Genomic DNA, 72,089 nt, shown 5'->3' with positions numbered 1-72,089 from the left:
ATGTATGAATTAAGAGATAAATGACATGTGTCATGGGTAGAAAAGGTTAATGAATTAATTAAATAAATAAAGATTTATTTAATTAATAGAAGAAGTGGGATCAATTAAATAAATAAGATATTTATTTAATTTAGGAAAAGGACAATTTAAATAAATAAATGTATTTATTTAAATGAGAAATAAGGCCAGAAGAGGATAAATGAATTAATTAAATAAATAAAGATTTATTTAATTAATAGAAGAATTAAGCTTAGATAATTAAATAAATAATATTTATTTAATTAGACTGGACAATTTTGGGTGTCTACAGTTGGAAATATCTGATAACAGTTCTTTAGATGAGGCCAATATTGACGCTTTAGCCGAGGAAGTTGAAAAGTTAAATGGTGAGAAACTAAATCTAAGGAGAGAGTTAGAAAGCTTGACTATCTGCATGAGTCGGGAACTAGAAATCAGAAGAATAGCTAAAGATCTTATCAAGGAAAGAGATCAAGAGATTGCCAAGATCAAGCGGGAAAATGTCACTATGCATGAGCATTTGGTTGTAGAAAGAGAATAAAAAGGGAATTTACAGCTAGATCTTGAACTAACATCATCTCTGAGAGAGAGCCTGTCAAAACATAATGAATATCTCACCAAGCAGCTCACCGAAGCTAATGAGAAACTGGAAATTTTCAACAAGAGTTCTGCCTTGCTAGATGAACAAATCCAATCACAAAGGATGAAAGGTGATACCTCTGGACTTGGTTTTAACACATCTAAGAAAGGAGAATCATCTAGTACAAAGAGCAACACTCATAAGGCCAAAAATCCAACTAGTAAGAAGGTTTACAAACCTGTTTGTTTTGTTTTCCATAAACTTGGTCACACTGCAAATGTTTGTAGAGACAAACCTAACAAAAATGCAAGCTACAATAGTAATGCTAGGTATGTGTCCAAGAAATTTGAAGGACATTGCTTCACATGTAGAATGTGTGGACATAGATCAATTGAGTACAGATATGGAGTAAATAATCATGTACCACACATGCATCCAAGACCAAATGGCAACTGGATGAGAAATTATGATAACCGGGGAAATATGAACTGGCAAAGACCCTACAACGACCGGTTTAGTCCATTTGAGATGGAAAAGGTAACAAATGTCATATGCACCATCTGTAACAACTTTGGTCATGTGGCTATGAATTGCACAAGAAGAACTGGGAGAGGTAATACAAGAACTTGGAGATCAATTGGTATGGCTTGCTATCACTGTCATAAATGGGGACATATGGCAAAATTATGTAGATCCGGGAAGAGCAAACCAATCAACCCTTCTGAAGATCAGAAAGGCAAGGAAAAGGTCAATATTGAAGAAACAAGAGAAGAAATGAATTGAATTTGGAAGAAGAAGAGTGATGATTCACCTGGAGAGCAAGTTATTCATTCACCCAGTGAAGAGAATCCTACACCGGTGAATTAAGCCTTTTCATATGGCTAAGGGGAGCATAACGGTAAACCCACCTTCGGACCCCTTGAAGTGAATAAGTGGTTAGAGAATTCAAAAGCATAAGATTTTGATAACTTTATGTTATTTAGTTATCAACCGGTTTTTCCTTGAGCGGTGTGATTAGGGTTTGTAACCCTAACAGGAGAGCATTTATTGTAGTTGGTAAAAAGAATAAAAGTGAGTTTTTACTTTGTTATTTTTATCCTCACGCTTTCAAGAAAGAATTTTTGAGCGTTTGTAGAGCTAAGTAATGATTATTAGCTGATTTCAGTTGAAGTTACATTGAGATTTGAGTAATCAAGATAATTTGAAGGTTGGAGAAGACAGAACTAGTGTGCACTTGGGCATACAACCGGTAAATGAAGCAGCGCGTGAAATAAGGTATTTCTTGATAATCTTCTTCATAATCTAGTTTATCTGGAATGGCATCATCTTCTAAGTCAGTATTGAAATTGATGATCACATCAAAACCTACAAAAGTTGTAAAAGCATAAAAGATTGTGTCTTATAATGCTTTGTCACAAGTTCCTAGCGGTGTCGTAGTAAAACGAGATTTGTCCAACTACATTGACTACAAAATTGAGGATTTAGGGTCACTGTCAATATATTCTCAGTTGAAATCACTTTGTGATGAAAACGAGAAAATTCAAACAGAGTATATTAGGGTTTTCGAGAAAGGTTTTCATAACGCATCTTACTTCCTTGAAGATTTTGAAGAAGAGCATATCCGAATTATCTTGAGTAGAGTTCATGGGGAGAACATGTACTTAGAGAGGACTCATACCATAACCAAGGAATCCATTAAGGTCGTAACTGGTTTTCACTCAACCGATGAAGTACCTCAGTTGAGATGCATTTTAAAGGATACAGTAAATACCCTAACCGGTTCAACCTCTGATGGTCGTGCCTTCTCTGTTAACAATATTAGAGACCCAATGGTAAAATTAGCAGCTATGGTCATAGGCTACCGGGTATTCTACTCTAGCAGAATGAATAGTGTTCCATCAACAACAGTGCATACTGCTTACAGGATGATAGCTGAAAATGCAGATTATGACCTCTGTGAGGCCATAAGGAGCCAATTGTTTTTAAATATACAATCTATCAAGAAGGACAGCAACCTAAAGTTTAAATATGGTCAATTATTGATCGCATTATTCTTTTATTTTCAGAATTTCCTATTGGGAATTGGAGATCTTGAATGGTCTAAGGATCTACCGGTATCCGCCCAGATCAAGAGCAACATCAAGGCTATAAGGAATAATTTCTCTACCGCTATGAACAAATATTTCAATGAATTTCAGAAGAAGATGAGCATGAGAGTAATATTGCATGAGGATGTGGTAAAACATTTTTCCAAAGACATTGTTTTTACAGTTACCATTGATTTCTGTTTAATGCAGGCAATTGAGCCTAGAGAGGAAGAAATGGAAGATATGAGTTATGAGGTTAACTATGACTTATTGATTGGCTATGCCAATAACCTGTTGGCATCTCCAGTAGATAAAAAGAGGGAAAAATTGAGTTCAGAGAAAGAACAGACTGCACAAGTTGGAACAAGTATTGCTCCGACCAAAAGCGGTAAAGGTAAGAAGAAGAAAGTTGAGGATGCACCTCTGGTGATGAAAAGTACTAGAACGACACAGAGTGTCCAAAACAAAAAGGAACCGTAACCTAAGGTGTATATGAAAAAGGAGGCAAAGAAAAGAGGTCGGAAGTTAATTCTTCAAGAAGAATCTGAAGGAACTAACACTGAAAAAGAACCTAAGAAAAGATGAAAGCAGCTGGTAGGACAGTCAAGACAGTGAAAAATGTGCCAAAGGCAACTGTGCCTTTTGATATCTCAACTTACAAGCTTGAAACCCACTTTGAAAGAACAATGAAGACATTAGGGAGAAATAAATTTGACAATGTCAAAGAACATTTTGATTCCTTCACTAAAGATGAGAAGGAGCAAATCATTCAACGGGTAACCAATAATTTGTGCCATTATGTTAGATTACCTCATGATATTGAAAAGGATATCTCTAATTCCTTGTATATTATTCTTTTGAATAAATGGGAGGAAGTTGTAAAGGAGGAAAAAGAAATTGTAAATGAGATACTTGTGCAATATTTTACTAAATTATCCAAGGATGAAATAAGTGCTTTAGTTGATCAGTACAACACTCAATTTGCTTTCAAAGTAAGAAGATTGAAGCTACTTAATGGGAAGAGGCAAATTATTGATACTGAAACTCATCAGATAGCCTGTAGCATCCAACCATGCCCATTGTATCCATGTTTAGAAAGGATTTTAAAACCAACTCCATAATGTTTTTTTTTTCAAATCATATGTAGGAGGTTTAGTGGGTGTTGAAATATCTAGAGGAGAGGTCTTTCTCTTATTTTCAACTGGGTTGAAGTCCAGAGAGCCCCAATCATCATGAATACATGTGTTGGAAGAAGAATGGGTAGAAATAAACTTAGAAGAAGCTTGAACAAATGATATACTAGGCCCCTTTGAGACTTCGGTTTTAAATTCAAGGACTATATTCTCCACAAAAGTGGGTTGTAAAGTCTAATGAATCCTAAGTTTTCTTTAAGAAAGCATTAGCAATAGGAGATTGTGGTGTAGAATGAACCATAGTTTTAAGAGAAGATATGCATCCTACTCCTTTTTCAACATCACTACACAATCTTGTATTACCCTCTAGCATGCACATCTTATTGTTGTGAATGAACTTAACTATTTGATGAAGAGTGGAAGGGACCACTTGCATATGTAGCATGGAGCCATGGTCTAGAGAAGGTTTTATGTAAGAGAATCAGCCATGAGATGGATAGGTGATGGTAAGATCATGGAACCTACTATAATAGGCAATGTAACTATACCTAACAACTATCTACCAACGTTATCAAATCCACGAACACAAAGAGAATTTGGTTGAATGAGGGAGGCATCCATTTTGATCTTATGTAATAAGTTAATGCTACAAAAATTAAGGCCTAAGCTATTATCAACTAAGGTACATCATATTGCATTACCATTGATGAGCACAATAATCATGAGGGGTTCACATTGGTTTTGAATTTCTAAAGGAGGTAACTCATGTTGTTTAAACATAATATCTAACTTTATTTCATGCATACGATCAAGAAAGGTTGTTGCATCATTTGGTCTACTAGAAGGGGAGACAAATACCTTCTGTAAATCTTTTTGGAGCATCCCATGGTATGTGGGTGAAGTTTGAATCAAATCCCAAAGAGAGATTTAAGTTGGAATAGCATAAAACTGCTCAACAAGATCATACTCCTTAGGTAAACATGTTGTGAAAGACGAGAGGGTGGAGGAAGGAAAGGTTGAGAAGCAGGAAGAACATTTGAATCTTTTTTGTTGTTTTTAAGTGTTACATGTGTGAGCTCCTGCATGGTAATTGGGTTGTTGGTTCATCCTACCTTTAACAACAATCACTGGGTTTTTTTTAGGTAGAGGGGCATCTTCACGAAGATGGACAATAATTTTAGGCTTCACATGACTAGAAACATGAATAGTATTGACTTGATTGAGCTCTTTTTTTTCCAAGGATTCATCTCTAGAAGAGAGAGCATCAATAAAATTGCTAATGATATCATCCTATTGCACTAAAATATTCTCATGGGTAGGACAAATTTCGAGAGAGGGATTAGAAATATCCATCAATGCTTCATCTCTAGAAGAGATGTCATGTATGAAAGGTAAAATCACATTAAGAAAGGTGTTTATGGTATAATATTCTTACACTAAAATATCTTCATTATTAGGACCAATTTTGGGAGAGGGACAAACATGATTCATCAATGTTTCATCCTTAGAAAGGAGGGCATTGATAAAGGTGCTAATGTAATTATTCTCTTGCCTCAAAATGTCCTTATGGATAGGATATATTTAGAAGAGGGATAGAGTGAAACAAAACATGCTAGAAGACTATCATATCTATGAAATATATGCATCATGAAACTATATAATTGAAAGTGCAAAGAAAACAATTTGTCTTTTCAAATGATAGCATATGTTAAATGCATGATGGAAGTGATAAAAATGTGCAATTTTATGGCTTTTTAAACTAATGAAAGTACATAAACAATGAATTTGAGAAATGAATGCATCTAAATCTGATATTTCATACAAAAATTAGATCTAAAAATAAAAATAAAAAATTATGCAAGTGTAAGATATGTCAGGTTCACCAAAGTGTAATGTATGGGAATGGGGTTCACTAACCTAAACATGCAAACTGGGAATCAAACTCAATCCCATCAATTACATCAAAAAATCACCAATTAGACCCAACTTTAGTCCCTTAGGAGAGTTGGGCACTTTGATTGATTGTTCTCTTTTGGTTGTTTAATGATTTAGATGTGAAAATGCAAGAACTAGGTTAAACGATGCAAAATTGACAATAATCAACATAAACAAATAGATACAAAATTGAGAGTCAATTAAAATGTATAGAATTGAAAAAGGAATACAAAAAGGAACTTGTGACAAAAAGTAGGGCTCGAAGTGGTTGGACACTAGAGTTAGGCGTCATAGTCCTGATAGATATCCATGTGTAAATATGTGTTAAAATTGATCTCAGGATCCTCCAAACTATCTTCTTGTTAAATTTTAGGTCAAATCACCAAGACGTTGGCACTATGTGCCATATTCAGTTGGACTAGGGCACTAGGCACTTATTCCTTGTCTTTTGTGTTCAATTTGGTTTGGTTGCCTCTATCTCTATCTGCATTGTGCTCTTATACCTACACACTGAGTCTAAAACCTAGCTTTGAGCCTACAAATGCACAAAAGGAGAGGAAAATGGTTTTGGATTGTATAGAGGCTTGCCTAAGTCAAACCCCAAGTAGGTTTTAACCTCCACTATAGCAATGACTGACTAGAAGAGAGCTTACCCTTGATAGGCTAGATGCTAAATCTGAAGGAAATATTGAATTGAAGTGTTGAAATGAAATGATTATGTCTTTGAATGGTGATACAATTCTCTTTAAATAAATCTTCCATGTGTTGATGCAATAACATGATCAATCATAAAAACATGCTTGAAGATAGCTTGATACTCCTTGTATTCGAATTTGCTCTTGAATGAAGAATTGAGTGCTTGAATGAAACTTGTGGATGTGTAAGAATAATTAAAATGAATTAGCGATGACATTTTATATAGGTTTCTCAAGGTATTTTTGCATTTAGGTTGACTTACAATGGTCATTTCCACAAACCGAGACTAGATTCTGCAATGTCAAGCCCAACACATTACTCTAGAAAGTTTGGTTGAAAAGCATTCAACACTTTCGACTTTCAAAAAAAAATTGTAGGAAGCAAGATTATAGGGCCCTAATATTGGATATGCAAATATTGTGGATTAACAACATCCAAGTGGGGAATAAAATGCCTTGAAATCTAGAATAGGATAGAACCCCAAATAAGCTTGAAATGACACTATAGTTACCAATCATATACTTTTAATATTTTTTCTTGACTTCATCATGCTTACATGTTTGCATATACGAGTTCCAAGTGTTTATTTATATTTATCATGTGTATATATAAGAGTTGATTGTTTATGTTTGCGTGCTTATTATACTATTATTTATCAAGATTACATCTTACATTTTCACTTGCTTTCCACCCTTATTAGAAGAAACTAGTTTCCCCTCCTTACATATGCATCCATGATAACATATTATTATGTAATTACATGTTTATTAGATGATGCTATTTTTTACAATTATTAGATGTTTATTTACATAAACATGATCATATTTTTTGTCCTATCCTATAATTCCTTACATCCCTTGTATTTAACCAATTGGAGGGGGCATTTAATGTCACTAATGTTCCCTTAAGAATTATGATTATGGTCATTATTTTGTGATTATGATAGTTCCTACCATGCCTAATGGATTTTTAGATGGCTCATATTGGATGCCTTAAAAATGGTACTTCTTTTTTTATTGTTAATATTTTCAAGCAATTGTTGTTTATGCATATTTTATAATTAATATTAGATAATACTCATTAAAAACCATTATTGTAGGTTTCAAGATTGAGTGATCATTGCAAGGATAATGTGTGAAACCTCAACCTTCTATGTAATTTTTTTATGTTTAAGAATTTACACTCATGTTGACTACTTGTTTACTATGACATCCATCTTCATAATAGCTCGCATGCAGGTCAAACTAGAGGTAAGAGGGGTAAAGTAATGGTGAAAAGTGCATTCTTCACACTTTTCCTCTCCATTTCGAACTTACATTGATTGGATTATCCCTAGTGTAATCACTAGGACACAAGTAACACATTTATATGTTAAAGTTGGCAATTACCTTGAACGTAATCTTATCATGCCTTCACACATCCATAGAGCTTGGTCTAGATCTTCAATTTATCCATTCTTTTACTTGTGAAAATTTTGCAAGAGTAAAAATGAATTTGTTTCAAACATGTGTGCATTTGATCTTTGAAATTCAAATTTAGATCTAGACCTAAGCCAACTACCATCTTATTAGACTCTACTTACACCTTAACCATGAAATGTGTTAGTCTGTATGTTGGATATTGTAAAAAAGGACAAATCCTAATTCACTTTTAGGTGCCCATTATTCATTGAGCTCTTGTCTAACCACTTGCACCAAAAATTAGAGGGTGCCACCAACTTCCATTACCATTTAAATTTAGTTACAAGATAGGACATTCTACTTGCTTGTGTATTCAATCAAGTTTCTAAGCCATTATTCAAATCTATAATTTGGTAATGAGGATAAAATTTACAAACCCAAATTCTAGATTTCGTGCAAGTAGGATTATAAAAAGTGTGTAAATCATTTGCATAGTGAGACATCAAATCCATAAATTAATTTCTTTGTGCAAGTTATTTTGTGGTCAAAAAGTTCAAGTCATGAACTAAGTTAATTTTTGTAGGTTGCAAAGACAATTTCTACGAACACAACTCGAAACAAAGAAGACATCTAATTGACTATGTATTATCAATTTCGTGCACAAGTTTGACCTTGAACAAAGAAAACAACATATAATCCTCTATTACAATTTATTAATTTCAAATCTAATCATTAATTCATCAACAAAATACTCTATTATCACTTTTAAAAATAAATAATTATTCCCACTTTGTTCAATGTTGAAAAACATATCTAAAATTATTATTAGCCGATAGGCTATATTACGTAATCTTTTCACTCAAAATTGGCTCATGGTGGTATTTTTTTTCTAGCTGGTTTACGGTTTTCTTTCTACCACTGATCAGCCATCCCATTTCTTTCTACCACTATCTAGCCACCATGTCAGCCTGAATGTTGCCTTATGCAGAAATTATTGTTCAATGTCAGAGATATTTTTGTCTCGCACCTGAAATCTGCCTTCTATCTAGTATATTTTGTAACACCTTTCAACGGTAGGAGAAAAACAACTTTCAAACCGCTGAAAGGTTTCTTGCTTCCACCTGTGCTACACATTTTGCTTACTACACATAACCCCTCTGAAGACTGCTCTACATATCTTCAATTATTGCAGACACGTTTTCTCCAGAACACCCTTTCACAAGGTTAAAAAGTTCACTCTTCCATCACTCATAGGCGACTCACATTTGATACATGCACAACTTTTCATAATAATCTTATTTCGAAAATGGACAAGAAGATCTTGTATGTGTGGAAACCAATCATTTTGGCAAGGTTAAGATTGCATCTTCAGGTAAAAACGGAAAATAGGTTTGGGTAAATGTTAAACAGTTTCGAGGCATCCTAAAATGGAGGGTAGTACATTTAAAATGGGAACAGTATAGAAAAAAACTTTCACTAAAAGGGATTAAGGTGGGTCTCAGTCACAAGTGCAGCTCATTCAAATCTCCAATACAGGCAGGTGGAAAAAGTGGGTTTAAAGTTAGGCGAGAATTGGATGATTATGGCATTTATAGTCCTACTTTCGCTCCTCTCACCTAGTCTTCTAGTTTATATGTGCAGGAATTGTTAAAGGCCAAGAGGAGATTGGAGCTCTTGGAAGTCAAAGAGAAGATTTGGGAACATAAAATACATGTAGTAACAACAACAAATCACTCTTTGACAGACAATAATAAATTTTTAAAGGAGCAAGTAGCAATGTTGCAAGAGGCTCTCTCAGTAGGTAGGTGAGAATGGCAAGAGATGAAAGATGCCTGGCAATGTATGAAAGTATTAGCAGAAGAAAACATAGGCAAATAGGTGATAAATTGTAAAGCCTCGCAATTTGAAGGGAAATCACATCATCAGTTGAACTATCAAGCAATGAACAAAGAGACAAAGGGAAGTCTCCCAAAGGCACCAAAAACACAGACCCAAATGAATGGCAGGTTAGCTAATGGAGAGAAAGAAAGAAACACACGGGTTGGTAGGATGCAAGAGAAAGAGTTTAAAGAAAGGCAAGATAGAGAAGCCAACTTAATTATTGAAGGCATGAAAGAGTATGGGGTAAAGGAACGCACTATTGACCTTGCAAGCGATTTCCTTAGTGACATGGTGAGGTGGCAAGGTAAAATTTGCCAAGCATGGAGGGTGGGAAATATTTGTGATGATAGGGTTAGGCCCATAAAATTCATCTTATCTGATGTGCGTGACAAGCATATTCTTGTAAGCAAAAAACAACTTTTAGGGGTTCATGTTTCTTCCTTGATGAAGATTTAACTATTAGGAAGCAAGAGTACAAAAGAGAAGAATTGGCAAAAGTTAGAGCAGCAAGAGATGAAGGAAAAAGGGTGTGCCTATACAAGGGCAAAGTCGTTATTGCATGTTTTGGTCCTCATTCTATAACAAGATAGCAAGCTGGCAGCAAAGTTATAGCAACAAATTCCTTACCAGGGAGTAGAGGTACAAGTTCATCATGTGCAAATGTAGTTGAAGACCCAATTTTGGGTCATGCATGTCAATATGAATAGCAATCAGCACCTACCCAGGATTCCTTGAGTTTGGTTTGTTGGAACTACAGAGGTTATCCGTGGAGACATGGACCTGGGTTAGGGCCTATTGTGGAGGGGAGAGACATCATTTGTCTCACTGAGACACATGAGCATGAAGGGTGTATGACCCCTTTGTTTAAGGGTTACTCGAAGATGGTAGTTTGGAACAAGGCAGTAGGAAATTGCAAAGGTCATGGAGGTATATAATGGTTTTAGTAAAAGAAAGAGAAGGTCGTCTAATTCAGCTAGAAAGAGAAGACACAAGCAAATATGTTTTATGGTTCAAAATTTCTGAAAATGGAAACCTCATTAGGATTGCAACGTGTTATTTTGCACCACAAGTCTCAAAAACATATAAAAACTATGGTTTGGACCACAAAGATCCCTTTGTTGCCTTGAAAAAAGACATTGCAATTTATGCTCAACAAAGTGAGATCCTCCTTGTAGGAGATTTTAATGCTAGGACTGCAATTGAGAAAGCTTGCATGCTTTCTAGTAAAGATGATTGCAATCCTCTATGGCTCACAGAAGTCAAAGATCATTAGTGGACAAGAGTATCTGAAGACAAAAGCTACAATCACTTTGGGTAAGAATTACTTACTATTTGTGGTGCTTTTGATTTAATCATTTACAACGATGTAAGTAGATGGGCAAAATCTGGTAATTTCACCTGTAACACCTACAATGGGGCAAGTGTTGTGGATTATGCAATTTGTTCTCATAGCCTATGTGAGAAAATGGAGGTAATGATAGTTGGTAAACAACTCTGGGACTTAAAATCTGACCATAAGCGGATCTATTTAAGCTTTTCATGGGCAGATCAAAAGCACCAAGGGGTGAAAACTCAATGTACTCTGCATTCTTCAAATAAAGGAAGAATTCTTTTAACCCAAAACAACTGCAATATTTTCAAGGTTGCATTTGAGAGACTTGTTACGAAGGTGAGAATCCCATTCCATGGTCTCCATAGCCATGAACTCACAAATTTAATCCATAGTGCACTATCAGAGTGCAAAAGGGCCAAGAATAGGAAATTTGAAACAAATTGCTTCCCGGTAAATGCTTGGTTTGATGAAGAATGTAAAATTACGAGGAATTTGGGAGATCCGCTGGTGCAAAGCACCTAGCTCAAAGTTGTCTTTTCTTTCATTTTAGAGTTTTTGTGTGATTTCAGGTTATTTTATGTTGTAATAAGGTGGAATAAATCCTATGATGCTTTTTGAAGCCATAGTTTGGTTGTCCACACTTTTGTTGTGCCCAGGATCCAAAATTGTCATTATCCTTAAATGTTGTCAAAATGTCAATTTTTTGTTTTGTACCAGGTGGATGCTGGGAAACTTGCTAGAATGTTTGGAAATGGTTGAAATCCATTGTGGGATGCCATTTGAGTGATGTTTCAGGCCTTGAGAGCCTTGGAGTGTGTTTTTGCACTCATACGTAAAAGTTGTCAAAAAATGGTCATGACAACTTTTGCATTTTTAGGCAAAAGTTGTCCATGAAAGAAATGGTGTTGGAAGTTGGTTGGAACCAACTTAAAATTGTGTATAAAACCTTCTAAGAATCTCCAATAATAGGTTAATAAAATTTTGGTTTTCATTCAAATCATTTGCCAAGGGTTTCCTATGCTTTTTCTCACGTTTGGACTGTTTTTGCTTTGAATTTTTGTTTTTGTACGACCTGTGCGGTTTGGTACGGTGCTCATAATAGCAGAGGAAGTTAGGAATTTTTTTTTATCTTTCCAACAAGTATAATATGAAGGTCTAAAGTGCTTTGGATCAAAATTTATCATTGTTTTTGTAAAAGTTGCTCACAAACCCTTGAAATTTGGGGTTTTGATTGCAAAAATGCATTTTACCTGAGCATCCATGAATGGCACAAGTTTCAATCCATTGGATGGCTTGGGTAGGCTCTATAAATAGTTTTATAGTAGGCATTTTGTGTTTTTGTAGGCCACAAGGAGGAGAGTGGGTGAGATTAATAACACACAAGCTTGTATCTAGTGTGTGAGGGCAGCGAAGATTGCTCATTTTTCAGAGCCATGGAGAATTGATACATGTTGTGACGTATTCACACATCGCCCCATTGCAAATGGTGACCCCTACTTTTTTGCTTTCTTGGGTTTGTTTCTAGGTCTTTTAGGGTTTTGTCTATTAGCCTTTGTATGCTGAGTGTTGCCAGAGGGATCACTAAGAGACCAGGCTCTATTTTAGCTAAAGGTGAGTCGGTGGATGCTCCGGGATAGGGTCATCTTTGAAAGTCTTTCTTAGGCCTAGGTTTTTCTCTTGTTGCTAATTGTGTCTTGTTTGAGTTTCAGGAGGTCAATGAAGCTTGGTGAGTGAATATCCTCTTTGAAGGTCTGAGTTAGGTCAAATTGGTGAGTGATAAAGTCTGGAATGTCATCATGATCCTGAATTTGACTAAGTCTGGAAAATTGAAGAACCCTCCAAAAACTAGATTTTGCATTATAACTCCTCGAGGTGCGAAACCACTCTCAAACATCCTACCTGAAATTTGACTAAGTCTGGAAAATTGAAGAATCCTCCAAAAACTAGATTTTGCATTATAACTCCTCGAGGTGCGAAACCACTCTCAAACATCTTGACAGTATATATGGAATATAACTTAAAGTATAAGAAAGAAGAAAGATATAAGGAAATGTCACTTATACTTAAATGTTATATTCCATTTATGAATCCTGATGGAGAGACCAAAATGTCAAATTTCGCTCCTGACCCTTCCAAAGGGTCCAGAGTGAATTTCAATTTCGCTCATGACCCTTCCAAAGGGTCCAAAGCGAAATTCTCCATAAGACATTCTACTTTGACCCAAACTTAGAACTAACTCATTCCTAGGCATTATTGAGGGAAACACACTTGTTTGGATGAAGAAATGTGAGAAATGAAGTCAAGATTTGAGACTAAATGTGAATTTCGCTCCTGACCCTTCCAAAGGGTTTAGAGCGAAATTCTCCCTAGACACCTTTTCTCTCCTTGTTTGCACTAAAATTCTTGTTCCTTGGGCATGGTAAGGGTAAATTGGTATGTTATAGCCCTAGGAAGTGATTGAAGGCATTGGAAAATGTGGATTTTGTCCAAGACAAGAATTTTGCTCTTGACCCTTCCAAAGGGTCCAAAGCGAAATTCTTAGAAGAGACCTTTTTTCCTCTTTGTTTGCATGCAAACCTTGTTCCTTGAGAGTAGTTGAAAGGAGAATGATGTGTGTTTTCCTTTTGAGGTGATAGAATGTGAAAGAATGAAGGATTTTTTACCAAAACAAGAATTTCGCTCCTGACCCTTCAAAAGGGTCCAAAGCGAAATTCATTTTTTCTGCAATTTGCTCTTTAATTTGACCAAGTTTGGAGCTTCTAAGGCATGGTTTGGAAGACTTGGATGCATATTTACCTTGGAGAGGAGGTTTGAGGCGATGAAATGATGGAAATCAACCTGGAAGGAGAATTTCACTCCTGACCCTTCCAAAGGGTCCAGAGCGAAATCCTCCATTTGACCTTCTTTTTTGCCTTAGGCCCTAGAGTGACCTTGTCTGGAGCTAGTTTAATATCGAATTGCCTTGATTAGGATGAAAGGAAGTTGGATTGATTGCGTTTGAGGAAGAATAGGATGAATGAAGTGCCAAATCAACCTGGAAAGAGGATTTCGCTCCTGACCTTTCCAAAGGGTCCAGAGTGAAAATCCTTATAGCTCTTATTTTATTCCTTGCTTTGGCTAGGCGTTGGCATGTTGGAGGGTGGATTGGTATGTTCTTGCCTTGAGAGATAGTTGGATGCTTTGAAAGATGAAGATTTTGCCTAAAACATGAATTTCGCTCCTGACCCTTCCAAAGGGTCCAGAGCGAAATTCTTTATTAACCTCATTTGCTTCCATGCTTGGGCTTCAAACCTTGTTCCTTGGGTGAAGAGTGATGGAATTTTACCTTGAAAATAAGATTAGGATTGAAAAGGTGAAGAGTCAAGTCTAGAATGAGAAATTCGCTCCTGACCCTTCCAAAGGGTCCAGAGTGAAATTTCACAAAACCACTCTTTTCCCTCAATTTTAGGCCAAGTCTAGGGTAGTTCAAGGTGAATTAGGATTGGAAGTCTCCTTAGGTGTGACTTTGACTTGCTAGTGATTATCAAATTTGAAGGATTGAGCCAAATCATGAATTTCACTCCCGACCCTTCCAAAGGGTCCAGAGCGAAATGCCTAAAATCACCTATTTTCCCTTCAAAGCAAGTCAAATCCTTGGTTTTTATGGCTTGGATGGGTGTGAAGTGGCATGACCTTTCCTTTGAAGGTGGATGGAAGTGAGAAGAATGAAAGAATAAGCTCAAAATATGAATTTCGCTCCTGACCCTTCCAAAGGGTCCAGAGCAAAATTCCTTAAAACTACCTTTTCCTTTCATTTTTATGCCAAGCTAAGCCTAGACCAAGGTGGGAGAAGTTGGGAGACGCCCCTAGGATTTCCCTTGAATGGATTGTCACCTCTAGAAATGAAGATTTTAAGATTGGAAAAGGATTTCGCTCTTGACCCTTTCCAAAGGGTCTAGAGCGAAATCCTAAATAGGTCCTGTCCCTAGCCATGGTTTTTGGCGAAATTCTCCTTATTAGCCAATTTTTAGGCCAAGTAAGTATTGTCAAGTTGAGAGAAGGATTCAAATGGAGAATCAAGTAATAAAAAAGTGAAATAAATGGAGTTGAGTGAGGGAAAACAAGAAAGGAGAGAAATTCGCTCCTGACCCTTCAAAAGGGTCCAAAGAGAAATTCTCCAAATCAGCCATTTTCTCCTTGAGTGAAGCCAAAACATTGATTCCTATGGCATGTTTGAAGGTGGAGTGAGGTATTCTTGCCTTGTTAGGTGAATTGAAGCGAAGGAAGTTAAGATATAAGTCTAAAGCTTGAATTTCACTCCTGACCCTTCCAAAGGGTCTAGAGAGAAATTCTCAATTTCACCTAACTTGCCCATAACCAAGGTCAGGACATGGATCCCTAGGCTTTGGAGAAGATAAAACTAAGCATATGCTTGCCTTGGGAGGAATTTTGGAGTAAAGGAGTGATAGAATTGTCTTGGAATGCAAATTTCGCTCCTGGCCTTTCCAAAGGGTCCAGGGCGAAATCCCTTATAGGTCATGTCCTTGGGAAGGATCTCAAGCGAACTTCATTTTGATAACTCTTGTTGATGTTTTAAGGTAGAAAATGCTATGTTGAACGAATTTATTATGTGTCCTTAATCATCTTTTGGTTTATTTTGCAGATAGAAGAAGACCAGGTCAGGGCAAGGACGACCTCTTCCAATCCATCGTCATCAAGGACGTTCCACAGGCAAAAGGGGACACTCAAGGTGCTTTGAAGCATTGGAAGAATAGGAGTGTTCAAGGAGCTCAAGTTAGCCTCAAGACTTCATTCTTTCATATGATGACAAAGAAAGGGCTTTTCCAGCACTTCCAGGCGAAGGTGTGCTATCGAAGAAGAAAGACTTGACAATAAGGAAGCCTCATCAAGCAAAGGAAGCATATCATTCATCATGTTAGACAAGGCAGTATCCTAGTCATCATTCCTCCAATCAGATTGGTCAACCTTAGCATGACCAAATTCAATGTACCTAATTTATTAGAGGTGGCACAAACTTTGGTGTACCTACCCCTACTTCCTATTGGTCCTCACTCTTGGAATGTAATTTTCTCATTGGCTAGAGGAAGTTTGTTGTAACAAACCCTAGTTAGGGTTTCTATCTTATAATCCTAGCCATTGATCCTAAGTTCATCAGAGTCATCAATCTGTAAAGGGCTCTCTATATAAAGCCCTGGCTCCTCATTTGTAAAGGTTAATAGTTAGCTAATAGTGAATAGTTAGAGAGTAGGAAATAGTTAGAGTAGAGTAGAAAGAGAAAGCAAAGATTGTTGCCAAGATATTGTTGCAAAAGACTTGTAAATTTCATTGAAGAAATGGTGAATTCTATGGGTCGATTCATCAATTTGCATGGTCTCTATACTTCTCAAATTTGATTTCATGTTATCAGGTGAATGAAAGAAATTTGTATGATCAACGGTGAAATTCGTATATCCATACTACTAGCAGTTTGTTGATTGCAGACTTGCCTTGCATAGTCAACTGGAATCATTCAGCTTAAGATCAACTTCAATTATCTCTTCTTCATTGATATGCATCAACCTGACGGTGTCCATGCTTGTAGCGGTGATCTAAACATCATAAAGCTTTCCTCAGAAGATTGCACTAATCTTGTGGAGATGATCCTAGGATGTCAAAGCAAGACTTAGTCAGAATTTCATCAAAGGTCATTCATTTCTCTTACATTCTTAGTGTTAGAAATATATCTTGTTCCAACCCTTATCATTTTTCCTTTTTCAAAATCAAGGGTTGGCAAAATTCCATGTTCCAGTAATATCCAAAGCAAATCAGACATTTAAGTCGTCGAAAGTAAGTCCCCTTGTGAGTCCAGCAAAATCACATCATACCGCAAAGATCTTATCCACACGTAGAGAACCTACATACAAGAACCTTGGATTTACTCCGATTGATCCTTCAGCAAGATCTTCAACAGTCGGGAAACTTTGTTCAAGAGAGGATAAGATACCTTGGTATTTTATTTTCTGTTCGCATGTGCATGAAAAACACATCAACAATACCCCAGCAACCCATAGTGTTTTGGAAAGGTCTATGGGTGTAATAAAATAATCCAAGATTTTTTGGGTTGGTGATTTTGACTGGTGAAGAGTTTGGAGCACATCTTCCAAAACTGCCTGGAAGCCCTATGCCCCTTAAAAATAGCTTTTTTTAGTTACCCTAGTTTTACAACAAACCCAGATGGTAAAATTTGTGATCTTGTTTAACTTCCAAATGGGTATCTAAATATGTAAAAATATATTGGGTTTGTTAGGAAATTTTGGGTAAAATATCCAAAAAACCAGTCCAAGAAAGGCTAGTCAAATAGGCCTAATAGCAACCAGTAGAAGCAAGTTGAAAGCCTAAGGCTTGGGAGGAAGGTGCTGACCTTGTAAATGCATAAAATGACCTTGTAAATACCTACACAACATTACCATAACCTTTGAACATGCTTTTAGAGTGAAGATCCTTGGTGGAGGTCTTTGGAGCCTAGTTGGAGCTTTGGGAACCTAGTAGGAGACCATCTCAAAATCAAAGATTTGGGTCAAAACCAACAAGAAACCTCAAGAGTATATACCTAGGAGGCAATTTGATAGAGTTTAGGCCTTGGAGGTCTAAGGAGTGTACCCTAACAAGTTACCTTGGAGGAGCTTGAGTAGAAGGGTGAGTTGAGGAGTTGGGGTAAGGGTGAATTGGAGAGCTAGGCACAAGACCTCTGCATCAGAGTGGTATCAGAGCCATTCTTTGAAATATTTGGTGTATGTCAGATTGTGAAGAATCAGAAGCAAGTTCAATGCCTTCGAAGTTAATGACTCCAGAAGCCATCTGGCAGATGGTGGCAGAGATGATAAAAGGATTGAAGGATACAGAAGGAAGCAGAGGAACCAAAGAGGCAAATAAGGAGAAGGGAAAGGTTAAGATAGAATGGGGTGATGAGACTGATGAAGAAGTGGAAGATGGAGAGGAACCAGTAGCAGTAGCTATGCCTCAAGACCAAAATTTATTTCTAGATGCAGTCAAATCCATTTCTAAGGACAATCTGGATGGATTACCCACATATGGAGGAAACCTCAATGGAGAAGAGTTGCTAGATTGGATAGAAGCTCTTAATAATCATTTTGATTACAAAGAGGTAGCAGAAGACAAAAGAGTTAATGTGGCCAAATCAAGAATGAGAGGATCAACATTGGTTTAATGGAATATGATGCAAGAAGAAAGGATACAAGAAGGTAAAAAGAAGATAACTTCATGGGAGCGTATGAAGATCAGACTTAAGGCACAATTCCTTCCAGGAGATTATGAAGTTCAAATTCATAAGAGACTCCAAATCTGAAACAAAGGGAGCTAGATGTCAATGCTTACACAGAGGAATTCCATAAACTAAGCCTTAGAGCTAAGAAGCATGAGAATGAGGTGGAGAAATTGGCTAGATACATGAATGGATTGAGAATAAATATACAAGATGAAATCACTATCCTTACTCTTGATACCATTCATAAGTGTTTTCAGTTAGCATTAAGGGCAGAAGACAAAATCAAGAGGAGGAGTGAACAAAATCAAAAGTTTAGAGGTGTCAGATCCTTTAGAGGAAGGGGCACTTTTAGTAGAGGACAGAAAACATCAAGGAATGAAGAAAACTCAAGGCAAGAAGATGGTGGAGACTCTTCAAGGGGGGCATTTAGAGGATCCTTCAGAGGAAGAAACAATTCTAGGGGAAGATTTGGAAGCTCAGGAAGAGGAAATTCAATTTTCACTGGTAGATGTTACAATTGTAATCAAGTTGGCCACACAATGGGAAGGTGTCCGGAGAATGCAACCAGCTCTTCACACACATACATGGGTGAGAGAAGAACACAATTAGTGCAGGAAGAAGACAATCAAAGTGTGTCTTCCCCTCTCAGCAAGGCAGGCCCAGTGACAAATGGTGAAAGCCTAATGCTAAGAAGGTCTTTGTTGAAGATTCCTCAAGCTCAAGAGCCACCACAAAGGAAGAGTTTGTTTACAACAACTTGTAAGTCTCAAGGCAAGATTTGCAAAGTGATTGTAGACTTGGGTTCAATGGAGAATATAGTTTCAACTAAAATGGTGGATAAATTCAAGTTAAAGAGGCTGCCACATCTCACTCCCTACAATGTGTCATGGCTCAACTGGGGCCAACATGTCTTAGTTGATGAGCAAGCATGGTTAGACTATGAGAATGGTGAGTATAAGGACAAGATTTTATGTGATATATTTCCTATGGATTCTTGCCATTTGTTGTTGGGACGTCCATGGAAATTTGATGTAAAGGCTCAACATGATGGGGAGAAGAATAGCTATATCATTATCAAGAATGGTAAGAGGTATCAAATGGATCCATTAACTGATCCAAAAGAGGAAAAACAAGTGGGATCAAGTGTGATAATGATGAGTGGGAAAGATTTTCTTAAGGTGATGAAACAAGAAGGAGATCAAAGGTTTGCTATTGTGCTCAAACCTAGTGAAGAAGGTAAGGCAGATCTAATGGAAGAAGTGTCACAAGAGGTGAAAGGTCTACTCAAACAATATGCAGAAGTAATAGGAGAAGATCTACCTAATTCATTGCAACCAATGAGGGATGTAAATCACCAAATAGACCTGATTCCAAGGGTAAGTTTGCCTAACAAGGCTGCCTACAAAATGACACCTAGTCAAAATGAAGAAATTGCCAAACAAGTGCAGGAGCTCTTGGACAAAGGATTTGTCAAAAAGAGTTTGAGTCTGTGTATTGTACCTATTGTCTTAGCACCCAAGAAAGGGGGAAAATGGAGAATGTGTACAGATTCCAGAGCAATCAATAAGATCACTATAAGGTACCGGTTCCCTATGCCAAGGATAGAAGACCTGTTGGACAGTCTTGGGGGTGCAAGCTACTTCACAAAGGTGGATTTAAAATTAGGTTATCATCAGATAAGAATCAGACTAGGGGATGAATGGAAGACAACCTTTAGGACCAATGTTGGCCTCTATGAGTGGTTGGTCATGCCATTTGGCCTTGCTAATGCACCTAGCACCTTTCAAAGGCTCATGAATGAAGTCTTGGCTATGTTCATAGGTAAATTTGAGATTCTATATCTTGATGACATTCTAATATTTAGCAGGTCCAAATAACAAAATCTCAAGGATGTGGAGATGGTCTTGAAGAAGCTGAAAAAGGCACAACTCAAAATCAACCTTAAAAAGTGTGAGTTTCTCAAGACTGAACTTGTATATCTTGGTTTTGTCATTTCACAAGGTTGTCTAAAAATGGATCCTAGTAAGGTTGAGGCAATCCTTAATTGGCCTAAACCTAATAATATTACTGATGTTAGGAGCTTTCATGGGTTAGCATCCTTTTATAAGAAGTTTGTAAGAAACTTTATTCATGTGTGTGCTCCTGTGCTCAATACTATCAAAGGGGGAGTCAAGTGTCAGTTTAGGTGGACAAAGGAGGCCCAAAAGGGAATTGAGTTGTTGAAAAATAAGATATCTGAGTTACCTACCCTTAGGTTACCTGATTTCAATCAGTTATTTACAATTGAGTGTGATGCTAGTCAAAGAGCAATAGGAGTTGTTTTGAGTAAAGAGAGTCTTCCCATAGCCTTTTTCTCTGAAAAGTTGAATGAAGAAAAACAAAATTACTATGTGTATGAATTGGATTTGTATGCCATGGTGAAAGCCTTGAATAAGTGGCATCATTACTTTCTGCCCAAAGAGTTTGTGGTCTATACTGACAACCATGTCCTTAGTTTTCTCAATGGCCAAGAGAAGTTGAATCAGAAACACCTCAAGTGGGTAGAATACCTACAATCTTATACATTCAATATAAATCGTAAGAAGGGCACCTCAAATAAAGTTGTTGATGCACTCAATAGGAGAGTCATGACCATACAAGAAGTTAAATTGCACGATGTGGGGTTGTAGGAGTTGAGAGACCTCTACAAAGAAGACAAAGATTTTGCTGATATATATGCTACATGTTCTGATTTTTCTAACACTTCTCATGTTTCATGATCAAAGTATATGATACAGGAAGGTTTTTTGTTTAAAGGACATCTCCTTTGTATACCCCAATTCTCTATGAGATAAAACATCATTCAAGAGAAACATCAAGGGGGTCTAGGAGGTCATTTTGGTAATGATAAAATAATGGAGCAGGTTAGTCGATTCTACTATTGGCCCAAGTTTCAATCAGAAGTAAGGAGATTTGTTGAACAATGTGCCATATGTCAGAGATAAAAAGGATCGGCAAGTAATGCAGGTTTATATCATCCCTTAGTCATACCCCAAAGGCCTTGGGAATGTTTTAGCATGGACTTTGTGTTGGGTTTACCAAGAACACCAAGAGGATCTGATAGTGTTTATGTGTTGGTAGATAGGTTCAGAAAAATGGCTCACTTCATCCCTTGTAAGAGTACAAATGATGCCACCTATATTGCAGGTATTTTCTTCAAAGAAACAGTAAGAATCCATGGACTTCCAGTTAGCATTGTGAGTGATAAGGATGTTAAGTTTTTGAGTCACTTATGGAGAACCTTATGGAAGAAGTTGGGTACTAGACTCTCATTTTCATCTGCCTACCATCCACAATCAAATGGTCAGACTGAGGTGGTCAATCGGTCCTTGGGTAATCTCCTAAGGTGTCTCACTAAACAGCATGGTCAGACTTGGGACTTGGTGATCGGCCAAGCAGAATATGCATACAATGATTCAGTCAACCAGAGCACAAGTAAAAGTCCTTTTGAAATTGTTTATGGAATGCATCCTAGAGGTGTCTTAGAACTTAGTGATATCAGTACAATGACCCACAAGAGTGCTCAAAGAGAGAGCTTTGCTTAAGGTATTAAGGAAATTCATGACAAAGTACGACAGACCTTGCAACAAAAAACAGAAAAATATAAGGAACAAGTTGATCAATCAAGGAGGAACTTGCAATTTAAGGTTGGAGACATAGTTTTGGCTTATCTCAGAAAGGAAAGACTTCCAAAAGGACAACCAACCAATTTGATGATGAAGAAGATTGGGCCACTCAAGATTGTGCATAAGTTTGGCCAAAATGCCTATGGGGTTGAACTACCTCCTTCTTTGGCCATATCTCCTATTTTCAATATTTGTGACTTGTATCCCTATAAAGGAGAATCTTGGACCTCTTAGATGGACACCACATGGTAGTCTGAAGAGGATTAGGTGAAGGATTTACCAGTTAGTCAACCGGTTCAGTTGGAAAGCATCTTGGATACCAAGGTGATCAAGAAGACAAGAAAGGGCATCTATAAACATTATCTTGTGAAGTGGGAAGGTCTACCTGATTCAGAGGCTATGTGGATGTTATAATCTGACATAATTCATCATGGAATGCAACTAGCAAACCTGATAACTTAAGGGACTTGAGTTCCTTGCCCTAGGGGAGTATGGTGCAGAGCACCTAACTCAAAGTTGTATTTTCTTGCATTTTAGAGTTTTTGTGTGATTTCAAGTTATTTTATGTTGTAATAAGGTGGAATAAATCCTATGATGCTTTTTGAAGCCATAGTTTGGTTGTCCACACTTTTGTTGTGCTCAGGATCCAAAATTGTCATTATCCTTAAATGTTGTCAAAATGTCAAATATTTGGTTTGTACCAGGTGGATGCCGGGAAACTTGCTAGAATGTTTGGAGATGGTTGAATTCCATTGTGGAATTCCATTTGAGTGATGTTACAGGCCTTGAGAGCCTTGGAGTGTGTTTTTGCACTCATAGGTAAAAGCTGTCAAAATTTGGTCATGACAACTTTTGCATTTTTAGGCAAAAGTTGTCCATGAAGGAAATGGTGTTGGAAGTTGGTTGGAACCAACTTAAAATTGTGTATAAAACCTTCTAATAATCTCCAATAATAGGTTAATCAGCTTTTAGTTTGCATTCAAATCATTTGTCAAGGGTTTCCTATGATTTTTCTCACGTTTGGATTGTTTTTGCTTTGAATTTATGTTTTTGTATGACCTGTACAGTCTGGTACGGTGCTCATAATAGAAAAGGAAGATAATAATTTTTTTATCTTTCCAAAAATTATAATATGAAGGTTTGAAGTGCTTTGGATCAAAAGTTATCACTATTTTTCTAAAAGTTGCTCACAAACCCTTGAAATTTGGGGTTTTGATTGTAAAAATGCATTTTACCTGAGCATCCATGAATGGCACAAGTTTCAATCCATTGGATGGCTTGGGTAGGCTCTTTAAATAGTTTTATAGTATGAGTTTTGTGTTTTTATAGGCCACAAGGAGGAGAATGGGTGAGATGAATAACACACAAGCTTGTAGCTAGTGTGTGAGGGCAGCAGAGATTGCTCATTTTCAGAGCCATGGAGAATTGATACCCTAGCAACCCATAGTGTTTTAGAAATTTCTATGGGTGTACTAAAATAATCCAAGATTTTTTGGGTTGGTGGTTTTCACTGGTGAAGAGTTTGGAGCACATCTTCCAAAACTGCCTGGAAGCCCTATGCCCCTTAAAAATAGCTTTTTTTAGTTACCCTAGTTTTACAACAAACCCAGATGGTAAAATTTGTGATCTTGTTTAACTTCCAAATGGGTATCTAAATATGTAAAAATATATTGGGTTTGTTAGGAAATTTTGGGTAAAATATCCAAAAAAACAGTCCAAGAAGGGCTAGTCAAATAGGCCTAATAGCAACCAGTAGAAGCAAGTTGAAAGCGAAGGGCTTGGGAGGAAGGTGCAGATCTTGTAAATGCATAAAATGACCTTGTAAATACCTTCACAAAATTACCATAACCTTTGAACATGCTTTTAGAGTGAATATCCTTGGTGGAGGTCTTTGGAGCCTAGTTGGAGCTTTGGGAACCTAGTAGGAGACCATCTCAAAATCAGAGATTTGGGTCAAAACCAACAAGAAACCTCAAGAGGCTATACCTAGGAGGAAAGACAATAGATTTTAAGACTTGGAGGTATAAGGAGTGTACCCTAACAAGTTACCTTGGAGGAGCTTGAGTAGAAGGGTGAGTTGAGGAGTTGGGGTGAGTAAGGGTGAATTGGAGAGCTAGGCACAAGACCTCTACATCATCCGCACAAGGAAGAGATCAACATAAAGGTTTACAAGAAGATTTTAAAACAAAAAAAGCTGATTTTGTGCTCATGAGGCAAGATGAATTAATTTTCCTTAGTAAAAATAACCCCAAGTCTTTTTGGAAGGAGCTACAATCCAAGAAAAAGAAAAAGGAAAACAACATCACAGCTAAACAGTGGTTTGATTATGCTAAACAGCTTTACGAGCAGGATGTTGGGGTGGAATTGCCTCTGATTTTTTACACTAATTTAGATCTTTTTACAAAGCAGGAAATTGAAAGGGGTGTAAAAAAATTGGGTGTTGGAAAAGCTAAAGACTTGGTTGATCTTCAAGTGGAATATTTGAAGTGGGGTTTGAAATCTTTGGTGCCACACATTATGAAAAATTTTAACAACATCATATAGCAAGGTTTTCCTAAATATTGGACTACTAGTCTTGCCATTCCTCTTTTTAAGAGCGGAGATGTCAATAATCCCTCTAATTACATGACCATTATGATTAACCCTTTGTTTGCAAATTTATTTGGCAACATGATAGAGAATAGAATTAGCAAGTGAGCGGAAGATAATGGTAAGCGGGCAAAAGGACAAGCTGGTTTTAGACCTAAGCATTCCATAGTTGATCATGGTATCACTTTGAGACATTTAATTGAAAAAAGATGGGAAGAGAAAGAAGATATCTTTTTTTGTTTTGTTGATTTCAAAAAGGCTTTTGACATGGTTCCTAGGGTTAAACTTTGGAAAAATAATGGAAGATCTTGGGATTCTCATTCATCTTAGAGTTGTTGTCCATAGGCTTTATGAGGAGGTTAAAGTCAAAATCAAAACCTCTGATGGTCTCTCTGAAAGCTTTAGAAGCGATATCGAGGTCAAGAAAGGGTGTCCATTATCTCCTACATTGTTTGGTTTATACATTGACAAGTTGGAAGAGTGGTTAAACTCTTAAGATGGTGATGGTGATCGTCTGGGGGAATTTGTGATAAAAATTTTTATACGGATGACCTCATTCTTATTGCTAAAACAGCTCTTGGTTTGCAAGAGCATTTGTATGCTTTGGAGCAATTTTTCAGAACGGTTGGGATGCAAGTCAATATCAGCAAGACAAAAATCATGGTTTTCTTTAATAAGCGGAAATGAAACTAGCATAAGTTCTACTTTGAAGGCAATATTCTTGAAGAAGTTTCAAACTATAAATATCCTGGGATTGACTTCAACAAAAATCTAAATTGGGATGGTTGCAGGAAGAAGATAATCCTAGGTGGTTGGAAAGCTTGGTATGCTCTTCAGAACAGATGTAGAGAAGCAGAGCTTTGGTATAGGAAGGCCTCCCAAACTCTTTTTGGGCTTTTAGTTATTCCTGTTATTCTCTATGGTTGTGAATTATGGGCTAGCAGCACGTCAGGTTCATAGTGGAAGCAGATCGAGCAAATCCAAAAGCGCTTGATAAAAAGCAAGTTCAAGATTAAAAATACAGTTCCTTATGATATCATGTTGAGTGAGACTGGGGTTGCTTCTATTGAAGCTATTGATATGGTTCGTCTTATTAGGTATCTCAAAAGAATTGGGCAAATGGAGGAAGGCAGATGGTCTAAAGCGGTTTTCAATGACACCTTGTGCAAAAGAAAGAAGACTTGGATGCAACAAAACATCAAATGGTTGAGTAAATGGAATATCTACCTAAATTTGTGCCCCACAAATAGTAAAGAGATAAAGGCTTTTGTTATGGATAAGTTTCACAAGTGGGCTTGGGGTACTGAGTTAGCGAGAAAGAAAAAATATTATATCACGGAGTTCAATCCTACTTTTGATCATCATCAAAAAGCTTATATAAGGGCTAATATTTCATGGAAAGCTAAGTGTATTATTGCTCAATTAAGAACTAACTCTCATCAGCTCCGTAGTGAAACTGGTCATTGGAAAAGACCAAAAGAAACTTGGGAGGAAAGAGTGTGTATTTTTTGCACATCTAGGAAAGTTGAAACCGAAAAACACTTCATTTTAGAGTGTGACGCCTTCACAGATGTTAGGGACAAGTATAATAAATTATTGACTGGGGGATCTTGGTATTATTTTTTCAGCGAGGATTTTTTTGAGAAGTTGGGGCCACTTGTCAGCATTTTACACATAAAGCGGGCAGATTTGCAGAAATTGATTAAATCTAATGTGTTGTCCCATAGACTTTGTTAAGTCTCGTGGACATTAAAATAAATTTCTTTCTTTCTTTCTTGTTGTAGTTGTCACAACAGTGATAGACATGAATGTAAAATGTGGAAGCATAGACAAGACGCATAACTTGTTTAACAAAAAGCCTCAAAGAAATGACCACCCTTAAACCCCACACACTAAGCTTTGACTGCTTAGTGTGTCATGTCAGTGGGTCCCATTGATTTGACACTTTCATTCCCTGGCCTTTCCACATTTCCGTTTACCATTTCTACCATTTCAAATAATTTGTTTTCGTAGTTGTCGTTGTCGTTACCATCGTTGTTATCGTTCACATTTCCCTTTCCATTGTATCGCAGGAAACTAAACTACTAGTCCAAAGGAATATTTCACTCCGAGCATTCCTCGTGCAAATAAACCAATTGTCCTGCATCCTATGTAAACAAACAAACAAATAAATAAAATCCCACAATATACTTTGTTAAAAAATGGAACCCTTGCGCACTCAGAAAAAAAACCCATCAAAAGAATACTCCACATCTATACCCTCGCATGGACATGAAAAAAAAGCAGCACCAAATACCCAACATTACATGCTAGGTGAGCCATGACTTGCTATATTTTTAATCCAAAAGCACTTGCTCTGAACCCTATATATAGAGCTCTTTCAATGCTTCGTGAGGTGGTAAACAAGCCTCTGAGAAATTTGGTCTCATGGACTGCAATTAGTGTAGTATATGCAAAAAAATGATTTGTTGAAAATACTTTGGAAACTTTCAAGCAACTGCAATTTTGATGTAAAGCCAAATCCTTCAACCTTTTCCAGCATCCATCCCCTATGCCAAAATGAGAGCTTTGGAATAGGGCATGGACATCCATCAAAGAATATTGAAAAAAAAAAAAATTAATTGTCATATATAGACGGAAATTCTCTGGTAGATACTATGCAAAATGGGGAAGAATGGATAAGGCATGCGAAATGTTTTACAGCATGCCTCAAAGAGATGTCATCTCATGAGATTCCATGATTACAGGATATGCAGAAAATGGATTTATCTAAAATGATGTAGAAACTTTCAAGAAAATGCATTTGGCAAGTGTAAAGTCACATTTCAAAACCTTTGTTAGTATTCTCTCTACCAGTACCAAAATGGGAGCTTTGGAACAGAGTATGGACATCCATTAGAGCATAGTGGAAAGGGAATTTAGACAATGAATGCAAATAGTTTGACAGAATGCTTCAAAGAGATTGAATTTCATGATTGCAGGATATGCAACAAAAAAAATGGATTTGTTAAAAAGGCAGTTGAAAATTTCATGCAAATGTAATTGGCATATGTAAAAGTCACATTTCACAACCTCTATTGGTATCCTCCCTATGAGTGCCAAAATGGGAGCTTTGGAAAATGGTATGGGCATCCATCAAAGCAGAGTGGAAGAGGAATTTTTGTCACATATATGCTTCCAAAATATACAACAATATGCAATGCATGTGTAACTCCTCATGCATGCAAAATGTGAAAGCATAAACAAGGCATGTGTCATTGCTCATGCATGCAAAATGTGAAAGCATAAACAGGGTGTTGTTGGGAATAATCATTATGTTATGTTGTCATATTATGTTTATGTTGTCGTCGGTAATAATGAGTTACAGCAGTCAATTAGTTAGTCATCCCGAAGAGAAGTTGGAAGCAACGGTTGGCCGCACCCCTTCGGGTATTATATATTGCATATCATTCCTTCTTAGTATCATCATGATAGTCGTATCTGGGTTTAATATTATAAGCACTTGATGTACATGGATTGTTGAATTAATACAGAGACTGGTTATTTAATATATTTCCATTATGTTTTGTGCATTTACTTTCTGCATTTAATTGCTTACCCATATGTGGCAAACATTTGGCGTTGTTGCCTAGACATACTCGGGAAAGGAAGGAACGGATGGCGTACAGAAGCGATGGGCCTACCTGTCGGTGATATTAACCCAAAGACCAACGACGCGCAAATAGAACAATCATCGTTGGGACGCAGAGCGTGATGGCAAGAGGCGAAGGGGAAATTGAACCTCGTAATAATCCCGGCACAATGTTGATATAAATTGTGGCCGAAAGGGAAAATAATTTTATTTTTTTAAAAAAGATTTTTTTTGTGTGTGTGTACATGGTGTGTGCTTGCTATGTATGGAACTGATTTATGCCAAATATACTAAATAAGGACAAAAATAAAAAGATACAAAGTGACGAATGGGAAGTAGCACAAAGAGCGTTGAATCTTAGAAAGCAAATAGAACGAAGGCGTAGGCTAAGGTAGCTTGCCGAAGGATGACCGACTGAGGGGTTGCTCGAAGGGAACCTAGGAGGTGTCACGGAGGTTGCGGAGGCAGAGATAGACGGAGAGAATTACACTTTCGTAGGGTTGCCCAAAGGGAACCTAGGAGTCACAGAGGGTGCCGAAGGAGAACTCTATAGTTCGCCAGAATACCACCGGAGGGTAAGAAGTCGCAAAGAGTTGGTGGAAGAAACAAGGCGAAGTCTAAACCTGATCGACACTACCAGAGACCTACTAAAGAACTTGTCCATTTCAGTGGACAACCAGAGGGAGATGACCAAAGGTGACGGTACGACCGACGGTGCCGAGAGAGCACAAGGGTATCGTACGAGAGGCAATTTGTTCAGTTCGGGGTCAACAACCTTCTCCGGAGGACCCACGAGTGGAGGGTCAGGTGTAGGAGGCGGAGGCGGAGGATCACCACATACAATCACACAAGGCACTAGAGGAGCGAGACTTAGCGGTGGGATGGCAAGTAAGTAGAAGCTGTCAAAGTTCAATAGTGATGGGAAGGAAGATCCCGTCTGCCATTGTTGCACTTGCGAAACCATATGGTCAGCGAACGGTGTTCCCGACCAGGATGAATGGGTAACACAATTTCCAACAACCTTAAGGGGAGTGGTCATCAACTAGTACTCCAATACGGATAAGACCAAAGTCGGCACATGGCTCAACCTGAACAAGGAGTTCGGGATAGAGTTTCGCCTCCTCAGAGACGAAAATAAAATAGTAGCCAAAATCTATGGCACAAAGCAGAACAAGAACGAGACTGTCCGAGCCTATAGTCGGAGGCTCAAGGAACTATTGGGGAAAATGGAGAGTCAACCAGCGGATGGGTTGAAAAAGAGATGGTTCGTGGAGGGACTAAAACACTCCATCTGAAAGAAGATGAAAATTGTTCCACCAACCTCGTATGAAGATGCATATAATAGACCGATGGATCTCGAGAGCGAGATCAAGACATCCAAGAAGAAAAAGAAGAAGGATAGCTCGCCTGAGGATGATGACTCTTCTGAGGGAAGCAGCAGCGATGGCGAATCCGGCAAAAAGGTGCAAGCCCTGCAGAAGGACATGCTGAGGATGATGAAAGAGTTGAAGGTTATGAAGGGAGGTCCAAGCAAGACCAACGAAGGGGATCTTTGGTGCATGGATTGTAAGACGGACAGCCACATGAAAGGCTCCTGCCAAAAGAAGGCCTATTGTGATATATGTCAGTTGATGGGGCATCCCACCAGGGAATAGCCCTACAACATGAAAACACAAAACCAACAAGTATTGCTTACGCGGGAACAACCAACTACATCTGGCGGTACCGGCAGCTCCCAAGCGAACAACAATGCAACATCAGGAGGCTACCGAGATAACCGGTGGGGAGGACGAAACAACAATAACAATACAAGGAGCCGGATCCAATACGACTCCAAAGGCCAATCGATGATACAATGCAGAGCATGCAACCAGTGGGGGCACTTCACTCGAGACTTCCCGAAGGGAGAGGCCACACAATATTTGTGCAAATGGTGCAGACCGGGAGACCACGAAGACGCCACCTACCCAAAGTCCAGCATCAACTTGCTCAATATTGAGGAAACCAAAGAAGAGGAAGTGTTGGCCATAACCCGCGCCCAAGCCAGACACACAATGTGCCCAGACCCGGAGACGAAGAAGCGAAAGGTACGGGAAGCACGGGAAGAAATTGAGAAAGAGATACGAGAAATGGCGAAGGCGAAGGGTACGGCAGGTACTTCCAGCCAACCAGAGGCGGAGGAGGCTATACTAAATCAAATTTTAAAACTGGAGGTGCCTGTGAAGGTACACAACCTCCTCCAGACGATGCCTCAATTACGAACGGCGTTGCTGAATAATGTCTCCCAACCAAGCACCAATACCAACCACCGCACAGATGTTCCTGGGGGGTCTACAGTAGGCCCTAGGCTGTTGGCCGTTAACACTGGAAGGAACCCGACCATTATGGAGGTGGGTATCCTTGGCACCATTCTAACCGATACCATTGTCGATGGTGGATTAGGAGTGAATGTTCTTCCAGAAGAAACCTGGCGGAAGCTGGGGAAGCCGACGCTATGGCCATCTACATTCAATTTGTTGGGAGCAGATCAACATGGAATCAAACCCATCAGGACACTAATGGGCCAGCAAGTTACCATCGGGGTGCAACCCTTCATACTGGACTTCGTGGTAATCCCACTAAAGAAAAAAGGATATGATGCGATCTTAGGGAGAGGGTGGCTGGTGGCAGCCAAGGCCACCCACAACTAGAAGAAGAACACTCTGTCTATGGAGAATGGAGGAACGAAGTTTATCATAGACCTTAGGACGCAATTGGTTAGTGAGGATCTGGCATCATCTTCGGAATCGAAGGGTGAAGGAGAAGGCGACCTGTGGGATGAAAGATGGGGTTGCAGGGAGCCCAACGACGAAGGGATTCTCAAACTAGGAGAGTGCTTTGAGGATGAGACATGGTCATTGAACGGGCTCTTCCACTAGCAGATGGAGGATTACGAAATGTTCCAGAGCTACAAGCTCGAAGTAGAGGAACTAGAGCAAGTAACAGAGGAGGTGTACCTGCCAGAATACAGAGATTATTGGAAGGGAGATGCCCCAAACCTCGGTGACGTAGATAATCCCAAGATCATTCATGTCGGAAATGATTGGAACCCTGTGTGGAAGGCCATAGCCTTCAAAATCTTTATTCTTCTTCTTCTTCTTATGTACGGGAAGGAGACCGTAGTTCCTGTAGAATTTATGGTTCCAGGTCTTCAGATGGCCATTAAAAATAGACTTGCCATCAACGGGTCCAAATTGAAACCCTACCACGAGAAGCGTGCAGGGGACCCGAGAGGCCGGAACGACACCCGAGAGTCCAGAGGGGGACCCGAGAGGATGGAAGGGGACTCGAGAGGCCAGGCAGGCAACTCGAGAGGCATGAGACCAAAGCGGGAGACTCTTGGGCGAGGCAAACCGAGAAGGATGAAGGGCGATCCCAGAGGCATGGAACTCGAACCGAAGACTCTTGATAATTAGATTAGGAAAAAAAATTGAAAAAACTTGAAAAAAAAAAAAGAAGAGAAAAAAAGTGGTGGTGGAACCACCATGCGGCAAGACACCATGCGATGGGACACCGTACGGTGGACCACCGTCGATGGAGGTCACCAGCCTCGGAGGGTGTTCACCTACTGTATGGCCACTACCGTACACCCGCACAGCCAAACAGTATCCACCGTACGACCTTCCCAAACACCGTACGACACCAAGCTTCTCGGGTGACCCCAGTCACGGTACAGCTTAGCCACCGTATGACAAACCACTCCATCGTATGATAGATAACCTCTATACGGGCTCGGGACATTACAATCCATAGGCCTAAAGGAGCACGGCGACAACAACGACGGTTTAAAAGAGGGTGAAAAGAAAAATACCACGGCATGGCAAGGATAAACGGTGGTGATGGGTGGTAAAAAAAAATGACGACTAGATTTAAAATCATTTGATGGAGTCTAGAGCCAGGACACTGAAAAATTAGAGTGGAGGAGTAGGTTTTTGGCATCCTAAAATATCACAAAAAATGATGTGCGCCATGGACTTCTGTGTGGTTCTGAAGGTGTTAAAGCACACCTGGGGCGCTGCCCCTCGACCCCATTGGGACGTTGCCCCAAACCCCGTTGGGGGCACTGCCTCCAGACCCCCAGTTTATTTTTGAGCTACAATACACTTTTTGAGTTGGGCGAAGGCATCAGAGAAGTCACGGTAAGTGTTGGGTTGTCCCATACTGTGAGAAAGAAGCCTGAAGCTCAGCATTGGTGGGAAGCCATAAGCTGTAGAGGGAGACGGGTTTGGAGGTTGCGAACAAATAGAGTCTGAGGGAAGGCATTGTATGCACGCAAAGTCATACGGCACCAGGGAGTTATTCAGTTCAGTTATCAACCTATGGGGAGTGTGATAGAGGATTGGAGGCGTCTCCTAGCCTTTGTACCAGAGGGTTGTGGCCACTTCCCGGCATGAATAGTACACTTTGAGGAACTTGGAGTATGTCTCGGCTAGACAAGAGGTTGCCTTGGTGAATGCACAGAGGGCTCGTGAGGAGCTGACCACCAGGTTGGAGGTTGGAGTAGCGTGAGACTTAGCTCAGTGTACCCAAGAGTTGGATGTCGAGAGGGCAGCGCAGGTGGCTATCGAGGATAAATTGGCTAGGGAGACAGTATCATTTGAGTAGCAGTTGGTGGAGGCTGAGACTGAAAAGCGTGTTTTGTAGACAAGTTTGGTTTAGGCACAGGAGGACTGTGATGTCAAAGGAATCACTAATGGTGAAATCCGCACTTGAGCATCGGATGGTAGCAGAAAAGGGTTTTCAGGCAAGGACACAACAGGTGTATGAGTTCCACGCTCGACTAGCGTTCACAGTTCCTGCAGTTCTCTACCTTGGTTTTGTTTAATGTCTCTATATTTTGTATTAAGTCGTCCGGAGACAACTTCTTTTCTTGGGGGGGATGATGTTGCCGGGAATAATTATTATGTTATGTTGTCATATTATGTTTATGTTGTTGTCGGTAATAATGAGTTACGGTAGTCAGTTAGTTAGTCGTCCCGAAGGGCAGTTCGACGCGACGGTTGGCCGCACCCCTTCGGGTATTATATATTGCATATTGTTCCTTCTTAGTATCATCATGATAATTGTATCTGGGTTTAATATTATAAGCACTTGATGTACATGGACTGTTGAATTAATACAGAGACTGGTTATTTAATATATTTCCATTATGTTCTGTGCATTTACTTTCTGCATTTAATCGTTTACCCGTATGTGGCAAACACAGGGAATGTGTAACTACCCAGGTAAACATGTATGCAAAATCTGAAACACATGCAGTGCATATTTAACTGCCCATCTATACAAAATGTGGAAGCATAAGCAAGGGATGCATTAATGCCCGGTTAAACGTGGAAACATAGACAAGGCAAGTGACTATTTAACATAATGGATCAAAGAGGTCACCTCATGAAATGGCATTAATTCAAAAGAAATTGGCAGGTGTAGATCCAAATTCCATAACCTTTTCCAACATCCTCCCTGCCTATGCCAAAATGGCAATTTTGGAACAAGGCATGGAATTTTATTTTTAAATATTATAGCAAAAAACATTTTGGTAAATATGTATGCAAAATATAGAAGAGTAGACCATGTTTTGGTAAACGTGTATGCAAAATATGGAACAATAGACCAAGCATATGAACTGTTTGATAGAATGCCTCGAAGAGATGTTTTCCTGGAATTCCATGGTTGTAGCAAATGCATAAAAAAAAATTATTAAAAAGGTTGTCTGAAACTTTGAAGAAAATGCAATTGGCAGGTGTAAAGCCACATTTCACAGCTTTTTCCGGCATCCTCACTACCTATTCCATGATCACAGGATATGCACAAAATTGATTTATTAAAATAGATATTCAAACTTCCAAGCAAATGCAACTGGCAGGTGGAATGGGGTGTGGACATCCATCAATGCATAGTTGAAGAGGGATTTTTGTCACATATTATAGGTGAGTGATGGAAAATTCTTGTCAAATGTTGTCATTGTAATTACCCATGTACACATGCTTCCAAAAATATGGAAGGATATACAATATATGTGAAGCATAGAGATGCTATAAAAAATAATTTTCATAAAAAGATTGTAATGTAAATTATAATCAACATGTATTATTGTCCACAATATATATTTAAATATCAAAATTAGATTTCCATCACATATTATAGGTGAGTGATGGAAAAATCTTGTCAAATGTTGTCATTGTAATTACCCGGGTACACATGCTTCCAAAAATATGGAAGGATATACAATGTATGTGAAGCATAGAGATGCTATTAAAATAAATTTTCATAAAAAGATTGTAATGTAAATTATAATCATCATGTATTATTGTCCACAATATATATTTAGATATCAAAATTAGATTTCCATATTTGCTTTTAAGACATGTATGTATACATGCAGCCAACTTTGCATTCAACACTACTATTTTGAAAATCATGTATGTTCACAAGGGGCTGCACATATTGAGCCAGACATCTAGAAGCTTAGAACAACATTCCAATTATGCTTTTACATCCAAAATCACATTATATTATTCAATGTCTTAAAAATGCTTGAAGTACAAAAAAAATGTGATGACACTCTCCTATATTTTATCAATTAAATCTTGTGCGATAACAATAGTATCTCAGACATTTTCAAATTGTGTTATCAACTATCTCAAAATTATGTTCATCGTACAAAATTTGGTCCTTTTCTCATTGATCTTCCCTATCAAGATCATCAAACCAATTTTGACACTTGCGATTTCGTGGCATCAATGGATACATAGGTGTCCTATTGGAGATACTTGGCCTTCTCCTCATATTCACGCACTCAATCTAGTCTCTTTGTCGACAAACTGTGTAACCAAATCCATCTTGTATAGGGTGAAATTGATGTGCACTTGGATGGTCTAATCCAAGTTGGGATGAGATGTGTCTGCTCTTGACTTTGTTTGACAAGTCCTCTAAATGCTTATCAATGAAAGTAAGTGTTGCCAAATCAGTTGTGTGAGTCAAAATTCCTTGCAAGTTGTGCAACTTGTGTGTTACCTGCAACTTCATTTCTTTCACTACATGTTCATCTCTCTCGTCAATGGTCTACAAAAAAAGAAGACATATTCAAGAAATTGTATAATCAAACTAACAAGAATTGGAATAATAAAAATGTGATTATAAATTCACATGTGCATGCATAGAATAATCCTCCAAGAGTTGACAATTCTCATTAGATCTATAATCCCATCAGAATTATTAATTACATACATTGACATTGCAAGACATTCAAAAAAATTGAACACATAGTTTGCAAAGAATAGCATAGCAGTAAAATTAAAAAATCATGTTTGTCAAGTACCAAATGATTAGAGACATTGTTGGGGCATCCTTCTTCTATATAACCAATTGTACTAGCAAGATTATCAAGGTCTACGTTCAGGTTGTTAGATAGATGTTGTCTTTGTCTCTCCCTCATCAAGTTCACCTGCTTGCACATGTATCCTTGTATTGAAAATTTGCATGAGCACATAGATAGATCAAGTGAGGAGCTATACACCTCATATCGAAAATTAGAACTTCTTTCACTTGTCACCCATGCTATGCGATCATCAGTGTCATTGAATGTAACATGGTCACCTAGAATTTTCAAGGCCCGAACCCAAGATGTGTTTTCAATTTTCTCAATATCAAAGTTCCTATAAAAACCATGTTTCTTGCTAACTTGCACCCACCAGTAATAGATATAAACATGTGTTGTTATATGATGTATCAACCAATCAACACAATGATTTGTCGCACGCTCGATTGTTTTCAAAAATTGTATCTTTAGGTGTGGATGGTAGGACTCTATGGCACCATTTGTCTCCTATCCTGCATGCTTTAGTGTATGGAAACATCTAGCCAAATACTCAATCTATTAGATCGTCGTCCCTTAAAATATTCAATGAATGAGGGTTGTGTATTTTAAAGTCTTCAATAAACATGTGAATTGCATTCCTTGCAAAATCCTCATCTATTGAATGATGCATGATAAATCCGAGTCTGTCAAACATCTCGCATCTAATTGCATTATCTTTGACCTTTGCAACCAAGTTCTTTAGCCATGCTCGTCTAACATGCCAAGAGCATAGATATACATCACACTAAAACACTTCTTTGCATCATGAATAATTTTACTTAGTATTTTCTTTTAGGGGATGTATTAAATTATTTACAAAAATTACAAGGGTTGAATGACAAATGAAAAGTACCTAATAGCTTTGATTTCAGCACCTGCATCATCCATCATGAATGCATATAGTTTCCAATCAATATTCTTCATGTGAACCCATTGGAGAAGAATGCACATCCAATATGTAATATCATGTGCACAAGACCTAGACATAATGACCCATGCCACAGCCACCCCCATATGCTTCGAGTCGAATGCAAGCATTGTATACAACTGAAACTATCATAAGGCATAGGGTATGATGTATCAATACTACATATTATTTTAAGTAAAAATATTTTTAATTGAACTCTACCAACGAATACACAACATACCTTCATGGCATTCGTACCAAATGTAGAATTCATGGCCAATATGTTGTGGTGGCCAAATTGAAGCATCCAATCAAGTTGCTCTGGTAATTGAATCCCTAGTATAAATGGGACTTCTCCATCTCCATCAACAGTGGCACTATACTCCCGATATGCAAACCACTTGTCAGTGTTTGCCGAAACCCATTGTTGCACTGAAAGAGTATCACTACTATGAAAGATGTACCTTAATGTCTTAATTTTGCAATCAATGTTTGCAATATCAACCATTTTAAGAAAATCATCCCTAGAATATTGACCCTCAAATATAGTCATCTTCTCATGCACCATTTGCTTATGTTTTTATGCACTACATCTGCTGGCATACCAAGCAATAGCAATGACTCCACCCATTGATGCAATTGCTTACTTATATATGGCGCAAAGAAGGACCTCGTTCCCAAAAATTCATTGTTCATTTGACCATGACAAGGCATGCCTTCCTTGTTAACATGTTGAAACTAGTGGTACCATATCAACACATGGTTTGGCTTATGAACCATGATTTGTGTGCTAAAATGACAAGTACAACCATATTGTGTATGTTTGCGACCAAGTCTAGTACCTTTCCCTGATTTGGGAACTAAGGAAGGATCAAAAGGTGTTGCATCTTTTCCCTGGTAGTCCTTTGGTCCATATGTGCACCAATACCTGTGGAAATCATAAAGAACTTCATATTGTTAATACTTATAGTTAAAAAATGATTACAAACACTCTTTCACTTCACAATTGCAAGTATAAAAAAATTTAATTAGCATATTACTCTTACATCATGTATTCCAAATAACTATTAATCATATTTTTTGTATCAGAACAAAGTGGGAGTTTTCTTGAATGACTTATGTGAAAGCGAGTTGGGTATGAGTCCCTTGAACTTTCTCCCTCAATAAAATCTTTCAATCTATCAACCTCAATCCAAGCTGAAAATAATGTTGAGGACATACTTCTTCCATGAAAGATCTATGTACGAAAATTTTCCACTACATGGGTGTTGAATTGCTTCGTCCATGATGCGAGACCAATCAACATCCATCTAGTAGACAATAAAAATGTTAGAATTTGGTTAGAAAATATCCACACATAGTTTAACACACTTAGTAGATATTGTAGACACATTTTGATAGCCTTCAAAGCATGCTATATTTATTTATTGCATTTGTGCCTATTGTCAAAATTATAAGTAAAAATCTCAAAGATATCAAATGCATATGTTTGAATAAATTAAACTTTAGTAACATCATAAAATTACTCTTCTTTCATTTGAATTAAAATTTTGACATGTGAATAATAATTAGACTTCTAGTTAATGCTTCTGGTTTTGATGCAAAAAATTTACACACAATTAAAACCAAAACCATTAACTTGCAGCTATCATGGAAAATAATCTGTTGAGGCTTCTTAAAATAGTGTAAGCACAACTACTTGAAGGGGTGGGCACAAGAAACTCGGGGTTAGGATTGATGGAGATCACATTTGAAACTTATTTAATTTTTGTATGTATTTTGTGAAACATACATTTGTTGAACCTAGTTTTAATGACCAAATTTTAGGTTTGGTAAATTCAAATTTGTTCTAAGCTTATGTGTAGCAATTGATTGGTTAAAACTAAAACATATATGTGTTATAATGTGCTCACATTATGGAAAATGTGCATGAGCTATAACATGTGCCTTAAGATATGCACACATCATGGAAAATGCATATGAACATAACATGTGTCTTATGATATGCACACATTACATTTTCAAGAATGAAAACATGTTTTGAAGAATTTTGAATATTTGACCACTTGTTGGTCCACGATTGTGCACACATACCCTTTAAATTTTTTACTTACAATAACTCTTGTTGAATGGTGCTATATTTTGGAGGAGTTATAATTTGAATCATTGGCTTGATTTCTTGACAACTAAGGAATAATAACTATTGAGTAGAAACTAGGTGTTATAATTTGATCTTATAAAATAAGGACTACAGAATGAGTTTGGGTTGACTTTGTAATGGATTTTCTACAACTTGAAGGTAGGGTATTAATGCCTTTATAGAGATTTTTTGTAGGTTGGTAGCTCAAGGATAGGGTTTTGAGGGTGTTGGTTGAAGATTATCTAATTTAATTATGTAATGTCAATGTTCCATAGGTTGAGGTTTATATTTTGAGTATTGTTATAAGTGTTGTAATCTATTAGAGATCAATTTTGTAAATAAATATATTGTCCAAATTTTTTCATAAATAATGATATAATCTTATGATTTTTGCAAAAGCTAGTTTCATTATCTAATTTCAAATTGTGTAATGTCAGTGTTCCATAAGAGGGTTTATATTTTGCGTATTGTTGTGAGTGTTGTAATCTATTAGTTTTTAAGTGAAAATATTACCCAAAACTCTCTATAAATAATGATGTAATCTTGTGATCTAGTTGAAATGAAAATTGACATTTTATATTCTATAATTTGTATTCACAATTTATATTCCAAAATGAACATATTTGAACATTATTATAAACATTTTATTTTTAATATTTTGAATCCGTAAATTAAAATGTTCAAAAAGATTTCATAAAACATATAAAAAATTAATAAATAAGAATATCTAGATTAATACAAAACCATGATATAAAGATCTTATTTCAATGCGCACATTTTATGTAGAGATAGATCTCCTTAAAAGAATATTCAAATTTGACATTATTAGATTATTAGAGATGTGATTAAAAGTTGATCAATGAGAAACCATGCCACTGAGTTGGCTTCCTAGCCTTGATTTCATCAACTGATATTAGGTTGATAAGGGATTGGGTTGTGGGCGTGTGAGAGTGAGTGTGATAACATTAAAAACCATGAGTTGAACTTGTAAAACAAAGCTGCATTACGGAAACCAGACAAAAATGTTTTTTTGGTTGGGATCTCGTTTAAGTTAAAAGCGTGTATGTGAACATGTAATTATTGTGAGATAAGTGTGAAGTGAACATGTATAGAATTCCTCTGTTTGATGGAGACAAAAGCATGATGCACTCTTTGCATAATAATGAATTCTGTATGTGATTCCATGCATTCTAATGAACCAATTGCTATATGATTCTGATTGTCTTCTTCTCTTTACAGACTTTGACATGGGTGTCAATTGAGAGGAAGAAAAAGATGAGTACTCCCTTAATACTCACTCGACTATAAATGATTACCCTTGAAATACAAATAAGGCTTAACTCAAAAAAACAGAAATAGTCTGCAATTCAGTAGTCAATTTTCATTCCATTTACTAGCTTTCCTTAGACACAAAATTAATGGCAATTTGCAATTTAATAATCTGATTGATTAGCTTGCCCGCCATTCTCTTCTTATGAGCATAATTACACAACACTAATGGATCTGCAAACATATCAGCAAGCCAAGAACACTCTGAACTACATTTTATTGCTAAAAATGACAGATCATTATAGTTCAGCTTTAGGTGCTAGTGGTGACATAGATGGTGCTCTTCAAGAGCCAATAGTGCCCCTACTCAATTATTTAAGAGTTTCCAATTTTTCTGAAGGGTATGCCAATCTGTGGGGAGAACAACAAATGTTTCAGAAGATGGTTACTCTGTTACAATCAGAATAGATAGGTCATATGGTAAGACAACATTAGTAATGCAATTCTTTCCTCTTTTGGGAGTTGGCAACTTTAATTAAAATTGAATGGAATGCAATGGAATGATGGGGATTGCAGGTAGTGGGTTCAAATCAAAAGAGGCTTACATGTATGGCTTCTTCAATGTTGTTAAACTCCAATGGGGGTGTATACTGTAGGGATCATCACTTCATTCTATGTATGTATTATAAAATCCATACATGCAATAAGGGTTAAACTGGACTATTTAGTGTTATTAGAGATAGGTTTGTAGGACCCCTTACACAAGGCAAGATGGAAGAATATGTGACATAAGAAAGAGGGAAGAATGTGACAAAAAAGCGTAGTAAATTATAAGAAGAAAGAAATGACTCGGTGTCACATTGGTATGTAGATAAAAACAAAAATATTTAAAGAGCGGGATTGGTAAATTAAAGAACAATTTGAATGTCGTTTCAATTGGAAGTACATGAATAGACTAAGAGAAAGAAGAAGGTATAGATGAGTTGGGCAAGAAAACCAGTGTATCGCAGCACTAATGGATAAATCAGATTTCAACCATAAATAGAGGAGAATTGCATGAAATGTTGAGAATGATTTGAAATTCAAAATGTTTCGAGGGCTTATTCTGTGAACAGAGAATTAGTCTCTGCCCTCATCAACTCAATAAAAAATACCATTTTCAGCTCACAGCGTTCCTCTTTTAGCTCACAGCGTTCCTCTTTTAGTGCTGCCTCTTTTATGATTGTAATTCGATCAAGAGGCAATGAATTCACTGCAAGCTATATGATCACATATAATGTGATACTTCCATCATGAACAATTTTGAGTCAATGGTAGCTTGGGAAGGTATATTAATTATAAATAAATAAATCAGCCAAATTTACAAGATGTTGTGGAACAGAGGAGAGCTCTAGTTAAATAAATTGTCACGCTAAATTACAGGTTGAATAGTAATTGCTTTGTTTTATTCAGTGTTCCACGACCGTTGGGGACGGGGAGACGGGGGGACGTGGGGACGGGCTTCGGGGACGGGGGGACAAAGGGAAAATGTTTGGGGGACGGGGTTCGGGGACGGGGGGACTTGGGCCTAGGGGGGGAACGCGTTTCCATGGAACACTGGTTTTATTTCAATAGTTTGATAGGTAGTTCATGCCTTTTGAACAGGCATTGCAGATTCGGAACATGAAATGAGTCTGCCAATAGAGAATAAACATTAATGAAGATTAATGATGGACAAGAAGAAGGGCTAAAACAGAGGCAGTACAAATTATAAATTTATTTGTTTTGTGTTATGAATAATAATTTTAAACGTGGACATTAAGTTTGCCTAATGAGTTCTCATAGATTAGTGCACAGTTAATTATATTAACAGTTTGTATGTTTTTATAGTTGTTGGAAGATCCCAGATTACCACATTATCGAAATCATTATGGACCAATGAAAAAAACAACTTACATATTAACTCCATGGAGGAAGGCTTTGTCTCAGGTATTTATCAACAAAGAGATCGTACATAGCCCCCTGAAAAATGGCAAGCATATATAGGAGAAATAGCCTCTACCTTTCTTTTGCTAGTTTAAACTGAAAGCATAATGAAAGAATCAATAATAATGCAACAAACAATTTATAAAATTGAAAACATGGGCAGTTTTTAAATTGTCAAAAGAATTACACACCTTTTACAATGAGACTCTAGCTGATATACGGAAGAATTGAACTGCCGGCACAGACAGAGGAAAGGGTTTTTATCAACAGTGCCCCAAATTGTTTGCAAAATTTGGATACAACGCGGGAATAGGAGCTAATTAAAAGCTTCCAACGGTGGTTGATAATTAAAACTTACAAATGGTAGCTGGAAAAAAAAACGGGAACAAAAACAAGGGTGGTAACGGAGAACGAAAAGGAGGAAGTACGAGGGCAAAGGAAGGTGCGTTGGGTGGACCCCACGCCACAACACACTAAGCAGTCAAAGTGGTAACGGAGAACGAAAAGGAGGAAGTACGAGGGCAAAGGAAGGTGCGTTGGGTGGACCCCACGCCACAACACACTAAGCAGTCAAAGCTTAGTGTGTGTCGTTAAAGCTGTACCCAAAGGAATGTGTTCTCATGGACTGCTATGACCGGGGGCTATGCAAAAAAATGGATTTGTTGGAAAGGCGTTAGAGACTTTCAAGGAAATGCAATTGGTAGGATTAAGCCAAATTCCACAATTTGGTAGGGAGTTCGTTAAAGCTGTACCCAAAGGAATGTGTTCTCATGGACTGCTATGACCGGGGGCTATGCAAAAAAATGGATTTGTTGGAAAGGCGTTAGAGACTTTCAAGGAAATGCAATTGGTAGGATTAAGCCAAATTCCACAATTTGGTAGGGAGTATACTCCCTACCTGTACCAAAATGGGAGCTTTGAAACAGGGTATGGACATCCATCAAAATAAAATGGAAGGAGGGGGCTTCTATCAGATATTATAGTTGGAAATGCTCTAGAATACATGTATGCAAAATGTGCAAGCATCGACAAGGCACGCCAACTGTTTGACAAAATGCCTGAAAGAAATGTGATCTCGTGGAATGCCATGATCGCACGATATGTACATAATGGATTCACTGAAAAGTCTCAAAAAACTTTCAAGAAATTGCAATTGGTGGGTGTAAAGCCAAATTCCACAACGTTTGTTGGCATCCTCCCTGCCTGTACCAAAATTGGAGCTATGGAACAGGGGGTATGGACATCTATTAAACCATAATTGGAGGTGGATTTTTTAAGATAGATCTGCAACTAATGGAAAAACATCATGTCATGTCCATCCTAAGAGTATCACTTTATCTTGCAAATCTTAGAAAATCTCAATGTAATAGTTATATGTCTGCACTATGGAAGGAGCTTGGAATTCCATTCGATAGTTAATAGATACTGATAAGTATCCTTAAATATGAGTGTCCATTATGAGTCTCCTTAAATAATGAAGGTCGATAAAGGAACTTTCCTATGACAGTGAGTTCAAAAGGAAAAACTTTGTCAAAAACCTCTTGAAGATAGTTTTCAAAAGCATAGTACAAGCATTAGCATGTTCATGGATTTCTGTCAAGTTTTCTATGGTTTCATGAAAATATTTTTAAGGATCTATCATACATTACCAAGGTCTATACATTTGCAAAGTCTGTATATTCATTTTGCTCCATTTGAGTCTCTTAGAGAAGGGGTTTCTACCATAAACCTCGTCTCTTGTTATGAGTTGCTAATATATGCTTGCTTGGTTAGTGAATGGGGGGACTGTTGGAGCAAAGTTTTATCAAAACCCTTAGCAAACGGTTGACGTTGATTAAGCTTGAAATTGTAGTGTGAGGCTTGTAGACCTATCATCAATCCTGAAGTCTAAAAATAGACATAGCATATGACTCAGTGGTCATTGTTAATGGTACATGACAATGCTAAAGATGTGACAAACATATGTCAAAGATGTGTGATAGTCCCACGAAGAGATTCGAGAAGACAAAGTAGCCCTAAATGTCAATATATTGAAGTAAACACTGGCTGCATTAATAGCAAACAATGGAAAGAAGGTATGGAGACAATCATGAGTAATGTAAGCATAGCCATAGTATGCTAGAAATAACCATAGATAGAGGGCGTAGAGATGTGGTAGAGTATAGGTTGAATGTATAACCAACTCACCATGGGATGGAGTGTTACAATGCAAAGATAAGAGAGTGGTTCCTTATGACACTGACTATTTGTTGTCATTAAGTCTTGGGTACAATAGCTAAACATTAGATTAACATGAGATAGAAGCACCCTAGAGTAGGGTATAACAAGGTACAAATAGAAAAGAAAATGACAATGCTAGAAGTATTTCCTGAGTAGGGTAGAACAAGGTACAAATAGAAAAGAAAATGACAATGCTAGAAGTATTTCCTAGACTTGTGAGAGCGAAAGATAATAGTGTATTATCAAGGAGACCTACCACAAACATGGCAGGGTTCATACACACTAACGACAACTCTTATAGAGTATCGATTGAGTTGACAGTTGACAGATAGGAGTCATCAACAACGTAAAGAATGACAATGAGACATGTAGCAAGCAAGGCAAGTCATGAATCATCCAATGTACAAAGTTTCAAGACCATAGATGAGGATTTCATGAGCATAGTTATCGCACTGCAAGGAGATTGGTATTAGTGCCAAGATGGGTAAAATGACAAACATATAGACAAGAGAAGATAACAATGTTGCATGACTGTTAAGGCTACAAGAAGGCTATGCACAAGACTTCTTAAGTGATAGGTCAAGGCAGAGTTAAATAAATGGCAGTCAATTGAAAGCAAGTTAGAATAAACATAAAGTTTGAGAAAGCAAGACAGAATAAACATAATTTTGAGAGACAAAAAAGTGATACTAAGAAAAATTCCTTCAATAAGAACCAATCACAAAGGATAACAGTATTCTTTGTTGTCTAATGTAAAAGCCTTGTCAAAATCTTCATTAAAACCTTAGTGTAGTTCATAATGTGTCATGAAGGTTTTCAACATGAAAGTATTCAAACCTAAGAGAAGGAATAAAAGCACATGCCAAACGTGAACTATGTGAATGACAAAGATGCATAAAATTCAGTTATATTTATATCGAGACAAAAGGAAAGTAATTAAAGGGATGACAAAAAATAAATACAAGGAAAAGGCTACAAGGGTATTGCCAAATAAGCTCGTAGATCAAATGTGACAGCAATATAGACATTTCATGTATTTGTGAGAAGTATGCATGGTCCAATGACAATAATATGAGAGAAAGATAAGTTAGACAATCCTAAGCAAGTTAGGAGAAAATTATGAAGAGAGAGAAAACTAGAAGTATAAAGCATGGAAGTGCTAGGAATAGCATAAGGAACACTATTAGAAGACCTATCTTTGGACAAACATAGATGGACATCAAAGGATAGAGCACAATGAGACCCCATGAAAAGTTAGAAGGTGATCAGGTGCATTGTTAAATTAGGGGCATATAAACTATAAAGAATGCAATCATGAAAGCAACAAGATATCAATCAATGTGAAACAAATTTTCTTATCCATTTTGAAGAGCTTATATTGTCATTGGAGCTATGATGAGGTTTATATCTATTATAACAATAAAAAGGTTGATAGTGGACAAAGTTGAGATGACATTCAAAGAGAGTTGAGATGACATTTAAAAAAACTTTGAGGACTTATAATTGCCTTCAAACATTGTAAAAACATTTTATATTACAAAGCAGTTTGTATAGCTTGCTAGTTTAAATTATAAGTTGCAACCCATTCATAATCATATCGTATGTATTTAAAATTTGTACCAACAAAATATATAGACAATAAAAACACAATTATCATTTAATCCAAAGATTCATTTCTATGCTTCTTAGGAAAACTCTAGATTCAAACTCTCCCTCAAATTCCATGTTTCTTGCATCTTTCTATAGTTCTTAGCAAACAACTGAATACATGGTTACATGACATGTACATTCATTTGTGCATTACAACACATAAATTATTAATAATGAGATAACAAACCATTAAATATGTCTAAAGGGTTAAAAAGTATCACATCTATAAACTATATTCATATTGGTGAATGTTATCTTTTATCCCCATAGACATTCTGCTTATGGAACAAAGCAAACATGTTTACTACCACTCTAAATTCAAACCCTCAAAAACCTGCGGCTTTCTTATCACTGTTTCTATTAAGTTGGTTGCGAGCGCCGAAAAACATGGAGGCAGGGAGGACGCATGGGATATAACTTGCTGAACCTGCAAATTCCTCTAATGCATGAAACGTATCTTTTGTTATCTTTGTTTGTCTTATTAGAATCTATTAAATGATAATTTTTTAATTAAAAAATTTCAATTGTTGAAAATCTAAATTTGTTCCACTTGACAAAATTGTTCCAGATCAAAGTCATATTAACCTTGCAAATTCTTTTTCTTTTTTAATGAGTGAAATACTTAAAAATATATATATATAAGCACAATAAATAATATGCATCTATGGAATATAGAAATACCGATGCAAGTGCTAGTCACTTAATCTAAAACAATCATTACTTCTTTTTTTAATATTTATTTGTACTTTATTTCCTTTTGACAGTGTCAAAGACATTATTGTAATTAGGGAGAAAGGGAGAGAAGTAATTTTTTATATTTATTTGTGGTTTATTTCCCTTCATGACAACCTAAAAAAACATTACTGTAATTAAGGAGAAGGAGAGAAACCATTTAACATGCAATGCCTGAGAAAGTTGTTTCATATTTATTATTAATTACTATTCTTCATTTGGTTGGCACCAGCACCACTTCAAATTTGGAAGTAAGCATAGCGAATACTTCCATAAAAAGGCCAACCTAAAAAACATTACTGTAATTAAGGAGAAGGAGAGAAACCATTTAACATGCAATGCCTAAGAAAGTTGTTTCATATTTATTATTAATTACTATTCTTCATTTGGTTGGCACCAGCACCACTTCAAATTTGGAAGTAAGCATAGCTAATACTTTCATAAAAAGGCCAATCAAATTGAGAATGTTGCAATAATACACATGAAACCCTAAAGCTTAAATAAAAATACATAATAAAAGCTGCAACAATACACATAAAACCCTAAAGCCTTAATAAAAATACATGCCTAAAACTTGTTCAGAAGATCCCCTGCTGTCTTTAAGTACTTGCCATACTTGTCCTCTTCATTCTCAGAGGCCGAATGTGATGAACTGTGAGACGTCGACTTGTTCAGAAAATCCCCTGCTGTCTTGAGGTACTTGCCATAGTTGTCCTCTTCATTCTCAGAGGCCGAATGTGATGAACTGTGAGGCGTCGAATTGTGCGATGCAGTGTGAGGCGTCGAATTGTGCGATGCAGTGTGAGGCGTCGAATTGTGTGACGCTGAGTGAGGCGGCGAACCGTGGACAGCAGAGCCCCCGCTACTGGTACGGTTCCCCTCGCTGTATTTGTTCAAATAATCCTCCGCCTTCTGCATATATTTTCCGTGTTTATTCTCATCCAGCTTCCCGTAATGCTTGGCGGCCGCCAAAACATCGGAGGCGGCGGCGGCGACCTTCGCTTTGTCGAACTGATGATCTCCGCCGGACTCAGACTCTGCTTTGTGAAGCTTTGATACGGCGGCGTCAAGAATGATTTTGGCGCTGGACAGAGCTTCTGAAGCCGACGGGGGTTTCCTGCCGTGCCCTAACGACGATGCTGACGTCACCGTTGCCGTTTCCGTTTCCGTTTCCGTTTTCTTTTCCGGAGAAGAAGAATCGGGGATGTATGAGGCCGCTGTGTGCAGGAATTGTGAAAACCCTCGATCTTGGGAATCCATTGAAACAGAGAGAATGAAATTTCTCAGATCTGAAGTAAAGAAAGAAATTTCTCAGATCTGAAGTGTAGAGGAATAGTTGAAAAGATCAAGTGAATGGTATATATTGAAAGCGGAAAACGCGTATGAAAAGCATCGTACATTTGAGATAAGGGGTAATTGTCAAAGCGCGTATGAAAAATTGCCGTGTGCTTTTGTGGGCCTATCTAGAATGGATAATATGAAAGAGCTTTTATATTGATTTTAATGGTTTTATTAATATTGGAACCTATTTACAGGTGAAACGTCTATTCAGACAATTAAATCACATAACTTTTGTCTTATGAATTGTGCTTTTGTTAGTTGGGTAGTCATTACTCATACTTGCTTTAGTTAGTTGGATAGTCATGACTCATGAGTATGACTATTTGGAGTTGTAACCTTGAGCTTCTATATTAATTTTAGTGATTTTATTAATGTCATTCAATGGTATAGCATTTTTTCTTAAATTTTGCAGTTTATGAAAAAATTGTGTTAGTTTTAAATTTTATTAATATAATGTTTTTTTTTAATATAGTATAGCTAAATTTGAGAAATATTTACATCGAAGGCGTTTCTTATTTGAGATGAATAACCTCAATTTTCCTATCTACGGTTTGTATCATCTTTTATGTAATGCAAGACCATTGCAATGATCTGAGTCCCACTTTTTCATCCAGCTGATAAAGAATAAAGACTAGCAATTGCACCTTGGTGTGCAATGGGTAGGTCAAATAGATGTGGTCAATTAGAAAAAAAAAATTGGTGTATATTTTGTATATATTTGTGCAATATATGATATAAATAGGGAGAAAGAGAGAGATAGAGGGGTAAGAAGATAGAGTTAAGAGACGAAAGTAGAGAGATGATAGAGGATAATTAGAGAAGTATATAAAGATGGAGCAATATGGAGAGAGATGTAGGGAGAGGTAAGAATATATAGATAGGGGAGAAAGATAGAGAGGAATATAAAGATAAAAATAGAGATGGAGATTTAGAAGCAAAGGATGAGGGGGATGGAGAGATAAATAGAAAGATGAGAAAAATGATAGAGGTATTTATTTAGTGAACTCATTTTTCTCATATTGTATGACTCCTCATAAGGAGCAACTATCTTCCTACCATGGATATGATGGAGGAGAAATGTATTATTACTTACAATCACACAAACCCATTGAAGAGACGAATGGCAATAATGTTCAACAAATTGCCATATTTCAAATCATAAGTGATAATAATTTTCACAAGTAAAATAATTGTCATATGGAGATCAATCATTTATCTCCAATATCAAATCATTGACATTAAAATATGATCAATGTCCAATAGATTATTAGATTGGAGGCAATTCTATAGAAGGCAATTATTTCAAACACTTCATACATCGTGATAAAATATGACAACAATTTATTTTTTAATACTAGATAATACATGATTGGTAAGTTTTGAAAGATAATCACTATGAAATGAACTACATAAAGAGAATAATAGTTGACTGAATATATGTATTGTTTTCAACATCTTGAATGAGGAATGTATACATGAAATTTATATATTAAAGAAATAAATTATTTTAAAATTGTAGCATTCAAGTGAAAATGAAAATCAAGTCTTAGAGACATTACTCACATAATTTTGTAGATATTGATCTTCATTTTTAAAAAATTGGAGGTCTAGAAGATAGTGACTCATAAATGAATCACATAAAGATAATAAGATTAAAATGTATTTATTTATTTATTTGACATAGGTGAAATTTATAAACTATAGAAATTTGCAAATGAGCAATAATAAAATAGTGGAATGCATCGAAGGAAATTAAATTGTGTATCAATTGAACCTGTTAAATTTTATTAGATGCATAATTGATTATTTTTCTATTATTTATCTAACAATTAAGATAAATAGTTTAAATGTTAATAATGCATATGTTGATGGTGAGATAAATAATTAAGTGTTGCTAAGAACTATCATTCTTAGATATTAGAGGTGAACAAGATTATAAAGGTTCAAGATACAAAGTTAGAGATCATGAAGCAAGTTCAAAATTCACCCAGCTATGTTTGTAGGTCATTCGCCCAACTGTTGTTGCACTGCAAACTTTACAAATCGACGGTTTACAGCGTTGTAGAAACGTGCAAGATGATTCAAAACACGTTGGTCTTTGATTTCTTGTTCATCGCCTCCAATGTTTTCTTCTCATGCAAGCTTTGCTTTAATTGATTAAGTGTCCAAATAAATGGTCACATCTATACAGCCTCTACAGTTGTTATATTATTTTCATCAATTTGTTTTTCGTTACTCTTAAAAACAACAGTGTCATTGGCATAGAGCGCTGACATTTATTTCTTTTTATATTTTTTTTCCTTCTCTAAAGGAGTCATGAGACTCTTTTGAATTTAATTTTTAAGTAAATAAATTAACAGTTTCTTTAATTAAAGTTAACAACATTTTAATGAATCTATGTAACTTCTTAAAATCTTTTTATTTTATCAATGATATTTTATTAACATTTTTACTTTTATTTTTATTATAGATTATAATTAAGATACATAATTTATATGCATATTTGTTTATGCGATAATCTTTTTTATAATGAATTTAAATTTTTTAAATATATGTATATAAATCATTTTTTTACATGCAATCTTTAAATATTTTATTTTCTTCATTGCAATTTTAATTTTTAGTATTTGTACCATAAGTGAACCATGGACACTCAAGCACTACAGTGCTCAATTACTCTAACAACACTAGTTAGAGATCAATGTTCTGCAAAATAGATTGTTAGAAATACAACAAATATACATATATATAACTAATTTAATTTGCAATTAAACTTAAATTACTTAATTAACACTAATCTCTATTCTTATTTAAGAAAAAGGATACGAATGTAGTACTGGGACATGTCCTTAGGCGGCTGTGAAGTTCGCCTTCTTGGAACCCATCTTGGTTCCAAGCTATCAAGGAAATCGAAGGTTAATTTGATTCCTATCTTGGATGTAATTTCTTATGGCCTGGGTCAAGTAGATACACCTAGGAGAAGATTGTTGCAACACAACACACCACATGTCAATAGGGATGAGCCCTTTCCAAGCCTTGTACGGCTATGAGGCCACAAGCTTCAGAGAGCTAATAACCCAAGAAAGAAAAGTACTAAGAGCACAAGATTTTGTTCAGCAGAGTAAGGATATCATGAAGACCTTGAAAGAGAATTTACAACAAGCCCAAAATCAACAAAAGATCTATGCAGACAGGAAGCGTGCAAAAAGGACATTTGAGGCCGGAGATCTGGTGTTTTTAAGGCTTCAACCATATAAGCAATCTTCCCTCAAGAAGAATGGGGCTGAAAAATTGAAACCTCGATTCTATGGACCCTATAACGTAATTCAAAGGATTGGGGAAGTAGTTTATGCAATAGAACTTCCCAAAGACACTAAAATACATAATGTGTTCCATGTCTCCCGACTCAAAAAGGTTCTCGGGCAACACTTGGCTCCATGCAGTGCACTACCTCCCCTAGATGATGAAGGGAAACTCACCTTGTACCCTAAGATCGCTCTAGATACACGGAAAAGAGAGCTTAGGAATTGAACGATTACCGAATACCTGATTAAATGGAAGAATCTCCCAAATGAGGATGCTACTTGGGAAAAAGAGGAAGATCTAAAGATGCTTGAGGACAAGCAAAATTGAGATGAAGGGACTGTGATAACCCCTACGGTATCACCTGATGTAAAATTATTAAATAATATTAATATATGGATATTATAAATAAATGATTAAAATGTTAATGTATTTAATATATAAAATAATAAAGGAAAACTATTAATAAATGATTAAACTAGTAATACATTTAATATATAATAATAAAGAAAAGTATTTCTTAATATTGAATATATTTAAAATGTCAATATTTAGTAATAAGGAAACTATTACTAATGAACAATGTTGAATAAATTACGAACTATACCAAACACCAAAGGAGGCCCCACCCCACGATTACCATTGCATCCCTTCATGCGGAAGGGAACCCGTGGAGGGATACAACCCTTCACGGGGTATAAGGGAGGACACAACAACATGTAGAAGGGAGGGGAAAAAAAGGCAGCATAAGGGATAAAGAGGACTGCGACATAGACAGAAAGAGGTCTGGAAACTACTGCTGCAGGATTAAGAACATGTAAGTAATGAATGAATATTTATATATATATGTTAATGAATATAATTAATAAATATTTTAATATATATGTTAATGAATGAATATTTTAATATATATGTTAATGAATGTAATTAATGCATATTTAATATATATGTTAATGAATATAAGTAATGAATATTTTAATATATATTAATGAATGGTTTTTAGATGTTAAGGAATATGTGTAAACATATGTTAATGAATATGTGAGAATATATGTTAATGAATACATATTAATGAATAGTTAGGAATATATGTTAATAAATAAATGTGAATATATGATAATGGATGTTTCTTGAATATACGTTATGGAATACATGTTAAGTTAGGAACATGTAAATGTAGATTATGGAATGGAAAATAATAATAAATTGTAAAATGTAATCTAAATGTGATTGTATGATGGAGGCTATAGGGAGGAAACTCCCTTAGCCTAATGGAGGGATTATGATAATCTTTGGTAGGCAATATATACTGAATATCTATATGCATATATGTTATGGCTTGGTTGACAAAGTTCATCCAAGAAGAGACGGAACTGGTCGGTCCTCTCTAGTAGACTTGGATGATGAGATGCATCATCCAAGGCAAGGAATGGATCATATATGATGGTCTTCCTTGGTATGGCTTGGGTGTAAGAAATTATATCCAAGATAGGAATCGAATTAACTTTCGATTTCTTGGATGGCTTGGGTATAAGAAATTACATCCAAGACAGGAATCAAATTAACCTTCGATTTCCTGGATGGCTTGGGTGTAAGAAATTACATCCAAGACAAGAATCGAATTAACCTTCGACTTCCTGGATGGCTTGGGTGTAAGAAATTACATCCAAGACAGGAATCGAATTAACCTTCGATTTCTTGGATGACTTGGAACCAAGATGGGTTCCAAGAAGGCGAGCTTCACAGCTGCCTAAGGACATGTCCCAGTACTGCATTTGTATCATTTTTCTTAAATAAGAATAGAGATAGGGACATTACAGTATATATATATATATATATATATATATATATATATATATATATATATATATATATATATATATATATATATATATATATATATATATATATATATATATATATATATATATATATATGCTTGGTCATTTAATTATATATTTAACTTAAAGGATTTATGAATATTGAAGTTTTTTAAAACTTACTTGTATAATAATTTTTAGTGTTAAAGTAGAGAACTAAATATATATTAACTTGGAAATTTATTTTATTTATTTAATTATTTTATGAATTTACAAGTAACAATTAAAATTTACTAGGATTCAATTTATTAATAATTATTTATATTTTAAAAATTATAGTTATTATAGATTAATTATATTTTAAATTTTAATATTATTTTATATAAAAAAATCAAAAAATAATCAATATGAAAAGTGTTTTTAAATTTGATTATAATAATTTAAATATTAAAATAGAAAACCAAAATTATATACATTACAATCATTGAAGTTTGAAATTTATTTTAATTATTTATCTTTTTTATGAAACTATAAAATAATAATTATGAGTTAATAAAATTAATTTAGTTTACAATTGTTTATCCTATTCAACTTTTACATTTTGTAGAGAATTTATATTTTAAATTTTTCTTTTAATTTATATAATAAAATAAATTTCAACCTTTCTTTGTCTTTCTCTCTTATATTTATCTTACTTACTATCCTTTGTAGACCGAGGCCCTCTTTATCACTCGATCTCTCTATCTCTATACATATATGTGTTTCCTATTTCTCTTTATCTTGATCTCTCTACCTCTATGTGTGTGTGTGTGCGCGCGCATGCGCGCACACACACACACACATGTCTCTTATTTCTTTGTCTCTTATTTCTATGCGACTCTCTCTCTCTCTATGCGACTCTCTCTCTCTCTCTCTCTCTCTCTCTCTCTCTCTCTCTCTCTCTCTCTCTCTCTCTCTCTCTCTCTCTCTCTCTCTCTCTCTCTCTCTCTCTCTCTCTCTCTCTCTCTCTATTGCAAACATAACATAATTAAAATGGTAAAAATGCTTTCATTGCCAAGCTATAAGTAATGATTCCCCTTTCTTATTCTTCAAGCATGCTAAGTGATTACCATAAAATATTTATTATATTATCTTTAATTTTGAATAATTAGGGCAACTAACATTTGTCAGATTGTCTTGAAGCTTCATTTTACAAATCAATGTCACATAGTAGACACCTCACATTTTGACTAAATTGAGCCCAAGGCAAATCTTTCATGACAAATATTCATTTATTAATTAAATAATAAATATATTATTATTTAAGATAATATAATTAAGTACACAAATATGTATGATAATTGATAAAAAGGTTAAAAGTATTTTGTTTTATATGTGATTAAAATGATATTTTTTTATAACTTTTCAAGCAATTTTATTTTATTTTTAATTATTTATCTTGAAAATTTGAAGCTTTGCTAGATTGAGAATCCTGCACTTTATTCTATTTTAGTCTCAAATTTGTAGTTATGTTTGTCACACTCAAAACTTTAATTATATTCTACATATTAGTTTGATCTTTGTACATGACCTTGAACTTCACATCTAGGATCTTTATAATCTTGATCACCTCTAATATTTAAGAATGATAGTTCTAAAAAATACCATCAAAACTTGTCATTTTGATGACGAGAATTCTATTAGCTTCCTATTTTATGTTAAGCCCTTAGATCTATTCAATGATGTTGATCAAGTTTCAATATATTCAAGTAAGAGTGTTAAATGCCTATGACTATCCTTATGATCTTGTATATTGTTGGAATACTCCTTAAGTAATGCTTTAGTGACATGTGAATGAGTTAATAAATTCAATTGGATTGGGTTTCTCCTTTTATATAATACCCTATCATCAACAATTGAATATTTAATGTTTGACTCAATGAACAATGACTAACTAGTAGTAAGTAAGGCTAAGCTCATAATTGAATTTGAAATTGGAAAAGGGGTTCAATATCGTATGTTGTTATAAATAAAATTTAGGGTCTTACCCATCGTTTTGAACTGCGTTCAAGAATAACAATTTTGATGGTTAGGTGAAAACCACTAAAATTTTCCATTTAGAAATTATTTTAAGTTATTTCTCTTTTTATGAAATTACAAATAATAATTAAAAGTTACTAGAATTAATCTAATTTATGGTTGTTTGTAATTATTATATGTTCATTGATAGCCATAAGCAACTTCTTCATTCCAATAAAAGAAAAATTTGTTGTAACTAACTGTTGTGACCATTTCACACATCGCCCCATTGCAAATGGGGACCCCTGCTTTTTTCTTTCTAGGGTTTGTTTTCTGGGTCTTTTAGGGTTTTGTCTGTTAGCCTTTGCATTTTGAGTGTCGCCAAGGGGATCACCTAGATAGCAGGTCTTGCTTAAGGAAAGTCCTGATCCTAAAATTTGGCTAAGTCTGGAAAGCCCTGATCCTGAAATTTGGCTAAGTCTAGAATGTCCTGATCCTGAAATTTGGCTAAGTCTGGAAAATTGAAAATCCTCCAAAAACTAGATTTTGCAATATAACTCCTGGAGGTCTGAAATCACTCTCAAACATCCTGAAAGTATATATGGAATAAGAAAGAAGAAAGATAGAAGGAAATGTCACTTACACTTAAATGTTATATTCCATAAAATTATCCTGACGAAGAGTTCAAAAAGTCAAATTTCGCTCCTGACCCTTCCAGAGGGTCCAAAGCGAATTTCGCTCCTGGCCCTTCTAGAGGGTCTAGGGCGAAAATCAATCCAGGACTCATTTCTTGCCTTATTTGGCCAAATTTTGACTTGCAAGGCATTTTAAAGGGAAAGTTGGAAATGTTTGAAAACCTTGAAAAAATGATGGATTTTGGCCAAGATTAGGAATTTCGCTCCTGACCCTTGCTGAGGGTCCAGAGCGAGTTTGAGCTTGAAACCTTGTTCCTGGCCTTGAAAAAGATCTTACCTTGCCCTGTGAAGTGATTTGAAACTTGAAGATTGAGCAGTTTAGCCTAGATTGTGAATTTCGCTCCTGACCCTTACTGAGGGTCCAGAGTGAAAATCTTACTTGAGCCTATTTGTCACTAATTTTGGCTAAATTTTTTATGTGCAGGGTCTCCTGGAAGGAAGGTTGAACATCATTCAAAGGTTTGGACGCTTAAAAAATGGTGAATTTTGGGCAACAAAGGTAAATTCGCTCCTGACCCTTGCTGAGGGCCCAGGGCGAAATTCCAAGGTTCTCTCCTTTTTTTGTAGAATTAAGACAAAATCTTGCTATATCTTCCTTGGATAGGAGAAGGACGTGATGTGTTATGCCTTAGAGGTGATTTGAAGTCTAAAGAGTCAAGGAATATGCTTAAAATTCAAAAGTCGCTCCTGACCCTTACTGAGGGTCCAGGGCGAAAATCTTTCAAACACCTATTTTGCCTTGCAAGAACGAACCAAGCTTGGATGGAGTGAAAGAAGAAGACCTTTGCCTAGCCTTGAAGGGTGGATTCAAGAAAAGTTGATGAAGGATTAAGCACAAATTTGAAAAATCGCTCCTGACCCTTGCTGAGGGTCCAGGGCGAAAAACTTGGAAAGAGGATTTTCTTGCTTAGTTTGGGGGCATAAACATGATCTTGCTTGGTGAAGAAGTTTTTAGATAAGGAAATGAGGATTTTTAGTCATAGTTGCAAAAATCGCTCCTGACCCTTGGAGAGGGTCCAGGGCGAAAAACACCAAAATCACACTTTTTCTCCTAAGTTGGATAGAGCTAAGTCTGGAATTCAGTAAGAAGACCTATTTGAGATGCCTTGAAGAGATTTTGAACTTTGAAAAAGGTCAATTTTGAGCCAAATTATGAAAATCACTCCTGACCCTTGGAGAGGATCCAGGGCGAAATCATTAGCAAACCTCATTAAGACCTTGATCAAAAAATTGATATTCTACAATTTGCACTAAATCACCAAAATTGCTAAATTTGAGACATTTGGAAAATTAAATTTAAATTCGCATTAATTTAAAAGCATTTTGCATTTAATAAATTAATTTTAAGCCTTGAAATAATTAAAATTTTTATCTTGGAGGCACTAAAATTAATTTTTAAAATTAAAAAAATACAAATGAGCGCTCAAAAAACATTATTTTGCCTTTATAGGCAAGTTGGCCACCTTTTCAAGGAAATTTTATTTATTTTACCCCTTATTTGCTAGGTCGGCCTCATGGTAAATCAAGGTGAGCACTCTATAAGAGAGGAGTGTTGTGGACAAATGCAAATCATTCATTCATTGTTTTAAATGCAAATTTGAGGAGCAAATTGGAGAGGCGAATTTCTTGCTAGATTGGAGGATAATTTCCAGATTTTGGAAGGTGTTTGAAGGTGAAATTTTGCTAAGTGTGGAGACTAAAGAAGGTGAAATTCATTTTGAAGGCTAATGGAGGCGTAATTCATCCAAGGGAAGACTATAATCTAAGCCTTGTCCATCAAAATCCGGTCTTCTTTCATCATTTTTCAAGGTTTTTGTAGTTTAGCATTCAAGGAGGAGGTATGAAGAATCATTTTATTTGAAGTTCTTATTCAAGACTTATTGTGATTTCATAGCAATTTTGTAAAATCTAAGTCTTGAAAATCCAATTTCCATTCATAATTAATTTGAAAATGAAGAATTCTAGATTTATCATGAAATTTCCTAATCAATATCTTGAATCTTCCCTTTGGAAAGTCTTAATATAATGCTTAAAGACTAATTTTGGAATTTTTGTGTAGGTTTCAAATAACCACCCAAGCCCGGAGGATATACAAGTCGGCAGGCTCTCATCAAAGAAGATCCGGTCTAGGACAAAGATGATATCCTCCAGCTCAGTATCATCAAAGAAGATCAAGCAAGGATAAGGGTGACCTCCTCCAGTCTAGCATCAACAAGGATGGCCTTCTTCGGTCAAGCTTCATTAGGAATAACTTCTTCCAATCCAGCATTCCAAGGCGAGGTACATCAAAGGCAAGGTACATCAATCATCCTGCACATCAAAGACAAAATAAGTCAGAGAAAGGGTTCGTTGAAGGAGCAGATAGTTTTAGAAGAGTTAATTAAAGCTAGCTTCTCAGCAACATCAAATTGGCATCAACCAAGTGTCAAACGAGGTGGCATCCTAGTCATCACTCCTCCAGTCGGGTTGGTCTACCTCAGCGTGTCTAGATTCAATGTACCTAACTCATGGAAGGTGGCACAAACTTCGATGTACCTACCCTAGCTATCCATTGGTTGAATTTTCCATAGAAGACATGTGTCCAATTAATACAATTATTTCATTGGTCAAGCATTAAATGTTATGTAATGGTTGTAACAAACCCTAATTAGGGTTTTCATTGTTGAATCTTGGCCATTGATCTCATATTGATCTTAGCCATTGAATTGTATTAAGGGCACTATATAAGCCCCGACTCTTCATTTGTAAAAGGGCTAATAGAATAATAGAAAAGAGTTAGTAAATAGAGAGTAGTTAGAAGGTGATTAGTCAGTTGATAGAATAGCAATTAGAGTAGAATAGGAGGACAAGGCAAGAAATTATTGCCATTGATTGTAAACAAACTCCATTTTCATTGAAGTAATGGTGAAGTGTGTCGTTTCTTGCAATATGAATGGTTTCTTGTTGAATCTTCAATTCTAGATGGTAGATGTTAGATCGAATGAAGGAAATCGTTGAATGCACCTGTGTGGAATCCGTCTAATCCAAACCACTAGCCTCTTGCTGATGGTAAGTGTGCCTTGTGTGGTCAACTGGAACAAATGAGCTTAATCATAAGTCGTTACACGTCTATTGTTTCATGCATTTTCTTGAATGGTGATCATTGTTAGATGGTGTACGATTTAAACATATTAGAAGCATCCCTTAGAAGATCGCACTGAGTTGGTGTTGAATTGTTCAGCTTGATGGTGAGACCCAGCCCAGTAGGACTCCACCTAGTCATTCATCCATCTTCTCGCATTCTAGGTAGTAGAGTAGACTTGCCATTTGTTTGTCTTCCAGTTAGTTAGTAGGACTTGTGATTCCAGCTGTATATGGTGCAAATGGATAACAATAATAACGATATTGAAAGGCTAAATGAATTCAACCACAAAACCCTAGCCTAACAACAACAAAGATCCACCATAACATATGAAGATTACCTAAGACAATGCAAATCAAATGAAATCATAAAGATTATACCATCACATGTCCAATAGGGTTTGGATCTCCATTCTTCCTATCTCCATTGACCTTGCTTGATATATTTGCTCTCAGATTTTATGTGCACAAGAGCTCAACAAAGAACGGAATGTGGTTGCAAGTAGGATCACATATGCTCAAAAGCGTAGTGTAGTCAAGTGCATAAAAATGATTAGGGTTTGATAATGAAGGAAGTATTTCCTTATATAGAAAACACTATATGAAATGGAGGGATAAGATTGAGAGGTGTAAAAGGAGGTCGGCTATGATTAGAGGGTAGGTGAAAGAAATAATAAAATAATGAAAGAGGTAGGTAGTGTATGAATTAAGAGATGAATGACATGTGTCATAGGTAGAAAAGGCTAATGAATTAATTAAATAAATAAAGATTTATTTAATTAATAGAAGAAATGGGATCAATTAAATAAATAAAATATTTATTTAATTTAAGAAAAGGATAATTTAAATAAATAAATGTATTTATTTAAATGAGAAATAAGGCTAGAAGAGGATAAATGAATTAATTAAATAAATAAAGATTTATTTAATTAATAGAATAATTAGGCTTAGATAATTAAATAAATAAAATATTTATTTAATTAGACTGGACAATTTTGGGTGTTTACACCAGCAAATCAGACGTTTAGTCATCAAGTGTAAGTCCCCTTGTGATTCCAGCAAAATCACATCATACCACAGAGAGCTTATCCACACGTAGAGATCCTACATACAAAGAACCTTGAAGTCATCTCGATTGATCCTTTTCGCGACATCTTTAGCATTTGGAGACTTTATTCAAGAGAGGATAAGGTACCTTTAGGTATTTTATTCTGTGTTTGGTCGTGTACAAAATACACGTCAACACTAACCTTGACTTTTCAAATTTAAAATTAATCATTTATGTAATTACAATAAAAATAATCAAGTTATTTGAGTGTACATGCACTCAATTATGAAGCTTTTGTGGCCTAATCTCTATGGCCCATAAATTTGTTTTCTCCAAGTTTATTTTTTGTCATAAAGATTGTACATGAAACTAGTGCAAATCAAGTATGGACCGTACAAGGAAAATAACATGTCATATGCAATTTCCAAGCAACTTCCTCCCTTGGAACTTCCTCCTCAAATAGAGAATAAATTTTTATTAGCTTTGTCATACCAAAAATGTATGGATGGCATGTGTCCTTAGGGATTTATGCTTAGGGTAGCATGTCCTTACTCTTTAATCCTATTAGTATTTATCTCTCCCAATCCATCTATATCCCTCAATCTCTGTACCTCTCTCTCTCTCTATGTCTCATTCCTTTATCTATATCTTTCTCTACATATATCTCTCTATCTCTTCATCATCTCTTTCCCTATCCATATATGCCTCTCTATATCACCCTTTATTTAATCTCTCCCACTGCTGCTCTACATAATGATCTCTCTCTCTCTCTCTCTCTCTCTCTCTCTCTCTCTCTCTCTCTCTCTCTCTCTCTCTCTCTCTCTCTCTCTCTCTCTCTCTCTCTCTCTCTCTCTCTCTCTCTCTCTCTCTCTCTCTCTCTCTCTCTCTCTCTCTCCATCCTTATCCCTTCTATATCCTTCTATCTCTATCTCTTTCTCCCTTTCTCTTCCCATATATCTCTATCTCTCTTCATTTTCCCATTTATCTGTATCTCTTTATATTTCTTGCTTGATCTCTCTATCGCCCACTATTTCTCTCCCCCTTTCTCTATCTCTCAATATTTGTCTCCCTATCCTCCTCTCTATAACTCCTTTATCTATATCACTCTATCTCACCATCTATATCTTTCTCTATATCTCCCTCTTCCTCTTCCTTTATATCTCTCTATATATCTTCCTCTCTATCTCACCCTCTTTATCTCTAACTCTCTCTTGATTTGTCTCCCTCTTCCCCTGTTACTATATCTTCATCTCTACCTGTATTTCCCTCTCCCCCCTCTACATCTAAACATGTCTCCCTCTCTCTATCCATACATCTCTCTCCATCTCCCTCTTCCTAAACCACCATTTCTAAATTTATTTGCTTATCTATCTCAAACTCTTTAGATTTCATCTTCCATATCTCACTCTATCTATCTATCTCATTATCTCTCCACCTCTCTCTACCCTTATATCTATCCCTCTCTCTACCTCTTTATATATCACTTCCTATCTCTATATTTATCTTTCTATCTCTCACACTCTCATTTTACCCCTCTCTATATATCCCTCTCTTCTCTATCTCTTTACCTCTCCCTCTCCTTCTCCATCTCTATATTTATTTATATCTTCCTCTCTATCTCCATCTCCTTACCCCATGATGTGCTACATAAATATATGCAAAAAATAGATCAAAATTTTCCCTCATTGCCTCCATACCTCTTCGGCATACCCATTGCACACCAAGGTGCAATTGCTAGTTTATTCAAGTGTAAATTTTAGTATAAAATTTGAGTCAACTATATAAACACTTTACAAGATTTGTTCAAGGAAGATAAGGTTAAGAAAGCAAGATAGCTAATCATCAAGCTTTTTAGCAATCATTCAACAAATTTGAAAGTTAGAATGATGGAGTATGTTGTCTTATTGATTATTTTTTACCTTGTGGATGTTAAATTCATCTATTTTATTCGTATGTCAACAAATATATTAATTCAATTCTAATTATATAGTATAGTATAATATAAATACAATAGAATTATATTTATATTAATGTTATAATAAAAAATTAATATTAATATATTGATGGTATTCTTAATATTTATTATATTACTTATTATATATTAAGTGATATAATAAGATTTAATATACAATTTTCATGTTAAGACATTTTCATAATTTCAATGAACATCATTTTATAATCACAATGCTACCAAAATATAAATTTAAAAAACTTAACAATTCAAAATTATTCATACCAATACAAATTTATAGGATTAATACTTCTCACATTTACAAATGTAGACAATATGGCTTACAATCTACTAATGCTACAATGACAACATTGACAAGGACAACACTTTTTTCCATTTTATAATCACATGGGTGGTGCGACCCATGCCCTACACATTTCACCCTTTCCATGTGGCTCTATGTGCAAATATTTTAAAAATTTGGTGACCATCTCTCATTCCCACTAGTGTGAATATCATTAGTGTTCATGCTCCTCTATTATTTTATTAAATTACAAGGCACTTTATTCCCCACTTAAATGTTGTTAATCCAAATTTAAATTTCAAATCCAATATTAGGACCCTTTTATCTTGCTTCCCTAGAAATTAGGGTCTATTTTTCTAGGTCATTATGGCTTAGCCACAATGATCAACGCTTCTTGGCCAAAATTTTATGAGAGTAAAACATTACTGGATTTAGTCTCAAAATTGGGATATGACTATTGTAAGTCAGCCCAAATCCAAAAAAACCATGAGAACCCTATACAAGACATTATCTCTAATTCATTTTAATTGAATTTTTCATATCTAGCTCAATTTAATTCCAAGAGTAATCATGCATTCATTCAAGAGTAGATCTGAGTACAAGAAGCATCATGATACAACAAGTTGTCTTCAAGTATATTTTCATCATGGACTTTGTTATGAGTTATCATGTTATTGCATCAACACTTAGAGGGCTTATCTAAAGAGCATTCCATCACCAATCAAAGGTGTAATCATTTTAATTTCAGCAAATCAACTTAGCATTTCCTTTAGATTTAACCTCTGCCCTACCAAGGGTAATCTCTCTTTTCATCATTGTTGTAATGAAGATTAACACCTACTTGAGGTTTGACTTAGGCAAGCCCCTACACAGCACAATCATTTTTTGTCTTCTTTTGAGATTTGTAGGTTCAAGAATAGGTTCCAAACTCAATCACAAGTACATGAACACAAAGTGGACTAAGATAGAGGGTACCAGATCAAATTCAGTAGAAAAGACATGGTCTAGGACTCCTAGCACTCTAGTCCACCTCGACTATGGCGCCTAGCGCTCTAGTCCACCTAGTTTATGGCGCCTAGCACCCTAGTCTAGGTAGTTTGACCTAAAACTTGATATGAAATTAGTTTGGAAGATCTTGAGACTAGTTTTGACCCATGTTTACACCCAGACACATGTCATGACTAGGTCACCTATCCATAGAGACTGGCCATTTCGAGCCTTGATTTCAAACACAGGTTCCTCTCTACATCTCATTTCCAATTTTGTACATTTTAGTCGACTCACAATTTTGCATTTGTCTGTTTGTGTTGATTATTGCCAATTTTGCATCATTTAATGTAGTTCTTGCATTTCAATATCTAAATCATTATCCATTCATCAACAATCAAAAGAGAACAATCACTCACAAGTACCCAGCTCTCCTAAGTGACTAAAGTTGGGCCTAATTTGTTGTTCAGTTGCATCTCATCTTTTTTTACTTGATTAATTAATGAAACAAACTAGATTTAATATTAGTTAATTATCTTTGGTTATATAATTATGGTTAAATGTGTGAGAATTAGTGTTAATTTTGTAAATGCAAATGAAAAGATGGTGATTTAATTGTGAATTTATTATGATTCACTTATCATATATGCATGCTTCGACTGTGTTTTTAAGAGATAATCCATTAACGTGGACTGGGTTCCCGTATGAGTCAGAGGAAAGAACATGGTTGAGGAAAAGTGATCTAGCCACTTAGTAAAGAATGGTCATTGTTGGTGTAAATAATTATTCATCATGGATATTATTACACTTTACTTAAAGTTTACTTAGGTACATGCATTTCATAGTAGTTTGGGTATGAGACACTTGGGTGTTTGTACCATATTGGGATAGTGTGTGTAGGAGAATTTCCACCTTTTATGGTGTTGATCTTGTTGTTACACTCTACATTTAGTGGGTGATCCACCTCATGTGGACTATTATATTGTTTCTCCTACCTACCCACACCTATTTCCTACCTACCCTTGTTTCTTATTGAGCCACATGTCATGTTTGTGTGCTCACATATCCATATAGCCTTGCCTATATAAGTAGGCTCATATTCATTGTATGTAACGAATGCTTAATGATCCAGTTGATCATATTTTTCATCTTGCTAGAATACAGTTTATTTCTATCATCTATTTTGTTCTCTCTTATTTGTGCTTTCCATTGCCTCTTGATCTTGGCAAAATCTCACAGTCATGATGGATATTTGTTTCACACACTTATTGATCTACATTTTGAATCACACGATGGTTGCATTTTGAATGACTTAATGGTGCCTATGATTATTGTTTTCATCATGAAGCTTAAAATGGTTGATAGGGAAAAAAATTGCATACCTTGTTTGCATCATTGAATTCATACATGTATGTATTTAATTTGATTTGAAATGAATATCGCCTTTCTTTAAGAAATAAAGGTCACACACACACACACACACACACACACAAATGTATATCATGGATAATATATAAAAGTACACATAGATGCATACATCATGATAAGCTAAGGTGAACTTATATTATCGATTTATTTATGTTACTTAAAAAATAATGAAATCGTTATTTATCTTACATGATTGCTTAAGAACACACACACACATGTATATACAAATATGTATGTATTTATGTATGTATGTATGTATGTATGTTATATATACATACATGTGGTATACCTTCTTAATTAAATATCGTTTAATCATTTAATCTTCTGATATAAAAAAATTGCATGCTTATTTTTTATTGAAATTGCATCTAGAAAAGAACAACATAAGAATACTCATGTTCATTATGCATAAAAGTCACGTAGTTTCATATTGCATTGAAAGGTGACATTTACTTAAATAATTATATCATTATCTCTTTATAAGGGAATAATGCATTAGTATGTACATGAGCATGATGAAAGGAAATAGATAAATTCATTAGGCATATTCATGATTATTTGTATTCTAAAGAAGTAGAATAAATTCTCTTTGTGTGTTTGCGCTATGATTCTTGGAATGGGTTTCAAATAAGGATATACAAATAAGGTTGATCCTCTTTTCAAGAAAAACAAGCTATTTTTAAGTGCTTTGTCCAAAGCCATGTTTTCATTGAAATAAATGGAATTAGCCTAGCAAAATTTATTGATATGTTTCTTTGCCATATTCTAAAAATCACATTATCATGATATAGATATGCATAGCTTCATGATTGGGCAAAAAAAGCGTTTGAGCCATGTTCCCATCCTTCAACTTGTAGATGATCATGTGGGTTTGTGGTTACCAAGGATATTGTTTATGAACTTGTATTCATCATTATTTTTTATTGTATTTCATAGATTCATTGTTGATGTTCTCATGGCATGATAGCTAGCATTGTAACAATGTATTTTAGATGTATATGGGCTATTACTTATGTGAGATTTGGCTTAATAGCCTACCCAAGATGCAAATGAATGAAGGAAAGCAAATAGAGAAATAAAAAATGAGAAAGAATAAATTGCATTCTACTCAATAGAATGCAAGCTAACAATGAGCTTGAGAAGTGAGAATACAAAGGAAACCCCTTGGTTATATAAGTCAAGGGAAGAGATAAGATATCATAATATCATGATAAGTGTCTTAATCTTATGATATGAGACATAAAGCAGATAAGTATCTCATGTGGACCCTAAGTAAACTTAAGTAATAAGATGTGAAAAGGACCTAAGTGGATAACTATATGAACTAGTTAGATAAACTAGCCTATTCACACTAACACCCCCCCTTAAGTGCAACTTATGGGAATTGTTGATAAACATAGGTCCCAACTATAATGCTTAATGAGATACCCATGTACAAAATATCCTCTCAACTATAAATGAAGGAGAAAACCTAGAGGGAAAAATCTCCCTCATAGGAGAGAATGAATGAAGAAGGTCTAAGTGACCCCCAAAAGAGATGTCTTGCACCGCTAAGAGAGACCAAAGATGAATATACCTTCTCTTAGTGAAGGGTTTGGTGAAGATATTGTTAGGCCCAATATGGAAAGCTAATGTACTGAGAGGGGAGGGGTGAATCAGTACTTCAAATCCTTTCTTTAACAATAACTTTACTGTTATGCATAAACCAAAAACTGTTGTAACATAACATAAAGCTAAAACAAATAAATAACAATCATACATGATTCACTCCATAACACATATATTTTGGTTACACAGAAACTCTTGGTTAGAGAGAAAAACTGCGGTGGGGATGGCACCCACAACTTCACTACCGCAATAATAAAGGTTGCTCGGTTAGAGCTACATGTTTAGCTATTTCTGATAGCTTGCCCTGTTAGGAGTATCAAGATCATTAGATCTACCTTGCTAAAGGATTTTACAACACTTATTCTAAATGTTGCACCTGTTAAAGGCTTTACAATTTATAGACTTTGTTAGAGTCTTTTACCCTGTTAAAGGTTTTTCTTACAACTCAAAATATTACAATAAAATATTTATAAATATCTGCAACTTTACATCTAGAATGTTATAGCAGATTCTATGTGCTCAAAATGAGATTACCTTGCTTATAGCGTACCTCGGTAACCCATAAAGTAACTCGGTAAACCTTTATTTTTACACTGTTCCTTGACTATTCTCTGAAATCCTTCTCAGTGACCTTTGTGTCTCTGACAGTCACAATACTCAGTGCTTTCTTATCTATTGCACATGTCTTGCTTCATACACCTCATTTCTTTCTCGTTTTTATCCTTAATCCATGCTATATAAATAGATCTCTTATGTCGATGATCTAGTTCATTTCTTCGATCTTACAAACATAATTTATCGAATGAATAACCATACAAAATATTTCATTGGATAGATGACCTCAAAATCATACAAAATCTTTAAGTGCAATTTCCAAGGAGATAACGGTTCTTTGTTCCTCGATCTTGTAACATGTTTCCACACGTGTCTAGGTTCAATGAATCTGGTAAAACATTTCACTCGGTGTGTGTTCACTCGGTATATCATTTTGCTGCTCGGTAGACATAGAGTGTAACTCGATAGACAGCTCGGTGTATACTCGGCTCTATGACTACTTTCTTCTATAACCGACTGCTCTGTGCTTACTAACTGAATATTTCGGTAGTAGAAACTGACTAGAGTATATAGAATGACTTTGGATATAAAACTAATGGCAACTTAGTAAGTAGTAACAATCTCCCCTTTTGACATTAGTTGAGATGTTTGACAAAACTACTTTCAAAGTCATAACTCAAAAATCTATATACTTACAAAATTTGACTAAACTAACAGTATATACAATTGTCAATAAAATAGTATATTCAGATATACTCCCCTTATCAATATATTGTACATAACTCTGATTTTGCATGCTCGGTGATCAATCTCTTGTATTAACTGCTTAGTTGTCACTGCTCTGTTCACTGTCGGTTCACTGTGAAAATTAACTATGCATTTGATACTCTATTTGGTATACTCCCCTTGTATACTACACTCCCCCTTTGATACTTTGATACTATACTCACTCCCCCTTTTTAACAAACATCAAAACTTAGTTACCATTCGGTGGTGGCAACTAGTCAAAAATGGATTTGTACTTTGTCCTTGCATCGGTGAGTGCGGCAGAGAGGGCATCCTTGACACTATCCATGAGTGAATTCTGAGTTGTAGTGTCAGCTAACAGTGAAATTAGTCCATCTAAGGTGCTTCCCTCTTGTTCAGTGGATAGGGAGGTAGCTTTGTTGATCTGTTCTTGGACGGAGGAAAGATGAGGAATGAATAATATCTGAAGAGTCATTATATCCATCCTGATCTTGTGCTCTTCATTCCTAAGTTCCAATTGTTGAGCCATGAGCTTTTGTAACTTTGTATAGAAATTCTAAATAGAATTTGGCTCAGTGGTCAACTTATTTGAGAGATCGGTGATCTCTTTCTCAATCACTTCTGTTTTACTTTTGATATCTTTAATGAATAAAGAGAATGTACAAAGTTTATGAAATAAATAAAGAATGTGCTTGAGTTGAGGGGACAACTCAGCAATAAATTTGACAAGTTTTACTTTGCCAATAGCAACAACTTTCTGTACCTCTTCAATCATTTTAGCAGTGAGATCTTTGTCCTTCAATTTGCTCAAATATTCAGATGCGTCTACTCTAGATGTCTCTATTTTAGTTAGGAGTTCATCCAGTTGAATATGGATGGCTGCATCTTTTGTCACTATAGCTTCAGGTAGCATAAATGTTAATAGTGTTTTCACCTTCTAAAGTACTTTGTTTTTCTTTTGAATAGCCATTTATTTTTCCTATTCTACTTTGGCTTTGCATAGTTCACCAAATTCAATGAGTGCTTGCCCTTTTAGTTTAGAAATGTCAACATTTGGCAACACTATTGGTTTTGACAAATCTAATTCGAAACTATGCTTTTTCATTTTCTTTTCTTTACCTTTCACTGGTTGAACTAACACAATGGCTTGGGAGGCTTGTTGACCCTTGGTAGGTTGCTCGATAGAGGCAACACGTTTGTCAATTTCTTGAACCTCTGATGTAGCCTTTGTAGTGTCCTTCGGTGCTTATGTGCTTGGGGTCTCGGTTGTAACATTTTCAATGCTAGAAGGAGCTTGAGAGGTTTGTTCCCCGGTGGCCTGAGAAGTAGTGTCTCCTTCTGCAGACTTGCGATCCTCTGTTCCTTGTTCAGTATCCTAAGGGGCCTCAGTTGAAACAAGCTGAGTGACCGAAGGATAGGGCTGAACTTGTTCCAACACAGACTCACTGGATACCAGTTTGGCATATGCATTCCCTTCTATCATTTCCTGTACTTGTGCCTCGGTGTCCATGATATCCTCATCAATTTGTATAGTGCCAATAGGGTCTTGCTCGGTGATATCAGGATCTTTCTCGGTGACATCAACTATTTCAACTTCAACTTGTTCACTAGCATTCTTGATTCGAAAGATTTCCTACCATTTTTCCTTTGTCTCATTCTCTACATCCAAGTAAAGTTCATTCATCAATTTCAAGGCTCTTTGCTTGACTAGGAAGTTTGTGTGGCAGTTTTTTAGATGTTCTTTGATCTCATCTACCGACATGTCTAGAAAGAGATGTACCAGACTTCTTTCTCTCATCTGTTTCTCTAAGTCCATGGCATACTTCCACCTGTTATCAATATGCAAATATAATTCATTTGGAAGAGATTTAGATACTTCCAATGGGACCAATCGGAATTTCAGAAGTGTGCAAATTATGGATTCTTAAATTTGTCTCTTTTCATCATCAGATCTAGATTCATACTTAACATATATGAATTCTCCAAATCCACCATATTGCTTCAGATTAGCACAAAAATTATCAACACTATGTACATCTACCTTTTTACTCTTGACAATCTGAAATTTGTTTTTCTCTTCAGATTCGGTGTCACTGGACTCTTTAGTCAAAATGAGTCTCCGAGTAGATTTCTTGTAAGTTTTTGTTACCTTTGGAACAACAACATTCTTTGGTTTCTTACTCGGTGACAATGCAGATGATCTTGTGTTTGGGCGCTTTACTGAAGGAGTCGGTGATACCTTTGATGTATCTTGTTTCTTCCTTTTGAAAACTTTCCCTTTAGGCAACTCGGTGCTCAAAGTAATAGTTGTCTCTTGGGCTTCAGATTCCTCCTTGGTGATTACTGGAGTGCCTTTGACAGGTGTGCCCTGGGAAGATCCTTCTCCAAAAAATTTCGTTAATGCCTTGATCATTTTTGTTGCTTTCGTTGTAGCCTTGGGTACTACAATACTCATCTTTACTTTCTCTTTAACTTCTTCATAGGTTCCATACCTCAGCTCGGTAGCATGCCTTGGTAATGTAAGAAAAGAATCTATCTGTTGTTGTGTTATGTCAAAATCAATCTCAAAACCCATAGGTGGCAAAGATTGAGTTCTCGGTTCCACAGCAGTAACATAGCAGTAGTCGGTGTCTACTTCAAAGCATATGTCATCCTTGTATTTCTCTACTAACTTGGGTGGAATTCTATACCTATTATGCATCTTTTCCTGAAACTTGCTAAAGTAATCATCCATAATATCATTAAAGTTATCACCTAGCTGTTTGATGAAGTCATTGATTTGATGGGTGATTGGTCGGTGTAGCTCCCAAACTACATTACCGACTGATGGAAAGAATTTCTCAAAATAGAAAAACATGCATACCAAAAGTGATCCAAACTTTAGTGTATTAGTCGAGTTGTTCTTCTTCGGCTTCCTTATGGTGTTTAGATTCTCAAACAAGTTTTTCAACAATACTTCACAAAGATCAATTTTCATTCCCTTCTTCACAATTTTATATGCTAAATCGACTGCTGCACAGGGTACATTGTTTTCCCTTGCCAATTGGAAGAAACAATAACCTATGACTCTAATGGCAAACTTCAGCTCTGCATCTGTCACATTGTTCAATTTTAGTCCTCTGCAGTCAGATTCAACTCCGGTTAGAGTGATCAATTCCTTCTGTGATATCATTTTTTGAGCTCGAGCATGATCAAAAATAGGGTAATCGGTGATCAAATGAATGATTTCCTTGGTGATTTTGAATGGTTGTTCCACTAACCACATGAAATCATCGTGAACTCTGCTCAGAACAAACTTGACCCATTGGGGTTTGAAGACACGGGGAGAGGTTGGGGCTTCGGTCAATCCCTTGATTTTGATGTGTTCATACTTGTTATCCAATTTCCCATCGGTACACAATTCATCATATGTGTCCTTGATCTCAACATGACCTAGTTCCTCAACATGACACTTAGTGAAGAATCTGACATCCTCAACTAATAAAACTCTATCCGAAATGAGTGAAAAAGCAGTTTTATCATCCGATTCAGATGCTACTTTGGGAGTTAGAGAGTATTTCAGTGAGGGCTTTTCAATGTTCTCAACAACAACGGGCTTCTGGATCTTAGGTGCCATTGCAAATTTTGGATAATCACTTAACAAAAGATTCTTAGGGTTTGAAGACTTTAAAACAACAAACGCTTTCTCTTAACAAATCTAAAACAGATAATCACACTGGTATTTCCCGGTAGCTAGCTCTTAAAAATTCTTGAGATTGATGTGAAAATACCTTGAATTACGCTTCGTAGGAGGTTTGATCACCTTTGAATCGCTTTGCTCTGCTCTCTTGAAAACTTGGTAAGTGTAAAATGACCGCGCAAAAGCTTTAAGTACACAATATACCTTATCGGGCTCCGTGCAGTTAGGTCAAAAACATTAAATGCACTCGGTACCACTTCCTTTTTATGCTTTTACTGAATAGCCAGACTTCTTGTATTTACCGACTTGACAGGCTTCCTTTATTTTAGACTTGCTAATGCATCTTAGCTATGCAGATTTTGAATTAAGTACATAATAAAATAGGAATTGTTAAGATTTAACCTTTGTAAGAATGCAGTCCCTTCATACCTTCACCGATTAATTTGGAATAGGTGCACCTAACTCTGTAGGTAAGGTGCTTTCTTCATTTGACACAATTTACTTCTTTTTCCAAATCATCTGTAATTTGCCTTTTATTTCCTCAGTGTCTCCTCTAGGTTGATCTCTGCAGTCTCTAGCCAAGTGTCCAACTTTATGACAATGAAAACATGCCATACCAGGATTTCTCCATGATCTTCAGTTGTTCATTCCAAACCTTATAAAGCAGTTGGCACTTATTTGTCCATATCTTCCACAACATTCACACCATATCCTTGTATTGTAGTCCCATGGTACTGCAGAATATTGTCGGTTAGAATTTGTAGGAGTTTGGTAGCCTCTAGTATTTGCTCGGTGTATAGACCACATATAGTTCTTTTGCTTAAACCAACACTTCTCAGTACTATGTCCATATCTATTGCAGTTTTTACAAAATCCTTTGAATTTTGCCTTCTGATAATTGCTAGCAGACTTTGTCCTACATTGGTTAGATGTGTGACCATATTTATTGCAATTGTGACAATAACCATTAGACCTAGTGACATTCAGTTGCTTACCTTTTCTGATTTGGCACAT

The 72,089-nt window shown here is 36.1% G+C and overlaps 1 protein-coding gene across 1 annotated transcript; it reads right to left on the bottom strand.

Annotated features, from left to right (window-relative positions):
- Window positions 1–46,927: 46,927 nt before the first annotated feature.
- Window positions 46,928–47,841, bottom strand: LOC131049993 (nodulin-related protein 2). The gene has a single exon (XM_057984114.2). It carries the CDS (start codon window positions 47,749–47,751, stop codon window positions 47,059–47,061), a length of 693 nt encoding a protein of 230 aa, XP_057840097.2. The 5' UTR covers window positions 47,752–47,841; the 3' UTR covers window positions 46,928–47,058.
- Between the last annotated feature and the right edge of the window lie 24,248 nt (window positions 47,842–72,089).

Source organism: Cryptomeria japonica, chromosome 9 (genome assembly GCF_030272615.1).
Source record: "Cryptomeria japonica chromosome 9, Sugi_1.0, whole genome shotgun sequence".
Classification (NCBI taxonomy): Eukaryota; Viridiplantae; Streptophyta; class Pinopsida; order Cupressales; family Cupressaceae; genus Cryptomeria; species Cryptomeria japonica.
The sequence above is the reverse complement of the archived record's forward strand: the minus strand, read 5'-3'. Positions and strand labels throughout refer to the sequence as shown.

Bases quoted from the DNA above. Each gene is read 5' to 3' on its own strand.
- LOC131049993 (XM_057984114.2), bottom strand. From the start codon at position 47,751: ATGGATTCCCAAGATCGAGGGTTTTCACAATTCCTGCACACAGCGGCC.